Source organism: Zingiber officinale, chromosome 7B (genome assembly GCF_018446385.1).
Source record: "Zingiber officinale cultivar Zhangliang chromosome 7B, Zo_v1.1, whole genome shotgun sequence".
In the NCBI taxonomy this organism is placed as follows: Eukaryota; Viridiplantae; Streptophyta; class Magnoliopsida; order Zingiberales; family Zingiberaceae; genus Zingiber; species Zingiber officinale.
Genome location: NC_055999.1, coordinates 12,182,923 through 12,239,835, shown reverse-complemented (window position 1 = coordinate 12,239,835; position 56,913 = coordinate 12,182,923). Strand labels below are relative to the sequence as shown.

Below are 56,913 nucleotides of genomic sequence, written 5' to 3'. Positions count from 1 at the left end.
GGCTGGGTCCTCAGTTGAGGACAAGAAATAGTTACAGAAATCCAGTTTGCTATTAGAAATCCTACATCAGCAAGTTTGGAATATTCGAGTAAAAGAACATTGGCTTCACTGGAACAAATCATCAAAACTTTGATCAGAAGAGCACAATAGAAGAAAAGGACATGAACAACAGTATGCATGCTGACTAATGCAACCAATCATTTTATCTATTACATTTTCCCAAATGGATGAATGGATCCAAATGGGACCAGGAAAATGTTGATGAAGATAAGGTACAGAATAAATGACAATGTTACTATCATTCCTTTCTTTGCAGATGTACTTTCCATTCCAAACCATTGCAGAAGATTGGAGAAGGGAATGGAAAACTAAAGAACATAAGAATTGAGTTATTTATTTCTGGTTTCCAAATACAATGCTCGAGCATTTGAAATGGAGAATACAATTTATTTACGAAGCAAGAATGGCAAAGCTTACCAATCTGAGAAGAGGAAGGCACCTCGGAGAGAAAAAAAAAGTACTCTTTGTATCCATCTACCACAGTATTTCAGTAAAAAATTTTAAATAAAATTGAATCGTCAGGGTTCACCATTGCAGGGACCGTTATCTTAAACCTACAAAAAGCTAGCATATTTGGCACCAAGAAAAAGACTTCGGATACATAGAACGGATTCTTTGTCGCCTCGGTATTTTCATGATTCATAGCTTCATCATCCGATCCTTAGCCTTCAGGTTTGACACAATGATTCTTCCAGCAAGGTGATACTGAATAAACTGAGACAGATCATAGCAAGCAACAGCAAGGACTGGAGCATCAGTACAAGTATGAAGGATAGTAACAAGGACACGTAGAACCTGCACAAAATGTTCTGGAGTAACGTTCTGGCCAGAGTTCCTTCATCTCCTTATTATTCACAAATATGGTACTAAGAAAGATTTTTTTGTTCAACAAGGCAAAAATACTGGAATATTTTGTCATGAGGATAAAAGATCAAGTTTAACTACAGTTTGAGATCTCTCGCATAAAGCCATGAACTGATTCCTTATAAAAAAATTTAGCATTCGTTCACAAAATTAAGCATACGGGCATATGACTTGAAAACTTAGTGATAGCTGGATTCAATTACATGGATCTTTTCCCCCAACTCTTATTTACATTGTGAATCAAGATTTTTTTTCATGCTGAACAGCTGAAGCTACTGTTCCCCAGTGTGAGTTTGCTGATAGACAGCAACTTGGATATCATATGGAAGACCTTTTTCCCTTTTCATTTCTACAACCATGACCCTTAACATACAATTCATACTAACTTTAAGACCATCAGCAACAGCTAAAAAAACAATGACAATTCAATCTTGCTAATTTGGAAGTGTCCTTAGCTCTTGCACAAGCCCCTTTTCCACGATGAAGTCTAAAGGAATAGAGTAGCCATGCTAGTTCACTAATGCACGTGTGCAATTAGATCAAGGACTTCATGCAATTTTTCTTTCAAAAATTGATAGCAGCATAAATTACCTGGAAATCATTTTCTTCAAAATTTGTAATGTTCTCTTGCCAAAAGCCTGGATCCTTGTGCACAGGATACCAATAAGGATAACCCAAAAGGACTTCCTGCTATACTTATCAAAGGAACTCAAAAGTTTTAATGTGTTCTTTAAGTCCCTCTTCCAGTTGATTCAGTCCATCCAATAAATCCTAGATACAAAAGGAAGTGTATAATTAAAAGCTGCATCACGATCATATAAACTTACATCAAAGAAAGCTAAATGAATAAATACAAGCAAGGAATGTTTATAATCTCATCCCATACTGACTGATAAGAGCAATATCGGGTCAGAGTAAAAGAGTGGGAGGACCACCATTTTCAAGGGATCCTCAGTGATAAGTGTCAGTGTGTGTGTGGTTCCATATCAATGGTATGGTTTGATAAGCATAGAGTTCAGGTCACTTAAGAAATAAAAGTGAATACTAAATATATTTATTTCTTTGTTGTTGTTATTGCTGGCGCGGTAAATACCAAAGATGTGCAGGACTGAAAATAAATGAGGCTCATATGCTGCTAGCAAACTAGAAGCAAAATTTTACATGGATGACTACAATATCCAATTCCATAAGAAATTGCTATAAAAATGTTGTAATAAAACAGAAACATTGGCTTAAAATGGTAGCTCATTCAATTCCAAAGTTGTAAAGGGAAAAGTACAACAACACAGTGCGTGGCAACAACATAACATGAATTTGGGTAAGTGGCAAAAGGCGAAACCCTCGCCCTCAGGGCCCCCGCCGCACCCTGCCCAGGGTCATCACGAGGGAGGTAAATCACGGTAGCTCGGTGGCAAGTACGCAGTGGGCCGAGACTTTTTTGCACAGGGATAGGGAATAAATCCCCGTTGCCCTGCGGACTCGAACCCATGTTCTCAGTGGCAAACTTCCACGCCTTTACCAGCCGAGATAACCCCGTGGGGCATGAATTTGGGTAAGTGGCAAATATATATGGAGGTCAAGGATCACCAATCACCGTATCGGTGTCCCAGATTAATAGTAAAGGGCATTTTTTCCCAGCACTCAGCGCATTGATAAAGACTAAATCATTTTCATTGCCCCTGTAAGTCTCTTGGAATGAACAATTACATAAAGGTATCCATGCACTTTCACCATTTCCAAGACAGACTTATCAACTTTTCTGCTATTTCTCTGTGGCCTTTAATAATTATAATTTTGCAACTTGCAGCCACAAATACAACCGAGTGAGTCAATCCATGTTGATTTAGATTTATTTAATGTGCCGATAGATGTATTTTCTTATGCATAGCTCCATATTTTTTTACATAGCTTCTCTACCTTGGGTCACTAAAAATTCAATATTGTTCAAGACTTATTCAATATTGTTCAAAACTTAGGCAATAATCAGTGTGTAGCAGCATTGAATCATATATATCATGATTTTAACAGTACTGAATCATATAATCATGATTTTAACAACATTGAATCACATATATCATGATTTTAACACTAATTTGTATCACAACTGGTATTAAAGGGATTACAAGTGTAACCTCATCACTCCAAGGCTGAGCTTTTAGAGACTGGATGACCTGTGATAATCCAATATCAATCATTTGTGCCCCACATACTGGCTTTGGCAGTAAATTGTGCAATGTTAGTACAATGACCCTCACAACCTGCACAGAATAGATAGTTGAAATTTTGCCAGCTACCAAGTTTAAAGACTCGGAGAAACATTGGCAGAATTAAACCTTTTTTTTGGTTGAACCTTTTGCAACCTCAACAAGCCTTGGCAGAACCCTAATAGTGGCCAAGTAATCAACTGCTGCATCATAATAGGACAAGAACCAAATCCAAAGGCAAGTTTCATATAGAAGCTGCCAAAAAATAAACATTGATTTCTGGGTTTAACATAAAAGAGCGGAGTTTGGTAGCATTAGCAACCAAAGCATTGTACATATTAAATTGTCTTATAATCTTAATGACCAGTAGGATGAACCAATTGGCTAGGATCTGCTCAAAATAATCCTACGCCATATAGGTCAAGACAAGCTAATGGTGCAAGGAAACAAGAAAACATCCTCTTTTGTACATTTTGTTGTTCAAGTTAAACTTGTACAACTATTTTCCTTCATCAAAGCTGGATAACAATTTTGGGATAAAGCAGAGAATAAAAGAACACCTACCATCAAAATAGTTAGTATCGATGTAAACACTCATAGCATGCATGAAAACATATGCCCCCAATATTGTAACAATGAGACGAAGGCTTGGTATAAGCACTACAATGAGAATTAAAATCATGGTTGAAGATATTCCTCCTCATCCCATCTGAAACACTTAGGCATCACATCCAATTGAGGGTTTGGGCACCTAGCCAGAATACTAAATATATAAAAAGAAGGAAATAGTTTCCTTAATGGGCAATTGACCTAAGAATGTTGGGTTGATGGGCTGCCTGCTGCATGCGTTTCCCGATTTACCCTGGTGGCTTGTGGGAAACTTCCATGGGGCCGGGCCGGTCACCTAGGAATAGTCGGCATAAGTTGGACACCTAGCGTTAACTAAAAAAATATATATACAAAAAGAAAAGATGTAAAAAATGATGAATTATTTATACAAAGGAATGTTGGTGTAATTAGCCGTGGGGTAAGAGCCTACATATACTTATTCTCAGATTTCTGGTGGCCAATTCCTCACCTTATGGTACAACATCAGAAGGTTCCACATAAATGCAGGCATCTCTCAGGTTCTCACGCCCACTGAACAAACTATTTCACTTTTGGATACACATGATAGAGGGAAGATGCATGTACCCTTGAGTACACATTACATAAACAAAAACAAATAACATGCCTGGAGGTAAATATTTCACAGTGTTGCAACAATTTGTTGAAAATGTCATAATAAATATTGAAAGTGATATGAAATTATGAAACTATGCAGTAACTAAAATATGAAAATTGTACCTAGCATAAAAGTGATGTCAGAATTTATACCCAAAGGAAGTTATCTTTTGTTAAATGCAATGGCCAAAAAGAAATGTTGCATAAGTTAACAATTAACAGAAAAGCATAAAAAATGACTACTGGAAGTTGTAGTCAACAAACATATCTAGATCAACCTTTATATATATATATATATATATATATATATATATATAAAGAAATAAAATTACTTGACCTGGATGGACTGCTGATTCGATGCTGGTGAAATCAAAGGAATTAGCAAATTAACACCATCTGCTTGAACAAATGAAACCCTCATAGAAGGTTCTCTCGGCAAATTGGCTAGGTAATTTACAGCGAAAGGTATAGAACAAGTTGGATGAGATGGATGCTTCAGCTGAAAATCAAATACAACTTTCAGTAAATAACAACACATTGGTAGATTAATCTAATGAAGTTTCAATGAATTTGATCACACAACTGTTTGTTTAGTACACATATATTAGAAGTTTTCCAAAATGAGAAACAAGAAGCTCATAAAATTATAAAGCTATAACCAAGGTTTAAACTTTCGACCTGTGCCGAAGTTTCGGTTCCAGACCAGAACGATACGATTTCGATATTGTATCGTGCCGTGCCGATATGGTTTCGGTATTTTTTTATTTATATATAGTAATTATTAGATAAATATGATTATTGTTTATAATTTAAAAATAAGTTGTATATTGATTTTATATAAATTCTCAATTATTGGACAACTTAATATGGTTAGAAAAAATAATTAAATATATTTTTTTAAAGAAAATTAATTATTTATTCATTTTATTAATTATTAATTTAAATAATATATATTAAATAGTAAAAAAATATTAATAAAATAGTAAAAAAAAGTATGAAAATAAAAAATTATCATAATATAAATCTAATTTATTAAAAAAATTTAGAATATTTTAGATTTTTTAAAAATTTTTTAATGAAATTTAAAATAATAATAAAAATATTAGAATATAATTCTGAATTATTATAATTTTTTAGAATTTTTAAATGCAATTTAAAATATTAAAAAATAAATTTCTAGAATATTAATTAAAAAAATTAATTAAAATTTTTTTAATTTTAAATATATTTTTTATATATTTAATTAGGGTTTATAAAAAATCGTTCGAAATATCACACATATCTACCGTCTGCAGACACCTCGCATAATTTAGAGCTTGAAACATGTGCCTTATGCTAGATCTGATCTCAAGACTGCTGAGTTCCATGGCATCAACGACTAGCTTCTTCTTAGTGCCAAAGGTGAAGGGATAGTCGTTGACGCTATGGAGAAGGATGATGAGTATCACACCAATGAGATTCATGGAGAGGTTGGCTGAGGCATTGGTTGGGATGGGGAGACTTAGGTATCAAATTCGCTGGCACAAAGGATGGTGGTCAGGAGGTAGGAGGCAATATTGAAATAGTTTCTAGGTTTTACAGACATATGGTTGAAGTAGACTCCAATGACTTATAGGTCTAGGAAACATGCTCCAAATTTTCATTTAGTTGATCAATTTCTATTCATCCAAATTCTAGATCAAATTAAACTTAAAAAACCTGAGGCAATTATAATTCCAATTCAAAAGCAACTTTTATCAGCAAAGAGTAATTCAAATAAACAGCTACTGATTAAGGAAAAAATGATATAAGCTAACATTGTCAATGGACATGAACCACAAAAAAAAACACTTCAAATATAAATAAATAAATCATGTGAGTCTTGGAAAGCACATTCTGTCACATTGTCAGGTTGTGAAAAAAAAAAACTATGCTGAAGAATTGCAATGAGCATAAAGAACTTAACCTCAAAACAAAGCCAATCAAGTACCCTTTAAAACATCTTTAATAGTTGAGATCTGATTTTTTGAATGTGAGGGTTTTCCCATTGTAGTGAGGCTATCTAGAGCTTTCGGTCAAACACTAGAAGGAAAATTAACTAGAGACCTCCATTGAACTTTAAACTATCAATTTAGTATTTGCACAAATTGAGGAGTTTGAGAGTACCTTACTACAAGAGTCAATATTTTACAACACTTCTCTTGTATGAACCAATTTCCTTCCTGAAGCCATCTGAAAGATTGGAAGAGCGTTGTGTGAATAAAATAAGATTGATATCATTAAAGAAAAACAGACTCTATAAACAAGAATCGGCTCTGTAGGGAAATAGAAGACCTTTCAGAGAAGAGCAGAAGATAAGGGAAAGAGGAATTTCTTTTCAGGGAAGGAAGAATAAAACAATATAAAAACATTTGAACATATCAATGTCAGTAACAAAGCAACAAATGAAGCCAGAACCATCATATCATTCAAAATTCAATTTGTATTTACATAAGATGTCTTTAAATAGGAACTAGACACAAGAAACCATTAAGTCCACTAACTGCACTGCTAGATATAATTTTCACCATTAAAATAACTACAACCACTAAATAAAGACACATTTACTTCAAAAAATACCCTGCTGATTAGATAAATTCCTGCTCCCTCAAAGGATCCTCAAAGATTCATCCAACAGGATTACAAAAGGATATAAGTAGTTCCGACCTGCTTTGGATTTGCTTCAATGAACAGAATGAAATTTATTAGGATAATTAACATGAGAGGTCAAAAGCTCAAAATACACTTTTCTTACCTGTAAGCATTTCATCAATAAGAGCAAGCACATACTCTACTGTCTCTTCCTTTGATATATCACGTAAAATATTTGTGAACACCAGCAGATAAGCTGGTCCATCGTGTAAATTTTGAAGATTTGAATGGAAAGTGCACAAAATTATTCGCACAACATATGTTTTCTACAGTTCAGTACAATTTTAGGTGTTGTAAGTTAAAATAGTGAATAGACATGAAAAATTCTGAAGTTACACCCTGTGAAAACAACTTACGCGTAACCCTATCCAGCCCTACCTAGAACTAGTTTAATACACAAGAAAGCAAGAACAATATTAATAACAAATTTCAATTAGATATGTAGATGCATAAATAAGGTCCAATAAATGAAAAAGAGAGGTGGAGAACAATTATTCAATGGCAGAAATACAGGAAACTATGCAACATAAATCAATGAAAAATTTTCACATGCACAATGGCTTCCGAGTTCCAACAGTTGGAGATTTAAATATAATGCTAGCTAAACTCACGTTAAAAGGAGAAGTGGCTCTATACCCAAAAAATCTGATGATGAAGTAGATTGAACTGGAACTGAGATGCTGAATGAGAAGTTTTGGTTCAGATAAGTTAAATTTAGGATAAGGCATGGCGAAACACCTTTACAATATGGAATATGGAAACTCATAGACGTTTCGTACTATTGGAACATGGATGTTGGAATTAGGCAATTCAGAAGTCATGATTTTCATATTATATATTTGTAGTTTTGATTCAGTTAAATTAGATTAGGCTAAGGCATGGTGAATCACCTTTCAAATATAGAATATGGAAACTCATAGATATTTCGTACTATTGGAATATGCCTGTTGGAATTAGGCAATTTCAGAAGTGGTTTTTTTTTCTGTTAGTTTTAGGAGTGGGAGAAGTGCAGTTTTTCTTTCCTCTTCATTAGAAGCAAGAAACATATTCAGTTACATAGATGCAGAGGTATGGATAAAATTTCCTTCTCACATCAATGCCCATAAACATTAACACACATATGATGATGTTTAAATTTTATCAATGCCTAGCTTTAAAATTTTCATGATTGTCATTTGTAAATAAAAAATGACAAACCATCATTTGGAAAAAGAGGTAGGCAGCAACTTATCTAAAAAACACTACTTCTTCGACATTTAAATATTTCAGAAGGAAAGATACAAAACTGAGACAAAAAGCTGTAGTAAACACCACAGACAGACATGAATAACAAGTCTAGAATAAACATCACTCGAGCAAGCAAGATTATATGATATAAAAAACCATGAAATATATATGCATGAAACAATCAAATGTGAAAAAAAGAATTGTCACTGCATTGAGTCCAAAAAGGCTAAGGTTGATGGTGAAACATAGTACTACAACACAAACACAAATTTTGACAGTAATAAAACAGTAGAAGAAGAAGGAAACAAACTTACTTACATCATCAAGTAAACAAGCATTTTGGCTTCAGAATCTTTTGTCATACCATCTCAACAACTGAAGATGTGTGCCCGTAATGAGCTTAGTAGACTCGTAAGTTTCCCATGGTATGCCCCTGTTAAGAACCTTCAAGTGCATAAAGTTAAAAAAATGTCAGTTATGTTTCTCTAACAGTGCGATTGTCACTGCTATTTGAAAGAAGTTCCAGCAGTTAGCAGAGGTCTGTACATCTTATTATGCCTAAGAAAGCCAACAAACTATGATAGGAACATAATATTGCAACTGCTATATAATGTAACTAATTAAATTCTTTAAATAGATCATGTTAAACTTTTGAAACAGATAACAAGGCTTCAAATAAAAGAAGATTGCAATACGACCACATATGGGTTGTTAGATCTTTCACTGTGGTTTGCTATGAAAATTAAGCAATTTGATTATAAAGTACTTTGGTTAATCCTTGAAAAAAGGTTTCATAGTTGGTATTGCCCATTGCAGCTGGCGTCCACAATCAAACCATGTGTGGTTCTATTTGATATCAAAGACTTTTTTCTTATTGTCATCAATAATATTTCATCTAATTCCGAGTTAATCAAGAAACTCTAGCATTTCCATTCCCAATCAGTATATAAGGCTATAAGCCGATGTCTATATGTTACATACTTGTAATGAAACATGTAGAGGCATTTCAAAAGTTCCTTATGCTGAAAATATTTTAGAAGCATTCCAATAGGTCATTCATCCATGGTTTATAAAACCGTAATGCTTTTATATCATAAAACTTAGCAGCATAAAATCAAAATGGGAATCTTATTGAGTTACTCTCAAATTTCAAAGGAACAATAATGCAAGCAGAGTTTCCAGCATCATACTGTATCAACGTGTTTACCAGTCTAGCTGAATTCCCATGCAAATGATCATTTAAAATGAACTAACGAGATATGCGCAAACTTTAGATCAGTGAGTCAATTGGACAATTTTTAGATACATCTTCAAGATTTAAGGAAAAACAATTAGGGAAAGCAAAGAAAGAAGCGAAAAAGGAGAATAAAGCATCTTGGCAATGCGCCTTTAGATCCACGTGTATATTCAGATAAAATATACCGGTTACAGACAAGCGCATCTACTTTATTTCGTAACTTCACAAAGACGGGAAAAACAAGATTTAATAGCGTGATAAGAAAAGTTTAAAGGTATGAAAAAAAAAAAATGGTCATTCACAAGTTCGATCACATCTTAGTTTTCAACATGGGGATGGAATATCTACTTACCTTTTCAGACCTCAACAAGAACCCTCATCTCAAATGTGTCGCCACGTTCAAATAGAAACCAGATACTTACAGGGAAAAACAAGATCAGAAGGCGCAGAGTTACGATCTCAGATCACTAACCTCCTCCGTCGACAAGTCATCAGGAGCCATCGAGAAGAATGAATGCTACACCAGTATTAGGATGGGTGTATTCCACCAGAATCCAGTAGCTACCGATATACAACAACTAAAAATAAAAAATAGTTGTAAAATCCGATCACACAGGAATTAGATCCAGAAAAAAAGAAAAAAATCGGTTATAGAGGCCGAATCGTACTTACGGTAGATAGAAGTGCTCTTTGGTAATTCTACTTCTCTTTAGGAAGATCTTCGCAACGATACAGTTCAAGGATGAGTAGAGTCTCCAAAGGTCACAATCAATCGATCGATCGATGGGAATTACGAGCAAATAAATAGGGGAGTTCCTCAGGAACTTCTGACACTGGAAATTGGAATCAGCGTTCCCACTCCCCACAAAGACGGGGCGAGTTTTTTTTAATATTTTTTTAAAAAAATATAAATAATTAAAAATTACCTCAAATTTTAAAAATATTTTTTTATTTTAAAAAAATATAAATGTAATTTAAATTATAATTTTTTATTAATTTGAAAAAAATAAAAATAATTTAACAAAATATTTTAAATACAATATATTGATTTATTAATTTTCGACATATCCTTTTACGGACCAGGGGATGATCCATTACATAAGGACCCTTGATCTGGATGGATCCATATCAATGGACTATTCCCTGATCCATAATTTATGGACTAAAGGATCCTTACTGCCCATATTCAAGTTCAGATTCCAACATTTAAAAAGTATTTCAACATAATTACCATAATTTTTATAAATACTCACCATTTAAAAATGTAAAATATTTCTTATGACAAAAAAAATTATTTAAAACATAAACAAATAAATCATGAGAAATATTTTATCCTTAATAGGAGTGCATCCTCACCAATATATGAAAAACGTACTATCTCGACCGTAAAAAGTAAGAATCCGGCCTGATTATAATGACCTTTTGCATTGGATAAAATCAATCTCAACATTTATTGAAATAAATACCCTAATCTGTCAAGGAGAAACACATGGTCGTCGTTTGTAAGTCATTTTCATTTTTAGTTGATTTTAATAGAATAATCTATATTTGACTCAAAAAATATAGATTCAAAATTTTGGCAGCCACAATTGTAATTAATTCGACAATATGAAAATTACTGGAATTAATGTTAAAGCACAGAAAGATTGCAATATGTTTTCCTAGTAGCATCCCAAATGATATCACAATTTCTGAATCTAGAGATACAAAGCTGACAACCAATTTCACATTCATCAGAAGGGAGACATCCACAAGGCACAAGCGTGAGGGAACCATTGATTCAAGGCACCAGGCGCCGGCAAGGTCTATCTCTTTGCAACTGTAACTCCGAAGAACTTGGAGAGTCGTACTGGCCCGTCACTCTCCTCACTGTCGCTGCAGCTGCTGCTCGAGTGTTTTGCCCTTGATCTATGCTTCCTTTTCTTCTTTGATCTCTTAGATCTAGATCTCCTTGATTCTCGAACATCATTGCTGTCGTAATCATCATCACTGCTCGATGATTCAGAGGGCGAACCAGAGGAGCTTGACTCAGATGATCTCTTGTGCTATTAAGAACCAAGATTACATTCAAAAGAAAGATAAGGTCGGATGCACTTGTTGATCAGTATGATGAATTTTATGCAAAGTAACATCAAACATGGTGCTGACACATGAGAAGAGAATATTAATCTATGAACAGATTTGGACATAACAAGTGGAAAAAAATGTGGTTTACAATTATATAAAGCCTTTGCGAGAATCAAAGACCAGACTACCACAAACATTCTTCTTTTCTTTTTCTTATACTACAAATTCCAGAAAAAGATGACAAAAGAAATAACATAATGAGAAAAGAGAAAAGACTACCAAACAAGTAAAGAGTTGCTATGTTCTGGCAATCAAATTTGCAATGGAAACAAAAGGGCATCACAAGCTGTTACTAGGGTTCTTAAATTGTGTTTAGTTCAATTGGACAGCTACATAAGACATCGATCAATGATGGAAATATAACAATACGAATGATATTATACAGAATGGTGTTATTTCTTTTTCTTACTAGTGAGGATTCAACCCCCCTAGTGCAACAAACCACTAGTCACGTAAATCATATAATTCCTGACCCCCAGAGCAATCAAGCATTGAGGCTACCTTCACCAAACATTTAATATTTTAAGTTATTTTCAAGCTTTTGCAACTAATTTATTCAAGTACTTCAAGAATAATTACATGCATAAATATAATAATAGGTTATTTGGTAAAAGGGTAGGAAGAGGTTTCCACTTGAAGCTTCCAATATCTGATTGTATGTGTGATATTTGCATACTATATTTCCAAATATTGCTGGTCTTTACTTGCTTAATCTGAAGCAGAGGCCCTCCCTGACAAGTGGTAGGCCTGGTACAATGAGGAAAACACCCTTTGTACATAACACATGACAGCTTGCTTGAACCCATCTAGTTTCTTGGTGATAAGACTAGTACAAGGAAAGATAGTTTCTCTAGCTACACATCTCGTGATTTACAAATTTGAAGAAAACCTCATCACAGTTTTCCAATTTATATTCCTCAAAAAAAATGTTGAAAATTAAATGAAACGATATCATAATATAGTCACTATCAAGTCATGGTCATAAATCCCTACAAAATAATTTTCACAATTATGCAGCTACTACAACTCCCAGATATTTATCTTTGATGGGCATAAAATGGAGCTTCTTTTCTCTATGACAATAATAAGAACAATAAATACTTGGAGTGTGTTGCCTACAAATCCTTATAAGTTTGTGAATATTACATTCCCTTTCAAAAGTTTTCACAAGAAAAGAAATATAGTATCCTTGGGGACTATACCGTGTAAGCAAACTCTCAACAAATACATTACAAAATTCGAGGAAAAATTATGTAATAAGCAAAGTTACACTAGCACTTGAAAAGTGGCTTAGGTTGAGAATTCTGAATACCTTTCTCTTCTTGCTACTTCGTTTCTTTGACTCTTTACTCTTCCGGTCTGCATAAAGGCAACAAGGTAGTAGAGTTTAAAACCAAATCAAAGGCAGTTTGAGCAAAAAGCATAAGGTCTAAGATACTGGATTAATGAGAGATAAATGCAAGGATGACTTCTGTGTACCTTTTTTGTGATGTGATTTACTGGCAGAGTGGTTTCTTCCAAGGGCCAGCTTCCTAGCCCTTTCAGCATCTAACTGAGCTCTGTATTCTCTCATCATTCTATCCTTGTCAGCCTCAAGCTCATCTCTTTTGAGTTCATCCTCCTAAACCAAGAGCAATATATGTTGTACTTACGAGATGAATAATCGAGCAGATATTAATATTGTTGAGATGAAATGCTTAAAACACATACTACAACAAGATATCCTAGAGGCTTCATGACACAGGCAAGAGAAGCATTCTCGAAAGCAATAGCATATCAATCAAACATAAGGATGCAATACCTTTATCACCATGATTGGCTTTATTTTGCTTTAGGTACATCTATGCCAATGTACGAGCAAGGAATTGCTTCAGCTATAGTTAGTTAAAAATTTGAAATGCATGGCTAACAACCTTTGTGCATTTTCTATTTTCTATATAATTTTTAATAATTTTTCCAAAAAAAATCATTAAGTAAGATACAAAGGATACAACATATTTCTAACAATCTGCAAACATCTAAGGACTCTTCTTATCCTATTCCTGTACTAAAATATAAATTATAAGTTTTAGTTCCATGGCCCTTGGTTCACAATAGAAATCTTCTCTTTCAAGGGAAAATGGCATTGAGAACATCCCCTAACCTACTGCAGATTACATCTTCACTTGTGTTATTTTTCAGCCAATCACGTGGGATACTCTTAATCAATTCAATTTATGAAGTTCAGGCGAGATCAATATTTTACCTGTTACAGTTACTAAAAGCACTATCAAAAAATCACAATACCAAATACTAAATCAATAGAATCATCTACAGACAAGAAAAATAACCCTAACAATAATAAGAACTAAAGCACTTTATGAATGGTTAAAAAAACAAAATGATAGGACCTTTGGAGTATCTTAGTGGTTCATTATACAAAAAATTCCATGCGAGAATCAGAAAGATCAATGAGCAATTAGATCAAAACTTAGCCATTGTAGATTTCCTACAAATACCTGAATATAAGTGCCTTCAAATTACTAAAATTTAGATCATAGCTCCTCAGGGGGCAATCTCCAGTACAATAATTCATCCGTCATAATAAAATGAATTAACATGGGAAAAAATTACTGAAGTTTGTGAAACCCAAACAAAAGAAACATTTTAGATAATATATGATTATATGCCCCTCAAATGAATTTTATAAATGTTTTTAACCCTCAAGTAAGATTGAATTGTTAAATCATAAGAGAATTGGTAGACACTCGAGCTGAGCCACAACCTTCAGCCCGGATCGAACCTCATCCCATGGCCTAGCCTGAACCATCAAAAACAGTATAAATGCAACGTTATGGATTTCCAAGGAGTCAATCCAATAGGACTCTTCCCTCAAAACCTCTGCTGCTAAGGACAAGGAAGAATTCTTCAAGTTCACTGACTCCACGGACAAAAGGAAAGCTCCACTGCCAAGTATCAAGTTGTGTGGAATTCTTCTCAGGATCATCAGCAGCAGCTTGTTTGGAGCTGACTGATCGGGATCAGCCCCAGAGGAGCTCTTTCAATTGGAGGAGAATGAAAAGTTGAAGCATCATAATAAGAGGCCAGGAGAGAGGAAGATGTCAAGATGGAGATCAAGAGGTAAGGATGAACGGCTAAGGACCTAAGAGCCTCCCAGACAAACCACAAGGAAATAACCATGATTTCAAGGACTAATACTAGGAAGTCTTTTAATTGTCAGGGAACAAGCCAATTATGCCCTGAAGTCCATGGATGACCTAAAGTGGACTAAAAATTGTCAATGTTGACCATGCCGTGGACAAGTATAAGAGCTTCAGCTTCCCAAGGATGGTACTCCTTAAGTGCAGAAAGTCCACATTTAATCTTGGCAAAAACCTCCACCACCAGCAAGCTGTCTGGCAAGACCAAGAATTGAAATTTAACATCATAAGGATCCTGGAGCAATAAACTTCCAAAGGGAGAAGTTGTTAAATGATTCCATTGGCCTATCAAATCATCTCAAGGAGTTGATGGTCTAGTAAAAAGCTCGAAAAGCCAGGACAAAACATGTTAGCACTGTAGAAGGCCTGAATGGCCCTCAACAATTCTCTCGTGATTTTCGTTTGAGAACTATGTACACACTTCACATTAAAAATGAAAATTTTACCTTTATGGCATATCTGAATGTCTTGAGCATTATGTTGTCTTATTAGTTATGGTATACATATAGTTTTGAATTTCTTTTTTCTTTGTCAATAATACTTGGTAATTGAGAACTACTTCATATATTTTGGAGTGTCTTATAATTGAGAACTACTTCAAGAACACTGGATCAAATTACAAAAATAGTTGCGTGGATTTGCTCAAAAGGATTTGAGATGGATTTTCAATGGAATGCATATCGTTTACTGTGTAACAAAATTATCTTGGCATCCACTTATAGGCATTTTTGATGTGAATAAGTTGACAGCGAAATAGATTAGTTTGATATTTAAAACTAAAACTATTTGCTAAAGATGAAAGGTTGGTAGATTCATTAAATCATCAAAAGTATGGATTGTATTTAGCAATTATGGTCTAAAGTCACATAGATCAACTATGCGTTACATACACTGAAATCAACAATCAAGTGTTGGCGTGTAGTGGACAAAAGAGCCTGTAAAATTAACAAAATATTTTGGAACATGCTATCTAAGATTAATAAAAAACATGGCGTATAGAAAGAAACATAACATTAAGATAGATTCAAAATTTTAGGTTTGCTTTAATTGCTCAAATTGCAGTAACGAAGTCAAAAAATGCCTTACCTTCTGTTTTTTCTTGAATTCTTCCCATGTTACGGTGTGGGATGTTTTTAAGCTGGCCAAACGAGCAGCATGCCACTCTGGTGAATGAAATGAACCATCCGTCTGTGATGGTCCTCATTAGTAATAATCCTTTTGATTGAAATACATGACAAAACTCATGTTATTTTGAAGAACATCACAAACTATTATATGAAAGAAGATAATACAATAAATAACCACATTACTAGAAAGAATTAAGAGATATTGCCAATCAATTCAGTTGTTTAACAAAGCTATAATCAAGAAAGTGGCTAGTAGTTCATCAATATATGTACAATTTTCTTTGCCCAGGAAAACCTAGTATTTCACCAGCGGAAAAAAAAAGTACAGAAGCATAAAATAATTTTAAAAAAGAGTAAATAATTTCATGGGACAAAACAGAAAAAATGGTTTGAAAAAGTAAAAAGCCAAGACGCCAGCCTAAGATCTACGAGAGAAGAGAGTTTAATATGTTAACTCACTTCAATTTAGGGGTATGGTTATATCAGGAAACTAACCAGCAAATTAAAAATCAGAAAAAGTAATTATAGACCCTCTGTTTAACTAGTGTTGTGTCAAAATACATTCGAACTTGTGAAACATGTACAATTTACTCAGTAGCAATGAAGGGAAAATCATTAACTAAGTCCATATGTAAAAAAGAACACACTGCTATGATGTAGGTAAAGTATCAAGGATAGAGCTTGCCTAAACTTGGGCTAGGTGGCATCATAGTTGTCAAAGGCGAGGACTTCGCTCACTTAAGCACAAATCGACGTGAGACACAAGTCCTATGCTTCAGAGACCTCGGAAGCGCATGAGGTCTCTGAAGCACACACTTCATTGCGCTTTGCTTTAAAGTGCAAGGCGTTGCGCTTCAAAGAAGTCAACTCTCTCTTTTTTTTTTTTTTTTTTTTTTTTTTTAAGTTTGCCGGAGTGAATAAGTGTGATTTTCACTTACCCCTATTATTAAATTTTTTTAAAAAAAAGTGAAGGGCTTAAGCCCTTTGGCCCTCTCCCTCCCGTCCGCCTCCCGCCTACCTGGCTGTCACAACTCATCCGCCTTGCCACATCTTCTGTCGTTTTCCTTGTTGGTGCAATATCTCTAGGTCAAGGTTAACCTGGTTGACTAAGCTTGAGTTGGCTCAATCTTGAGTCTTGATGTTTGGGTTTCGATGTTTGACAATACATGGAGATTGCAGGTGCAATCGTCCGGTTGGATAGATTGTTGGTGCAATTCCCCTCTGGTCAAGGTTAATCAGTTAGATATGAAGAAGAGTTAAGTAGGTCAAAAGTTTGACCGGATACTTGACTGGGAAAGTTACTAACTGGAGGTTAGGCAAGGGAAAGTCCTAGTGAGTGAAGCCAGGCAGTTGGAAAATCCTGATGAGTGAAGCCAAGTGAAAGACCTAGTGAGTGAAACTAGGCAGGTAAAGTCCCGATGAGTGAAGCCGGGCAATTGGGAAATCCTGGTGAGTAAAGCAAGGTGAAAGACCTAGTAAGTGAAGCTAGGCAGGTAAAGTCCCGGTGAGTGAAGCCGGATAGTGGGAAAATCCTAGTGAGTGAAACCAAGTGAAAAACCCTAGTGAGTGAAGCTAGGTGAAAAACCCTAGTGAGTAAAGGTAGGTGAAAGTCCTGGTGAGTGAAGCCAGGCAGATGGAAAACCCTAGTGAGTGAAGTTAGGCAGAAAGAAAGACCTGATGAGTAAAACTAGGCGCATGGAGATCCAAGTGGGTCAAGGTTGACCGGCCACCTGGTGTTGGGAAGCCCAAATAGGTCAAAGGATTGACCTATTTGGCACAAGGAAATTCAGATGGGTCAAGGTTGAACAGACATCTGGTGAAATTCCAAGTAAGTCATGAAGGACCGGACACTTGGCACGAGACGGTAAGTCCAAGTGGGTCAAGGTTGACTGGACACTTGGCACGAGGAGAAAAGTCCAAGTGGATCAAAGGGTTGACCGGACACGCGAAGAGGTCCCGACAGGTCAAGGTTGACCGAATGCTAGGCATGAGAAGTTCCAACATGTCACGGTTGATCGGATGTTGGAATTGGGGACCCTAAACTTGAGTTAAGCAAGTCAAAGGGAAGTCAATCGATCAACCGATCAATTGAAGGTGTGCTGCAAAGAAGGTTGGTCCAATCGATTGACCGATCGATTGGGAAATGAAATCGCGAGCACAGAATGTTCCCCAATCGATCAGCCGATCAATTGGGCTCCCCAATCGATTAAGGCAAGTTTTCTCGCGCAGACGCTGGAGCATAGAAGAAGGCTGAATCAATCAACCGATTGATTCATCCTCCTTGATCGATTGGGATGTGACCGTTGGGCAGGTAGCGAGCGATGGACGGCTGGGATAGCGCGGATCTAACGTGGCAATCAATTGAGAGCATGCCCAATTAATTGGGAGCCCTAGAAGCGCGAAGTATATAGCCGTTGGCGAGCTTCTTCTCCGGATCTCTTCCCCCGATTCACAGACGTTCTTCCTCGACACTCATCGCCAGTTCTTAGAAGCTCTTGGAAACAAGTGCATGTGCACTTCCGAGGTTCAAGAGACATCAACAAGCAACAAGTGAGCAAAAAGAAAGTTTTTATTTGTATTCGTGTATTTTTCTTCTTGTGTGTGTTGTATTTGTTGTGAGTGTTGTACGAGGTTTCTCCATCTCCGGTAGTTACCGAGAAGGAGGATTTTTCATAGTGAAGAGGGTGTCGTGTGGATCCTTGGATTAGTCACCTCTTCTTGAGGTGGATACTAAGTAACTCCTAGCGTTAACGTTATGAGTGTGCTTTGTGTATATTTCCGCTGCATGTCGTCATCAAGAAGCAAGCAATCGAAGCGCGACGAGCTATTCACCCTCCCTCTAGCTACAAATCGACCCTAACATTCCTCTCCTATTTGCTTCCTCAATATTGATAAAATTCTTATTTTCTATTAATTTTTTTTACTATTTTGTATTTTTTTTATTAATTGATTATTATTGATTTCAATTTTGATTATTATTGATTTAAGTTATCTTAATCCATGTTAATTTATTTTCTGTTTTGTATTTTTTTTTTTTGATTGATTTCATTTATCTTAACTATGTCAAATACAACCATCCCATCAACTCAAAATGATATTGTTTGGAATTATACAAAATGTTCAGATCCTAAAAATCCAAATATTGTCAGTTGTATTTTTTTGGTAAAATAACAAATGACAGGATTTATCGTCATAAGCGGCATTTAGTTGGAAGTAATAGAAATGTGAAAGCTGGTCCAAAATGTCCCGAGCATGTTTAAGAAGAAATTAAAGAGTTCATACAAACAAAAAGAGTAATTTGAAGAATTAAATGGATGATATTCCTCATTCTGATGATATTATTGATTTGGAAGATTCGGAATAATATAAAGATGATCTCCAAACTAAAGTAAAAGGAAAATGACCAATATCTTAGACATCCATCCTACAGTCTAAGGTAAAAAGTGTAAAAAAAAACTAAACCTATTAATCTTTATTTTATGAAAGATGTTATGAAATTATCAAACAAATACGTACAAAAAATAAAGGACAAAAATAAAAATAAGTTACAAGATATTGCAGTTGAGAATTTTTTTACATGGATGTATGATGTTAGAATTCCTTTCAATGTCATTAAATATGATTCTCGTATTGAAGCTATTGGGCAATTTGGGTCAGGGATGAAACCTCCATCATATCATAAAGTGAGGGTTAAGTATTTGAATGAGTTGGCAAATATAAACTCGCTTCTCAAATCCTACGAAGAAGATTATGCTAAGTTTGAGTGCACAATTATAGCAAATGAGTAAACGGATAATAAGGGTAGGACTCTTATAAATTTTTTGGTAAGTGGTCCTAAAGGAAACGTATTTGTTATTCTCACACAACTGACAAGATGTTTGAGTTACATTCTAAATTTGTATATCGCATTGGAGAAACGAATGTGGCTAAGGTTGAAACAGATAATGCAAGCTGCAATGTCAATGCAGGTAATATTTTAAATTTATGTTACTTTTAATTAAAAATTAGATCATATTTCTAACTTTTTGACTAAATTTACTTTGTTTTTTCATATCATCTTTTGGAAAACCAATTTCCATACTTGTATTGGACTCCCTATGCAATTCATTGTTTAGATTTATTGCTCAAGGGTATTCAAAATTCCTCATCTCAAAAAATTACATGAACGAACATTGATGGGTTATATTTACAACAAAGCACATGTATTGAGCATGATGAGGGAGTTTAGTAACATAGAGACATCATAAGAACTGCAAAGACAAGTTTCGTAACCACTTTTTTTTTACTTTAAAGTGGTTTCAACGTACAATAAGCAAATCTAAGAAAGTTGTTTATATATAAAAAGTAGACAAAGAGTCAATTTTCTAAAAAGGCGACTGGAAAGCAGATAATAGAAGTGATATTGATGCCTTCTTTTTGAAAAATATGATTTTTGTATTAAAAGTTGGACACCCATTAGTGAAAGAATTGTGGCCAATAAACAATAAAAAAAGATCTCCTATGGATTATATTCATGAGCCACTGGACAGAGCCAAAGAAGTTATCGCTACGTCATTTAACAATAATGAAGAGAAATATAGTAGTGCTTTTGAATTCATTGACAAAGGATAGAACGTTCAACTTTATCGACCTTCGCACACAGCCGGATATTTTTTGAATCAATAGTTTTTTTTACTTAAACCCTAACATAGAAAATGATATAGAAGTAATGGAGGGCTTGTACAAGTGCATATCTAGATTGGTGAGAGGTGAGGATTTACAAGATAAGAACACAAATCAATTGGAAAATACAATAAAGAAAGATTTTTTAGTCTTCCAATGGCTATCAGACTAGTTCAAAATCACTAGGTAAATCTGTAAAAAAATATATTGTGCAATATTAATATTAGATGGTAATAAAGTTAATCTTACATGTTTTTGTGTTTCAAGTTGATTAACGGTCTTCTTCATTTTAAGCTGGAGTTTTTTAATATATATAAAAATTTATATTATGGACTTAACTTCTTACTTTTAAATTTTTTGACAGATACATTCTAAGAAAAGAAATAGGTTGTCTCAACAACGATTGAATGATTTGGTATATATCAAGTACAATTGAGCTATGAGACGAAGATATGACATGCGAGATAAGATCAATCCTATTGCTTTGTCAGACATAGATGATAGTAATGAATAATTGTTCGAAAAATTAGATGGGATAAAGACGATGATAATGATTTTGTTTATGAAGGTGAAGATTTGCGTTGGAGTGATGTAGCACAAGGTCTGGGTTGGTGAAAGTGCGTATGACTTTTGATCTCAAAATGTATCTACTTCAAAAGGAGCATTATCATCTACTTTAGCAAAAAAAAGCAATCTTCAGCTTGAACTAGTTTTGTTGATGAAGAAGAGATCAACCTTGATGATAAAATTGAAAAAGAAGATACTGATAGATACAAATCAAGCAATGGAGCTGATAACCTAGATTTGGACAATGAAAATGATGATTATTTTGACATTTGATAATCTATCACAGTTTCAAAGACTTTTGATTTAGTTTTAGTCTTTTGAAAATATTGCATTTATTGTGTTTTTTCCGTAAAGCATGTGATTCGCTTTGCGCTTTAATCCACAAGACCCTTAAGCGTTTTTTTGCACCTTGCACTTTGACAACTATGGGTGACATCTAGCTAGTGGAGCTTGGCAGAGACCTAAAGTGGAGTGGAGTTGGGCACGACCCTATGGTTGGGCTAGATCCAATCTAAATGCTAGGTAAAAAGTAAGCACATAGCCTAGTTTATTTTTTCCATAAATTACCAAAAGTACCATGCTTTTAATTTTTAGAATATATATAATAAGGGTATTTTGCTCTTTTTTATCCTAATCATAGTTGCCAAAAGCGCGAAGCGCAAAAAAACGTGTCTTGGGGCTTAAAGTGCAAAGTGAAGCACAAAGCGAAGCGCACGCTTTACGGAAAAAACGCAATAAACACAATATTTTCAAAAGACTAAAAGTAAATCAAAAGTCTTTGAAACTGTGATAGATTATCAAATGTCAAAATAATCATCTTCATTGTCCAAATCTACGTTATCAACTCCATCATTTGATTTGTATCCATCAGTGTCTTCTTTTTCAGTTTCATCATCAAGGTTGATCTCTTCTTCATCTACAAAACTAGTTCAAGCTGAAGATTGCTTTTTTTTTGCTGAAGCAGATGATGATGCTCCTTTTGAAGTAGATGCATTTCAAGATCAAAAGTCATACGCACTTTCACTAACACAGACCTTGTGCTACATCACTCCAACGCAAATCTTCACCTTCATAGACAAAATCATTATCATCGTCTTTATCGCTGTCATCTAAATTTTCGAACAATTATTCATTACTATCATCTATGTCTGACAAAGCAATAGGATTGATCTTATCTCGCATGTCATATCTTCATCTCATAGCTCAATTGTACTTGATATATACCAAATTATTCAATCGCTGTTCAGACAACATATTTCTTTTCTTAGAATGTATCTGCCAAAAAATTTAAAAGTAAGAAGTTAAGTCCAAAATATAAATTTTAATATGTATTAAAAAACTCTAGCTTATATGTTCAAAAACACTCCAATTACATTCACAGCTTGAAGAAGAGCATGTGGTTCAAAATCTTCATTGCAAATGTTTTTAATTCAAGTGTTGATGCACCATAAGACCACCAATCAGCTTGAAATAAAAAAATATATAAGATTAACTTTATTACCATCCAATATTGAATAATATATTTTTTACGAATTTAAGATTTTGAAGTTCTTTGTCTGATAGCTATTAGAAAATAAAAAAGTCCTATTTTCTTGTATTTTTTCAATTGATTCATGATCTTATCTTGTAAATCCTCACCTCTCACCAATCTAGATATACACTTGTGCAAACCCTCCATCACTTCTGCATCATTTTCTATGTTAAGGTTTGAGTAAAAAAACTATGAATTCAAGAAATATCCGACTGCGTGCAAAGGCCGATAGAATTAAACGTTCCATCCTTTGTCAATGAATTCAAAAACGCTACTATATTTCTCTTTATTATTGTTAACTGACGTAGCGGTAACTTCTTTGGCTCAATTCATTGACTCATGAATATAACTCATAGGAGACTTTTGTTCACTGTCCACCAGCCGTAATTCTTTTACCAATGGGCCGCCAACTTTGAATGCAAAAATCATATTTTTCCAAAAAGAAAACATCAATATCGCTTCTACTGCACGCTTTCCAACCACCTCTTTAGAAAATAGACTATATGCCCACTTTTTAGATGTAAACATCTTTCTCATATTTGCTTGTTGTACTTGAAACCGCTTGAAAGTAAAAAAAAAGTGGTTGCGAAACGTGTCTTTATGATTCTCACCATGTCTTTCTGTCTAGTAAATTCCCTCATCAAGCTCCATACTTCTGGTCTATTGTAAATATAATCATTCACCATTAACTCTCATTCATGTAATTTTCTAAGATGATGAATTTTGAATATATCCTCGAGTAAAAAATCTAAACAATGAGCTGCACAAGAATTAGTGTAAGTGTGGAAATCAATTTTTCAAAAGATGACTTTAAAAAACAAAGTAAATTTGGTAAAAAAATTAGAAATATGATCCAATTCTTAATTGAAAGTAACATAAATTTAAAATATTACCTACACTCACATTGAAACTTGCATTATCTGAACCACATTCTTTTCTCCAATATGATACACAAATTTAGAAAGTAACTCAAAGTGAGAATAGCCTGAAGCATCAACTGATTCAACAAATATGATTCCTTTAGGACCATTTACCAAAAAATTTACAAGAGTACTATCCTTTTTATCCGTCCACCCATCTGTCATAATTGTGCACCCAAACTTAGCATGATTTTCTACGTGGAATTTGAGAAGCGGGTTCGTATTTGTCAACTCCTTCAAATACTTAACCCTCACTTCATGATATGATGAAGATTTCATCCCCGATCCAAATTGCCCAATAGCTTCAATACAAAGCTCAAAAGAATCACATTTAAGGACATTGAAAAGAATTCCGACATCATACATCCATGTAGCAGATTTCTCAACCGCAATATCTTTTAACTTCTTTTTATTTTCATCAAATTATCCTTTATTTTTTGCACATCTTTGTTTGACAATTTCATCAACATCTTTCATAAAATAAACATTAATAGGTCTAGTTTTTTTACACTTCTTACCTTGGACCATAGAATGAATGTTTGGACAGAATATTAGTTGTTTCCCTTTCACTTTAGTTTGAAAATCATCTTCATATTCTTCCAAATCTTCCAAATCAACAATATCATTAGAATGAGGAATATCATCCATTTGATTCTTCAAATCTCTTTTTTCCACATGAACTCACTAATTTTTTCTTTAACATGCTTGGGATATTTCAGACAAACATTCACATTTCTATTTTCCCCAATTAAATGTAGCATGTGTCGATAAATCCCGCCATTTGTTATTTTACCCCAAAAAAATACAACTGGCAATAGTTGAATTTTTAGGATACAAACATGTTGTATAATTCCAAGCAATATCCTATAATTGTTGTATTTGACATGGTTGAAACAATTGAAATCAATAATAATCAATTAATAAATAACAAAATACAAAAAAGTAAAAATAATAATAGAAAATAAATTCAATAGATTAAGACAACTCAAATCAATAATAATCACATAAATCAATCAATAAATATAAAAGAAATACAAAACAGTAACAGATAATAAGATTCTTACCAATATTGAGGAAGCAAATAGTAGAGGAAAACGACAAAAGATGCGGTGGCGGCCAGGAGGATGGGCAGCGGGGCCAAGCAGACAGAAGGTGGTGAGAAGAGATTGGGAGGTAGAAGGCCAGAGGTTCACCTTGGCGTCACCAACCAAGCAGCCGAGAGGCAGAGGGCTAGAGGCAAGAGAAGATGGGTTTAGGGCTTTAAGCCTTTCACCTTGGCGGCAGCCAAGTAGACGGGGGGTGGCGAAAGGCGGACGGGAGGCAGAGGTAAGAGGTGAGAGAAGATGGGTTTAGGGCTTTAAGCCTTTTACCTTGGCCATGGCGGCAACGGGAGGCAGCGAGAGGCGGACGGGAGGCAGAGGTAAGACTCAAGAGAATATCGATCGGGTTTAGGGCTTTTAAGCCTTTCACCTTTTTTTTAATTCAATAACTCTACCAAACTTTAAAAAAATGACTTCTCTGAAGTGCAAAAGTGCACGCCTCGCGCTTTAACGCGAAGTGTGATGAAGCACGCACTTTAGAGACTTCATGCACTCCCAGCGTAGGCCTTGCGCCTCACATCGCTTTGTGCTTAAGCAAGCAAAGCACTCGCTTTTGACAAGTATGATCCTAATGATTAAAAAACATTTAAAAATTGGAAATTTTAAAAGAATCCTACAATCTTATATAAATACCATCTCCCTCTGCCATTCGACCATCAAATCATCATCTCTTCCTCCTCATTATCTCATATTCCTAGCATATCTTCCTCATTTTCAGTATCTATCCTCAGCTATCTCACAAATTCATAATTTCTTATTACAATATTTTGCTATTCAGTTTGGAAAGTTAGACTCACCATCACCGATAAGGACATTGACATATAGTGTGTGACATGAGGCCCATGAATGATTGTGGTGGTTATAACGTGGCTTGATATTGTGATCCTCAAATATCAACCACCATAAATACGCCTCTTAAAATTTCCCCAATTCTAACCAATCTGGCATTGGGCCCGTGGTGGTAGTGGGTGGTGGGGATAGCTTCCCACATCTTTCTGGTTCTGAGTCTGACTCCCATTGCCAACCTAATTTTAAGACTAAAAAAAGACTAATTGCAACATCAAGAGAGCCGTACAATCTCATTGATATTCCCCTTAGATAAAACTTTTGCCGAAGTAAGAATGCTAAACACAATTAAAATAACTCAGTGATTGTCTAGATCAACTAATAAGGTACATAAAGCAAGATTGAACTTCCTAGAAGGAATGGAAGCTTAAGCTGCACAAATTCAAGGGAATAAAAGGGGAAAAAAATACACGTAACAAGAAATTCAGAAAGTTCTTATAAAATACATGTATATATATAAGCAAACCCCATCACAAACCTAAAGATAACAATTTCATAGCAAAGTCATTTTTGACCAGCAGATAAAACATGAAATCAGAAGCAATGGTATGAAAGGGTACAAACCATTCCGTCCTCGACCTCCTCCGGCCCAGCAGAGGACGAACCTAGCCTCGACCTCTGCATCGCCTTGTAAGCCTGATTCTTACCCATTTTGGAACTCTAAACACCCCTGGATCGAGAGGAAATCCAGAAAAACGGCTCGAACAGACGGTGAGGACTTGAAGAAGATAGACTTCCCGTTTGGAAATTCCGGATTCCTTTGGGCAGATCTCCAAAACAAACCCTTGGTAACCCCAAGGAAGAGACGGGCGTAAAAAGGTCTCTGGAGACCACGAAACGATCGAGCGAAGCACCAAATCGAGAATCAAAAGATTGAGCCCGGCGGAGATAAAAATAAATAAATATTAAATAAATAATGGGCATTGTCAAGAGCCAATCATATCAAGACAGGAAACAGGAAACAGCATTCTCCCCGAAACCGCTTCGACCATCGGCTCATCGCGATGTTCTTTGCGTCGTTAAAGATTTGCAGTGCGGTCACAGCGAGTGTTGTGCGTCTGGATAAATGCAGGAGATCCCTTATACACAATCGACGGCTGATAACAAAGGATAGAGTGGAAGGCGAACTGGGGTAAATTGAGGGACGATCGAGATGGTGCTGATATCCATAGGCGAAAAAAATTGGAAAAAAATTTCGACATTTACGTTGCCCGCCATTTTTAGAGTTCACACTTTACATGAAGCCCCTCATTTGATAATTAGATGATTCTATCTGAAAGTGGGAAGGTGGAAAATTGAGATATGACAATTTCGTTGACTGACTGAAGATATATATATATATATATATATATATATATATATATATATATATATTAGCCTGGACAACACGTGGGTGCCTCATTACTACTCCACACACACTAAGACACCCAATATAGGTGATCCTGTCTGAAAGCGGGAAGGTGGAAAATTAGAGATGTGGCGACTTCATTGACCGACTAAAGACCTCGCTCCGCTCTGCAAAACAAGTAACGTTAGTGCCGAGCCAGGGAAGGGATCTCCGGCATTGGTCCTCCGACGCTCAAGTCAGTCACCGGAATATGAAGAAAAGTGGAGCAACTGTAGAACTATGAACAAACAGTAGATAACACATTCCTCCGCTAGTGATGGACCCCCTTTTATATAGAGTCCTAGTGGGCGATGTACACACTTCTTGAGATATGAGCACGCTCTACAATATATCATATGAAAGGACCTGTCAGGAAAGTACATCTGACAACATACCTTAGCAAGACATGCATATCCCTGACGAAACAATAGAAGCTATCGCCGTACGATTCGCCTGTCCACCATGCCTCATGTCAGCAGCACTACCTCCCAAAAGGATATTGAGAGATACTGCAATGGACTCATTGCTTGGTCGAGCAGGGTAGCCGCTCGACCGCTCCATCCAAGGCAGGTCTTGCTGCTTGGCCAAGCGGGGTAGCCGCTCAGCCGGGAGCCCTCCGCTCTGGCGACCTCAGTTGCTCTTTCGTGCGATGACTATGTAGTAACATGTCCTTCCTCGTTCAGACCAGCTATCCGATCTCCCTCGGTATCTTGCTACTTTGTATTGAGCGTGGGTTGTCTTACGTATCATCCCGAGCTGGACTGGAGGTTTGCTAGGGCATGTCTCCCACCGGTCAGGCCCTGACTACCTGACCGACCATTGCAATTGTCCTCCATCCGACCCTTTGATACTCCGGGGCGTTAACCATCTTGACTTTGACCTCCACCTTGGCAATTGACCCCGTGCCAGGTGGGCCTCCCTCTATAGTCGCATCACAAGCCTCTCTCTCAAGTCTAGTCGAAGAAGGCTGCAAATTCGACTGACTGGACAAGTGGCGTTTCTAGTGTCTTACGCAACCGATCGAACCCTACATGTGCTCCCCAGTTTTTTATCGACACAAGCATAATCACCAATCGGCTGTGTTTCATTGATTCGGGTTCGTAGTTGTCGCTCGGATCATGCCTCTCCCAGTAGATGATGCATCGGGGTGTTCGGAAAAGTGCAAAATCCATTATTTGCGCCCAGTCATGACGTTGAGCAACAACACTTGGTGAATATTCTCCTTTCCTAGCGCCTCCTCGGTTGAACGTTCTGACGTCATCTAGATTTCTTGAAGACCATGCAAATATTCGATCATTATGGCCGAGCACGTGGCCATATCTTTTAATTAAGCCTCATTAATAACCTCCCGGTGATTGAGGATCACATGTCCTCCTTTCTGCCGCCACACGTTTGACGTGACAGACGGATATCCACTAGGGACGCGACAGGCGCCTTTTCGAATTCAATGGCCAGAGCTTCTCCTAGTTTTTCACAACCCTAGATCGGACGGCTCAGGATGATCGGTCACGAGGCTTTATAAACCCCTCGTGCGTCGCCGTCTTCTTCTTCCCTCATGCCTTCGTCTTCGAGCTCTCTCCATGATGCCTTGCTGCTTCTTCTTCTTCGGCGATCTTTCTTGTAAGCCCCTTCATTTTTTCAGTTTAATCCGTTCGTTGTTCTTCCCCAATCTTTTTTTCAATGGTCAGCTCCTCGCAGCCTCCTGTCCCTATCTCTGGGTTCTGATATACTTCCACTGAGTCCAGGTTTTACGGAGACGATATTAAAAGCTTGAAATACATCTATGAGTTCTCATATGACCATGAAATTATCATTCCTTTCGGGTACGATCGCCTGTATGCACCTCCACCGAGGTTTTTGTATTTCTTTAAGGACCAGTTTATCACCAGTCTGCAATTCCCTATCCATCTTTTCTTTTCTGCGGTCTGTAAATATTTTCATATTTCTCGTAATCAATTAGCATCGAACTCCTTTCGACTGCTGTGTGGGGTCATCGTCCTGTTCTGCCTTCACAACATTCATTTGACTCCTCGACTCTTCCATTATTTTTATTATCCTAAGTTATCCGAATTGGGGTTAGTCTTTTTCGATAAAATGTCATCCTCCAATAAGCATTGGAGAGACAATTACTTCTTTGTTCGTTTCCCCGAGTGGCCAGACTTTTCGACTAGCTGACAATTAGAAGTAATGAATCCACCCTCGCTCGGGAAGTACAAAGGCTGATCGGACTATCTCCAAGCAGCCTCAAGCTTGGTCTGTCAGAAATACCACATCCATAAGTTGCTACTGGAGGGAGTCCTCTACGTGTTTGGCCCGAGTCTGATCCACACAAGGCTTTCGTCCAGCCTAGGTATGCTTTTTTTTTTCCCAATCTTTGAATCTAACTGATTTTTCCTTCTCTGTTGTAGCTCAAATCATGTTGCGAACACATCTGGCTGGCAAGTGCAAGCTCGCGGATGCAGAGATCAATGCTGCGGGTGTGGCCAAGCTAGAAAGTCACGGACTGCAGCCGGTCGACTCCCACGAGGATCCGCTCAATGAAGAAGAGGAAACGCAAGCGTTGGGGAACGAAGTTGGGAGAAGTCAGACAGCGGCAAGCGACATAGCGGCCACAACAGCGGACCTTCCGCCCGAACTGCCATCAATGGTTCTGATCGCGATCACTTCAGAGTCAGCTACTTCCGACGAACCTCTGCGATAACTCAAGAGACGTCGCGCGGAGGCATCCTCCCGTTCTGCAACTTCTGCCTTGCAGGCCCCAACACCAGCTGCCTCTTGACCATCCTCCGAGTAGGGCGATACCTCCATTCCTCCTCTTGAGCATGGAGTCGCAGAACTTCCGACTTCCATGTCATCCGATCGGATATCCTCCTTGTCTGTGTTGCCTCAGGGGATAATTTGCGCGTCGTCGGTTGCCTTTATGCCACCATCTTTGCCAGCATCCCGGTCTTCGAGCAGGGTGACTTTAAACTCCTCTGGCCCGAGTAGCGAGAGGCAAATAACAGCAATCATACATTTGTCGACCAACGAGTATCGTAATATGGAGGACCCAGCGTCCTTCACCCTCGAGCACCAAATAAGAATCCAAGGGTCAGTCACACAAATATGGGTCTATATCCCAGCCCGTGCGACGGTCATCTCTCCGGGGGAGCTTGCCAATAGTCACACCCAGATGTCCACTGGGGTACGTACACTGCTTTGACTTTTTATCCGTTTGATGCTTACCATTTTTCTATTGTTGTCGTTTTGGGTAGAGAGTCTGGTCATGTGTCACAGGCTCACCTATTTGGAGCATGAATCCAGCAATTGCATGCTCCGAGCGGCCAATCGTCTACTTCACAGGTGCGCGAGTGTTTACTTGGTTACAACTGATGTGGTTGTTAATCCAAGGAAAATTAAGCCCAATATCAATCTCCTTCAGGCGGAGAAGCCTCTTACAGCATTGACGTACAAAAAGAAAGAAGCTCAACTAAAACTCTAAAGTGTACAAACATTGGATTTACATTAAAAGCTTCTAGACCAAGGCTATATTTATAGCCTTGGTCGGGGCGCCCCAAAGAATTCTGAGTGCCCTGGGTGGATAAACTTTATCCCCCAACGATCAGATCGAGTCAAAACTTGATCCTGGTCAAAAGGCTGGTCCGGGCGCTCGGAAGGGTTCCGGGCACCCCGGGCCGGTCGGGGCGCCCCGAACCAGTAAAGTCAACCCGTGTTGACTTTTTCATCCGGGACCACTGCTCTGGTTCGGTTCGGCTCAGTCCGGGTCTTCTACTCCGAATCCGCTCGCTTGGGTGATCTTTACCATCCGAAACGGGGCTCACCCGAACCCAACTTCCGGTCTTCTCGAGCAGCCTTCCGCTCCGGCTTCTCGTCCCTCAGAATCGCCGTGTGTTTCCTTCTCGTCCACCAGCATACTCATCCGCAGTCTTCGTCCCTCGGTCGCACCCCGTGCCAACCTTCTCGCTAGCTGCGTCTTTTGCTCCCCGAGCAATCTTCCGCTCCGGCTTTCATCCCTCGGAACCACCGCACGCTTCTTTCTCGTCCACCGGGGTACTCTTCCGCAGCACCTCGTCCCTCGGACGCACCGAGTGCTGTCCTTCTCACTAGCTGCGTCTTCCGCTCGAGTACCTGTGCTCTTAAACTCCTGCACACTTAAACACAAGGTTAAAACAACACAGGAGCTAACTTAACTTGTTGATCACACCAAAACAACCTTGGGGTTCCAACAATCTCCCTCTTTTTGATGTGATCAACCCAAGTTAAGCTAGGAAAACCAACATAAATTAATAGTAATAAAAATTTGCATTTAAGTGCAAAAAGATAGAAAATTTAAATTGTCTACCTCCATCTAGACTTATACTTTCCTTCATCCCCTTTGATCACATAAAAAATTGGAGTTTGTACGAAGAAATCTAAGGGTTTAAAACTTAGAAAATTTTGAAACTGATTTCAGTTTAACAGAATTTCTAAGTAAAAGACCTGTTGTTAAATTTTTAAGTATTGCATCAATGAAACTTAAGTAACACAAGTTTAAGTTTTGAAAAAATTTTCACAGAAACAGTCTTAAAAAAATTCTCAGTAAAATTTTAAGAAACTTTTAAAGGTTTTTTTAGTAATTTAAACCGAAATGAACTTAAGTAAAAAAAACTGATAAATTTTCTAAGTCATTTAAGCAGAAATTTCTAATTTCAGAAAAAGCTTTTTAACTTAAGCAAAAAATGCCTTTTTGATAATTTTTCTAAATTATTTATTTTTTTTTATTTTATTTTTTAGTTCTAATACTTTTACCAGAAAGTTTTAAATTTCCATTTTAATTTTTCATAACTTCTTAAATTACACTTTTTCAGATTTAAAGCCACAAATATTAAACATGCAATAATTTGTATCATGTTAATTTCTATTATTTTTTGAATTTCAACTTCACAAAAATATTTCAATAGCATAGATTCTAACTTGATAAAAATTTTCAACAATATAAAAAAAAATTTCGGCAATGTGCAATATTCATTCGAAAGAATATTTTGTAGTTTGCAAGACTCGTTCGACAATAGATTTTGTGATTCGAAAAAAATTTGGATTCGAAAGAATCTATTGGTAACATAATTTCTAATTTGGAAAAAATTTTAGGTAAATTTTCAATTGTTTTAACTAATTGTTCAGAAGGTAGAAGTCATACCTTACTTATATCGTTGGTCGTTGGTTCTCCCCCTGTTGAATTACTTTCTTCCGAAGATTCTTCCTCTCCATCGATGCTGATTGACGAGGGGCTTTCTGTGTCCTCGAGATGTACTTCGGCTGTCGGGGTTGTCTCGATAATTTCTTCCGTCTTAGATTCTTCTGATGACGACTCGATGTCTATTAAGGAGACGGCTTCAACCGATTCTTCGTAGAGCTTTAAGAACTTTTCCTAAAGTTTTTTCGCGCTTTTGTACTCTCTGACTCTGTCAAAATCTTTAGTTGGTATTGCGCTTAGAATGTGAAACTCTGCCCGAGCATTTGCCATGGACTCGTCACGTTGCTTCTCGTTTCAAAGGCGTATGTCGATTTTTTCTCCGTTCGTGTTCTTCGGTGCTTCATAACCTATTTTCATTATTAGAAAAATACCAATATCTGAGTTTAGGTATACCTCCATTCTTTGCCTCCAAGAATCAAACTCCCCCTCGAACGCTGGTGGGTAGACGCTAGCTTCGGTCATCGTTTTGTTGCTTCAGACAGCGGTTAGTCCTTCTGAGGCGTCTCGGCTCTGATACCACTTGTAGGACCGTTGCGGCCGGCTAGAAGAGGGGGGGGGTTGAATAGCCCTGTAAAAATAAACAAAGACCCTTCCCGAACTCTTTAAGCTAACACTTGCATAAATAGATTAAGCAGTAAATTAAAAGTATAAAATAAGAGGCACGAGTGTTTACTTGGTTACAACCGATGTGGTTGTTAATACAAGGAAGATTAAGCCCAATATCAATCTCCTTCAGGCGGAGAAGCCTCTTACAGCGTTGACGTACAAAAAGAAAGAAGCTCAACTAAAACTCTAAAGTGCACAAGCGTTGGATTTACAGTTCTGAGTTCATTTAAAAGCTTCTGGACCAAGACTATATTTATAGCCTTGGTCGGGGCGCCCTGAAGGATTCCGGGCGCCCTGGGGGGGATAAACTTTATCCCCCCAACGATTAGATCGAGTCAAAACTCAATCCTAGTCAAAAGGCTGGTCCGGGCGCCCGGAAGGGTTCCGGGCGTCCCGAGCTGGTCTGGGCGCCCAGGACCAGTAAAGTCAACCCATGTTGACTTTTTCATCCGGGACCACTACTCTGGTTCGGTTCGGCTCGGTCCGGGTCTTCTACTCCGGATCCGCTCGCTTGGGTGATCTCTGCCATCCAGAACGGGGCTCACCCGAACCCAACTTCCGGTCTTCTCGAGCAGCCTTCCGCTCCGGCTTCTCGTCCCTCGGAATCGCTGTGTGTTTCCTTCTCGTCCACCAGCGTACTCATCCGCAGTCTTCGTCCCTCGGTCGCACCCCGTGCCAACCTTCTCATTAGTTGCGTCTCTTGCTCCCCGAGCAATCTTCCGCTCCAGCTTTCGTCCCTCGGAACCACCGCACGCTTCCTTCTAGTCCACCGGGGTACTCTTCCGCAGCACCTCGTCCCTCGGACGTACCGCGTGTCGTCCTTCTCGCTAGCTGCGTCTTTCGCTCGAGTATCTGTGCTCCTAAGCTCCTGCACACTTAGACACAAGGTTAAAAATCACAGGACCTAACTTAACTTGTTGATCACACCAAAATAACCTTGGGGTTTCAACACATATGAGTGCCGAAGCAGCCTAATTAAGGGCTGACCTGTAACGAACCTCTGAGTTGCTGGAGGCAGAGAAAGGGAAGAGTGTCGAGCAGGAAACGCAGCTTGCGAGGCTCAACAAACAGGCCACCTCCTTCGAAGCGAAGATCCACTCGGCCAACACCAAGAAACTCTGAGCTATCAAAGATTTGGAAATCAAAATCAAAGAGTTTTGGGTGTTGGCCCAAAACCTGAAGGAGGCGAAGGCCACCCTAAAGTTCTAATGGGAGGGTTGATCGGCTGAGAAAGCGGTTGTAAAGGACTAGCTAGCCGCCAAGGACGCCGAACTAGCGGCCCTGAAGGCCGAACTTATGACATCCCGATCAGTACTTGAAGTTTATCAGCATGCTGAGGCAAGCCGATTCGAGGCGATGAAGTGGGACTACCTCGGATCAGACCCCCTTCAACGACCAGCTCACCGAGTGGGTGCTCCATCTCTTCAACCTCGCTATCGACGGGACATTTGACCAACTGAAGGACGGTGGCTATGTGTTGGATCGATCGCACGTGAAAGGGGTGTGAATAACATGGTTTTCAAAAACTCATTTTGTTGGTTTTTAAAATTACGAGTACGCAGTGGAAAAGAATAAGAAAACAGACAAATACTAGAGAACATAAGTCGTTTTACTTGGTTCTGAGCCTTCGATGACTCCTACTCCAAGACCCAGGTCCCGTGGATCTATCGATGGGTAATCTACTAAAAACCTCTTCCAGTACCTCCGGAAGAAGGAATCGAGTAGAAGAAGATTAGAACAAGTGCAACACACTACACTTGTCCTTTGTAGTAAATAAGTACACAAATGGAACTTGTTACCGACAAGTAGGATCAAGCGTGGGAGCGTTCGTGTGTCGTTGTCGATCTACCGGCCATGATCAGAAGTCCTCTGAATAGTTGTCGGGCGTAGTAGCTTTGCAGCAAAGTCGTAGCAGAAGCTTAGAGTAGTCGGAAGCTCAAAAGGATGCGCAGAAGCTTGTATGTCAGTTGTGTACCACTGCATTCTCGAGACAGCCTTATAAAATGCATGGAAGGCGCCTCCAATGAGGCAGATTTGATCCCAAACAGCCCGACACTTATCCACGACTTCGGTAAAAATTTATCCTGCGGAAGGCTCCTTCCGTAGCCATGGAAGCCGCTTTCTATGAACAGTACGAAGACGCCTTCACTCCTTGAGGGCACCTTCAACACTGTTCATCCGAAGACAATTTTTCTTTTTTATCCTGCAAAATAACATTAGTCCAAATGACTTGCAAAATAAGTATTAGGACAAATAATAATTAATAAAGGATAGTAATTAGTTTCTGTCCTCCCAGGACCATGAACTAGTCAAGGTCTCAGCTTAGGGATCCCAAATGGACCTAAACTAGACCGACGCATACTGTCCCTTTAACCGGGATGCGTCCTCACTTGGTCACTCTTCTCTAGTGACTTACCTTAACTTACCAATTTATCAGACATTCGGTCAGTCCTGTCTACCTATCTTAATTTCATGCCAACTATCCGTTCGACCCGTTGACTTAGCTGGACTTCTTGCCAGATATCTGGTCATCCCATCGACTTATCTGGACCTCATATCAGCTATCCGGTTGATCCGTTGACCTAGCTGAATTTCTTGCCAGATACACAGTCAGCCCGTCGACCTATCTGGACTTCGTACCAGCTATTTGGTCAGCCCGTTAACCTAGATGGATTCCCTGCCAGATATCCGATTAGCTCGTTGACCTATCTGAACTTCTTCTGCACAATTAATCAAGTGGTTAGATCACACCAACACTTAACTTAACTTACTTATCATTCATCAAAACCTGAATTAGACCGTCAGTACAAATTGCACCAGCACTATGTTTCGACCGCATTGACTAATGAGGTTATTAGTCGAGACAAGCTAGCCGAGTCGTTGCCCGATGACGTGTTAGACTACCTTGAGTGGATCAGCCTCCCGCAATGCTAGCCCCTTTTTTGTACTGCCTTTCTGGTCTTGTAAAAACTATGCAAGTGCCAATGAATGGTTGTCCATTCGGCGAGCCTTTTTATTTAATATCACTTCCTCATGTTGCGTCGTTCAACGCTTCCTTATTTTATTTTCCAATTTGTTTATTCCTATGTTGCCGCTCAAGCTCGAGTAGGACTATAAACCGCTTACCACTTTACGAAGATAGTTCCAAGTGTAGCTCCATGGGCCACTGGTCGGCGTCGTACTACTCACTTAGATAGTCGCTCGATCAACTCAAGATTACCGATCGACCACCTTTTAGAGAAACTGTTGCTTCTTGGAACAGCGTGTTTCCTGGTCGGCCTTATCTTCGGCATATACATTTCATCGATTTTCTTCATTCGACATTGCCTCAGCCTTAGAGCGGCTGATAAGTCATGTTTCGTTGTAGCCTCGGATTTATAGTTGTCACTTGACTATTGACGAAAACTGGGTTTAACATCACCACTCGACGGTTGAAATGTGTAGACACGAGTTTAAGGTCGCCACTCGACCATCGATGAAGAAGAGGGTTTAAGGTCACCACTCGATCGCTGATGAAGACTAGGGCTTAATGTCGTCGCTCGACGATTAACGTAGACGAGGGTTTAAGGTCATCACTCAACTGTTGATGTAGACGAAAGTTTATGGTCGTCACTCGACCGTCAGTGAAGACTAGGGTTTAAGGTCGTCGCTTGACTGTCGGTGAAGACTAGGGTTTAAGGTCGCCGCTCGATCGTTGGTGAAGACCAGGGTTTAACATCGTCTCTCGACAGTTGATGAGGACGAGGGTTTAAGGTCACCGCTCGACCGTTGATGTAGATGAGGGTTTAAGGTCGTTGCTCGATCGTCGATGAAGCCTAGGGTTTAAGGTCACCACTTGACCATTAACGTATGATCCTGTCCGAACCAGGAGTCAACGGACACTGGGCACGTGGCGCTCCCTGCTGGATCCTCGAGCGCTCCGGCGAACCTGCAGTAAAACCGAGCCGGGAGGGGTGTCCCGGCGACGACCCTCCGACGCTCAAGTCAGGCGAGGAATAACGAATAGGTGGCCTCAAGATGAAGATTTGCATACCTCCGGTGAAGAAATGGAGACCTTATATAGACCTCTCGAAGAAGCCTGGGCGTGCCAGTCAAAGCAACCACCCGCCTTTGACCATGCCCAGGTATGGGTCTGTCAGAAGGGCCATGCCCAGATATGGATCTGTCAGGAAGACGTCCATGAGGCCATACTGCTACTGCATCAACCTTCCCATGATGTGACGGCAAGATCCTCCATCGTGTGATCTTGTGTACGGCCTAATCATCAGACATGCTTCTGCTGATATCCCATATCCCGAGCCGAGCGCATAGGCCGCTCGGCCACCTTTGTACCCTCGCCCTTATCTTGGTCGAACGGACAACCCGATCGACCCTTTGGCCCCAGCCGAGCGGACTCCCCGCTCGGCCCTTCGATCCTCCTGCCTTGGCGTCGGAAACCCAAGCCCCTGGATGGGTTATCTCTAGCTCCGCTCGGACCATTACCCGCTTGGCCAGCCCTCCATCCGTCCTTAGGTTGGGACCCTTCAGAAGGTGGGCCCCCCATTCTTACCGCCGGATCACTTGCCTTCCCTTCAAGTCTAGTCGAAGGAGGAAGTGAGTTTGACTGACTGGACCATATGTGTCCGAGCGGGCGGTCGCCGTCTTTCTGTAGCTTATAATATCCATGGGGCCGTTCGGCCCTTCTGCCAAATTCAACCGCTCGGCTCTTCGTTTTGGTTGTCTTGTCGCTCAACATGGGTGTTTGCTTGTCTAAATCTGCTCGGAAATCGTGCAATCTTTTTCATTAAGGCGAAGCGTGCGCGGTATGGGCGCATTAATTGCGCTCGATGACAGGGCGCCACGTGTCGACCATTGTGTGGCGGCGGCGTCACTTACGATGGGACGCCCCCCGTTTGAAATGGACGGCCCGATGGCGTCCTTGTCCTTCGTGACCTGGATCGGACGGCGGAGGCCGACGGGCCCCGGCTGTATAAGGTCTCAGTTCTCCTCCTCTGCCGCACGCTCGCTCGTGCTTCCTCCTTCTGCCTCCTCTACCGCTGTAGCCTTCGGCGATCCAGTCCCACTTTCCGGCTGCTACCTTTTCTCCGGTGATCTTTTCCGCCCGTTTCCTCCTCAGTGAGTCTTCTTCCTTCACTTACTAGGTTTTCCCTGCTCATTTCGCCTCTTTCGCTCCCCTTCTTTCGATTTCTTGCTATCCTCTTGCCTCTCCGAGATGGCAAGTTCCTCTGAACCCGCCACCAGCGTTCACGGTCCCTGTTATGTGACCATGGAGAGTCGGTTTGATGAGGAGGGTGCTCGGCGCCTAGTTCGGACGTATGGGATTCCCGATAACCATGAAATAGTTATAGCCGACCCGACTGACCGACCACATGACCCGCCGATCGACACAATCTGTTTCTTTTTAGACCAATTCCAGGGTGGCCTTAGATTTCCTACCCATCCTTTTATTTTAGAGGTTTGTAACTATTTTCGCATCCCGCTCGGCCAACTTGTGTCGAACTCTTTTAGGCTGCTGAGCGGGGTGGTCGTCCTCTTTAAGCTGCACAGTATCCCTCTTGACCCCAAAATATTCCACTTCTTCTTCTACCCCAAACAATCCGAGCCGGGCACTTTTATCTTCCAAAGTAGAATAGGCTTTAAATTTTTTGATAATATGCCGACCTCCAACAAACACTGGAAGGAGTTTTTCTTCTATATTCGACTTCCCGAGCGGCCAGCATTCCGAACCAAATGGCAGACCACTGTGCCGACTCAGCCAAGCAATCCAGCCTATCTTCATGCGGCGAACTGGTTGTCCAGTCAGCGATACAAGATCGACCAGTTGCTGCTCAAGGGGGTGTTGTATATTTTCGGATTGTCTCCCGTTCGGGCAAATCTCCCCTTCCGCATGAGTAAGGACCCTTTACTCCCTTGGTCTTTTTTTTGTCTAATTGATTTTAATTTCTTTTATTGCAGCTGAAGTCATGTGGCGTTCCAAGGCTACCGCTAACCTGAAATTGAAGTCCGTGGAGATTGAAGCGGCTACGAAAAAAGAGCTCGCCGAGCGGGACTCATCCCCAGCCGCCCGGCGGATGCGGAGAGGGAGGGGCGCAATCGCCCAAGCAAGCGCCCCATCCGCCAGCGGAGGTTGGCGGATCCTGTTCCTCGGCCCCGCCCGGGGCGTTCAGGTTGGAGATCCACCATTGGAGGTTCGGTGAAGCGTCGAAGAGACCCGACCTTCCGCCGACCAAGAGGGGAACCACGGTAGCCGATCGGTAACCGCTGACCGCACTCCCGCAGATCGGGACCCTGGCCTCGCCTATCGCCTGACCCTCGGCTCTCCTCCCGAACTCGCCACCGCTTCGTCGGTTGGTGAAACTTCCACCATAGGAGTCCTCGCATCGGTGACGCGTTGAAGAAGCGGTCCGCCACCCTACCATCAAGACTACCCTCCGATTCCCGTCGGAGGAATATTTCTTGTCTGCCGATCGGCCATCGAGCCCGTTCACGAAATAACCTGGTCCGCTCGCCAAGCTCTTGAGGGCGCCAGATTCAGTGGCCCTTATGGCGTGACTCGGCGATAACAATATCGTGAGCCACTCGGGTAAACCCATCTTCATTCCGTGTCATCTTGTTGTTTGATTCCCGATATTATTATTTCCCTTACAGTAGGCTGAGCAAATCGCCACGAGCCATCGGCTAGCCGAGTTGGAGGATCTCCTAGAAAAACTCCAAGTGTCGGGAGGTCCCACGGCCGAGCGGGAGAAACAAGCTCTTGAGGCCGAACAGAAGAAGGCTATCGATCTTGCTGCAGAGGTGGCCCGACTCGAAGACTTGGTGAAGAAGCGGGACGGGGACGTGAAGCGTGCCACTGGTCGGAAGAGGCGAGCAATTGCTGATCTAGATAAAATGAAAGTCGAAGTCCGGGCCCTAGATCAGCAGTCTAAGAAGCTAGGGGCCGAGCTGGATGCCGAGCGGGAGATCCGTTCGGCCGAACGCACCAAAGCTGAGATGGACTTGAAGGCAGTCCAAGATACCTTAACCGCTTCCCGAGCGGTACTCAAAAAATATAAGGAGGGCGAGCCAAGTCGGCTAGCAGCAGCGCGCCAGGAATACATCCGCTCGGAGCGATTTGGCGAAAAGTTTGGTGGCAACGTCTCCTCAACCTTCCTCGAGGCGGTCAAGGTCACCACGGCGTACTTCAAGAAGGGGGGGCATCTTCCTGCTGACCTGAGCATTCCCCCTCCCGAACTGGCGGCCATGATTGACGACATCCCGGACACCTTTTTTAATTTTGAGGATCCGGAGTGATGCGGGTTATTTCAAGCACTTTTTGTACTTCATCCGCTCGGCGGATGTAAAATTTTTGTACGTGCCGTTCGGCATAATTTTTCTTCTAATGAAACGATGCCCCTTTTCCTGTCTTCCTACTCATTGTCCATAATATTCTTCTGTTTGCTTAACATTGATGCTTGTAAAATCTCTGCCAGTCATGCTCTTAAGCTTCCTCCCTCATGCGTCCGATTGGCTCGGCTCATTGCATAAAGTCTGAGCGAGAAGACCTACTCGCTTTGCACGTAACCTGCTTGCGTGAAGTCAACAAATGCCGAGTATCGAAGGACCAACCCCCAATCGGGCCTGAATGTTTTAATATTTGTAGTTTCTTACTCTGATATTCGTTCTTCCGCTTGGTGTATTTATAGCCGATCGGCGCGGCTCTCGATTTTTAACGACGGTGCTCGTCGGCGCGGATGTTTATAGCCGATCGGCGCGGCTCTCGATTTTTAACGACGGTGCTCGTCGGCGCGGATGTTTATAGCCGATCGGCGCGGCTCTCGATTTTTAACGACGGTGCTCGTCGGCTCGGATGTTTATAGCCGATCGGCGCGACTCTCGATTTTTAACGACGGTGCTCGTCGGCGTGGATGTTTATAGCCGATCGGCGCGGCTCTCGATTTTTAACGACGGTGCTCGTCGGCGCGGATGTTTATAGCCGATCGGCGCGGCTCTCGATTTTTAACGACGGTGCTCGTCGGCGCGGATGTTTATAGCCGATCGGCGCGGCTCTCGATTTTGCAGCGGTGCTCGTCGGTAGCGGATGTTTATAGCCGTCGGCGCGACTCGATTTTGCAGCGGTGCTCGTCGGCGCGGATGTTTATAGCCGATCGGCGCGGCTCTCGATTTTAAAGCGGTGCTCGTCGGCGCGGATGTTTATAAGCCGATCGGTAGCGGCTCTCGATTTTGAGCGGTGCTCGTGGCTTTCGCTCGGTTTCTGACCGGTCGGTGCGGCTCTACGGTTTAACGTCTGGGCTAGGCGACGCGGCTAATTTGGGCTTCCGTTCGTGAAGCTTTTGCCCTCCTTTTATCACTTTTGGTTCCTTTCACCCGGCTCGGATAACGTACTCTTGGCCGAATGGCTCAGGGTCCGCTCGTCGAGCATCGGGCTAGGATAATATACCTCCGTCCGAATGGTTCGATTTTAGAGCGCTTGGCCCGACCCATTTACCTCCGGCCGAGCGGCTCGGGGCCTTCGTTCTTTTGTTGGCGATGTCTTATTTGTTCTCTTGATTTTTCGTTTACGCATTTCAAGTATTCATCGAAAAAAGTACATAAGATGATTTACATAGGCACACCTTTCACCCTGCCCGGTAAGGCTGGAGGTGGTTCGCGCTCCACGGCCTATCTAGCTGTCGACCTTCCTCATCCTCCGGATAATACGCGCCCGGCGGAGCTTTTCGATGATTACGAAGGGCCCGCCCATGGAGCTTCAAGCTTGCCGACGTCGCCGACCGGCTTGACTTTCTTCCAGACAAGGTCGCCGATCTGGAATGATCGGGGAATGACGCGCCGGTTATAGTTTTGCTTCATTCGTTGTCGATACGCCATCAGCCGAACGGACGCCTTTGCCCTCTCCTCTTCTACAAAATCCAGCTCCATGTTTCTCCGTTCGGCGTTGTCCTCATCGTAGCTCTGGATCCGGGCGGACTCCACGCCGACTTCAACCGGAATGACGGCCTCGCCACCATATACCAAATGGAGCAGTGTGACTCCTGTCCCTTCTTTTGGCGTTGTTCGGATGGCCCACAAGACGTTCGGCACTTCATCCGCCAACTTCCTCCCAAATGGTCGAGCCGAGCGCGCAGAATACGGAGAATTTCCCTTGACCGTTGCTCCGAGGATAGGCCACGGATGTGAAATGTTGCTCAATGTCGTAGCTCTTGCACCAATCCTCTAACATCTTCCTGTGAACTGCCGCCGTTGTCGGACACTAGTCGAGGGATGCCGAACCGACAAATGATGTGTTGCGGATGAATTTTTAACCATTTGTTCGATGATCTTTGCTAGCTCGGCCTCCACCCACTTGGAGAAATAGTCTACCGCCACTAGTAAGAATTTCCTCTCCAACCGCCATCGGAAATGGACCGACAATATCCATTCCCCATTAATTGAACGGGCATGACATAGTCGCCTTCATTTCTTCAATCGGTCGGTGGGAGAAGTTGTGATATTCGGCATGAAAGGTAGATACTGTCCGAGCGGCATCTGTTTGTAAAGTTGGCCAAAAGTATCCGGCCAAGAGGATCTTCTTGACCAATGAGCGCCCGCCCGGATGACTTCCGCATGATCCTTGATGTACTTCTTGGAGGATGTAAGTTGAGTCCTCCAAGCTTACACATTTCAGCAACGGGCGCGGAAAGCTTTCTTGTAAAGCTGATCTCCGATGAGTGTAAACCGACCGGCCCTCTTCCGAGGAGCCGGGCTTCATCTCATCGGAGGTGTGGTCCCGAACGGAGAAATTCTATAATAGGTGTCCTCCATCGCTTGGAAACGTGAGGCCTTGCATCCGATCGACGTGCGCCACCAGCAGTACTTTTTCAATTGGTTGCTGAATGGCAGCGGGTGTTATTGAACTCGCGAGTTTGGCTAACTCGTCTGCTGCCTGGTTCCCGTTCGGGATCTTCTGTATAAGAACCTCTCGGAAAGTAGCTTTGAGCTTTTCAAAGACCTCAACGTAGAGTTTAAGCCGAACACTATTGATTTCAAAGGTGCCAGAAAGTTGTTGAGCGGCCAACTATGAATCCGAATAGAGAGTCACCCGACCAACACCCACATGCCGGGCTGCCTGCAATCCGGCTATGAGGGCCTCGTACTCTGCTTCGTTGTTGGTAGCTTTGTAATCCAGCCGGACGGATAGGTGCATCTTCTCTTCTTGAGGTGAGAGCAGCAATATTCCGATCCCACTTCCGAGCCAAGTGGAGGACCCGTCACATATATTCTCCACATAGCTTCGGCTCGGCTTTGCACTTGGTCACAAAATCAGCCAAGGATTGAGCTTTTATCGCCGGCGGGGCTGATATTGGATGTCAAATTCATTCTGCATCGTCCACTTGATGAGCCGTCCGGACGCTTCGATTCAACTCTTCCGAGTGGACTGTTCGTCCGGACAATGATGGTGTGAGCCAAGAAATACGGTCGAAGGCGGGCGGCTAGAACCAAAGCAAAGGCCAACTTCTCGAGCCCGATGTAGATTCGACATCCTTTAAAATGTGGCTTAGAAAATACACCTGCTCTTCGCTGCCCTCACCAGTCCTGAGCCTACAGCATGCTCGATCGATGACAAATAAATATAAAGTGACTCACCCCGATCGGCTTGGCTAACGCGAGAGAATTAAGATCGTCTTCAATTCTTCGAATGCACGGTCACATTCTTCGTCCCACTGGAACTTAGTAGCCTTCGCGGGATCTTGAAGAATGGAAGGCTCGGTCGGCGGTTTTGGAGATGAATCTAGACAAAGCGGTTATCCGACCGGTCAACCTCTGCACTTCTCTTGTATTTCTTGGGGCGGCATGTCTTGCGAGCTTTCACCTTGCTAGGATTTGCTTGATTCCCCGTTCGATCACTATGTACCCCAAGAAACGCCCTCTTTTTCGAACAAGCACTTACGGGGATTTAGCTTGACTCCATATTTGCGTTCGGAAGGTTTCTTCTATGTCCTTGAAAAGATCGGCCGCTCGGACGGACTTAATGAGAATGTCGTCCACATAGAATTCCGTCCGATCTGCTCCACGAACACTTTGTTCATCAAGCGTTGATAGGTGGCCCCGACATTCTTCAAGAACGGCATCACATTGTAACAAACGTACCATCAGTGCGATCAAAGCTAACCTTTTCTTGATCTTCACGGGTGAGCGGCACTTGATAGCATTGGTATGCGTCGAGCATGCAAATCAATTCACAACCGGTAGTAGAGTCCCGGTGATCTATCTGGGGCAGGATAAAAATCTTTGGGGCATGCTTTTTAAGTCCCGAAAGTCGATGCAGACCACTTGCCCGGCTTGGAGACCAATACCACGTTGGCCAGCAAGCTGAGGCTGCACTTCTCGTGTGTGGTAGGCCTCGAGTTTCTCTACTTCCGCCGGATGATGGCGTTACGCTCGACCTTGAAATCCCTTTTCCTGCTTCCTGGCGTCCGGTCGGACATGCAATTCATCTGCGCCAGGCTTGGCGAAACCCGGCAACTCATGTGTCGACCGGATGAAGACATCATGATTTCGTTGGAAGCATTGGATCGGCCTTCTGCTCCTTTTCCGGATCCGAGGCGATAAAAGTTGTGGCCTCCGATTGGTTCGGATGGATCTGAACCTCCTCCTTTTCATCATAAATTAAAGCAGGAGGTTTCTCGGTGATGGCATTTACCTCGATTCGAGCGCCTTCCCGGAGTTGGATTCTGCTCGGACCATCTCGATATAGCATCGCCGAGCTCCCCGTACTTCTCCCACTTTGTCTTGACGGGAACTTCATCTTCGTGGAAGGTTGAGGCGACGGCTCGGAATTCGCTAAGCGTCGGTCGTCCCAAAATGGCGTTGTAGGACGAAGGAGAGTCGACCACCACGAAGTTTATTGTCTGGTCAGCGGCTCCTCTCCCGGTGAGGTAGCTAGTCGAATTTGTCAAGCCATTGAACCGTTGCCGATAAACCCGTAGGCGGGGTCGTCATGGCGGCGACTCGGCACGATCAATTCTGCGTGATCGAACGCCTTCTTGAATATGATGTTGACCGAGCTCCCTGTGTCAACAAATAGGCGGTGAATAGTATAATTTGCTATTACCGCTTTAATGAGCAGAGCATCGTCGTGGGGCACTTCTACTCCTTCCAAGTCTCCGGGGCCGAAAGTGATTTCCGGTCCACTTGCCCGCTCTTGACTACAGCCGACTGTGTGGATCTGTAGCTGCCCGCCTTTCTGGCCCGGTTGGAGTCTCCTCCGGTTGGCCCGCCAGCAATGACGTTGATCTCGCCCCGGGAAGTATTGCTCCTGTTTTCCTCTTCCCGAGCGGACGGTCGTGACCGTTCTCTGGACGCCCGACGATTCTCCTGTCTTGGAGACCGGTGCCGATCGGGTGTCTGTTGATGTCGCCTTTCGGTGCGGGTCCGGTCGGCTTCATGGGTCCTTTGTTTCCTGTCGATGGGAGTCGACAGTCGTTCGGCTTTCCTGGGAACGGGATTGGCCACGAAGGGAAGACTTCGACAATCCCTCGTGTTGTGCGTATCCGTCTGATGGAAGGAGCGAACATAGGGGTCCACTCTTCTTTGGCTTGGGCGGCGGCAGCTACTTCTTGTACGTGCGACTGGCGTGGGGATCGGATTGCTTCGCCCTCGGTCCTCTTGGTGGTCGATCTTTGTTTCGCTCGGCTGAGCAGTGCCGCTCGGTTGGGTTTCCTTTTCGGCGGCTTGCGCTTCTTCCACATTTATGTATTCGTTGGCCCGATGCATGTGATCATAATCTCGGGCGGCTTTCGGATGAGCGACCGGAAGAAGTTCTCATCTACAAGGCCTTGCGTGAAGGCATTCATCATCGTCTCCGATGTGGCCGTTGGGATATCCATCGCCACTTGGTTGAACCGTGAATGTAAGCTCGGCGATTCTCTCGGCTCTTGTTTGCTGACACTTGTCTTCCGATCACCGACTGCTAGCGAAATGGTGGAGGAAGGCCGTTCGGAAGTCCTTGAAGCTAGTGATGGATCCGTCCGGCAACCTCCGAAACCACCGTTGAGCCGATCCCGAGAGGGTTGTAAGGAAGACGCGGCACTTTACTCCATCTGTATATTGATGGAGTGTAGTTGTGTTATCAAACTTACCCGGATGATCATCCGGGTCCATTGTTCCATTATACTCGCCGATCGTCGAGGTACGTAATGCTTGGGTAGGGGTCTCGTAGAATAGCCTCAGAAATTGGCGATTGATCCTCGGGAGATGTGTCATGGGGAGCTTTCCTTTTACATCATCCCGCCTTGGCACCGTGCGAAGAGCCTCTATCTCTCTGAAATGCGGCAGTGCGAAATAAAGCGGTGGAATCGGCGGTGGCACGAGGTGCTTAGCTCGGCCACCGTCTGAGATGTTGCTTGTTGCTCGGCCGCTCGGCGCGGCTTTCTATTTTGTTCCACAAGTTTGGCGGCCCTCATCTCGACGAGAGCGTCGAGTTCTGCTGAAAGCGCCACCGTGTGTTGTCGTCAGCCTCATCCATTGTTCTTGTTCGAATGCAGGAGCGTTCCCAGACGGCGCCAATTTGATCTGTCCGAACCGAGTCAGCGGACCTTTGGCACGTGGCGCTCCTGCTGGATCTCGGCGCTCGGCGAACTGCGGTAAAGCCGGGAGGGTGTCCGGCGGCCCTCCGGCGCTCAAGTCGGGCGAGGAATAACGAATAGGTGGCCTCAAGATGAAGATTTGCATACCTCCGGTGAAGAAATGGAGACCTTATATAGACCTCTCGAAGAAGCACAGGCGCGTCGGTCAAAGCAACCACCGCCTGACCATGCCGGTATGGGTCTGTCGGAAGGGCCATGCCGAGATATGGATCATCGGGAAGGCGTCCATGAGGCCATACTGCTACTGCATCAACCTTCCCATGATGTGACGGCAAGATCCTCCATCGTGTGATCTTGTGTACGGCCTAATCATCGGACATGCCTGCGATATCCCATAACCCGAGCGGCGCATAGGCGCTCGGCCACCTTTGTACCGCCCTATCACGGCGAGCGGACCACCCGATCGGCCCTTCGGTCCACTGCGGTTCCAGCCGGCCTGATCTCACGCCTTGGCGTCGGAAACCCAAGCCCATGGATGGGTTATCTCTAGCTCCGCTCGGACCATTACCCGCTTGGCCAGCCCTCCATCCGTCCTTAGGTTGGGACCCTTCAGAAGGTGGGCCCCCCATTCTTACCGCCGGATCAACGTAAATGAGGGTTTAAGGTCATCGCTCGATCGTAAGTGAAGACTTGGGTTTAAGGTCGTCTCTCGACCATCGGTGAAAACTAGGATTTATAGTGGCCACTCGACTTTTAGCTTAGCAAATTGGCTCAAGAGTCTGGAACACTTGTGATTTTATTTATACTTATCCTGCATTTAGAAGCCATACATGCACTTATACAGATACATTTGTATTTATTCACATACCTCTCACCCGACCCTATAGGGTTGGAGATGGTTTGCGCTCCACGACCGCTCAAGCTATCTTCCATCTTCATCCTCCAGATAGTAGACTCCCGAGCGAAGCTTCTGCACGACCTGGTAGGGTCCCACCCATTGGACTTCGAGTTTGGTGACGTCGCCGACTGACTTATTCTCTTTCACACCAGATCATCGACCTAGAAGGATCTTAGGATCACCATCCGATTATAGTTCTACTTTATCCACTGTTGGTATGCCATCAGCAGAACGACAGCCTTATCCCGCGCCTCGTCCACCAAATTGAGCTCCATAAGTCTTCGCTGAACGTTCCCCTCATTGTAGAGCGACACCCGATCGGATTCTACTCAGACTTCCACCGGGACTAACGCTTCACCGCCGTACACTAGATGAAATGGTGTTACGCCGGTCGCCTCCTTTGGAGTTGTGTGAAGGGCCCACAGGACGCTGGGAAGCTCGTGGGCCCAGCTGTCTCCTGCATGGTCTAGCCGAACTCGTAGACCTCTGAGTATTTCTTGATTGGAGACTTCCGCTTGGTTGTTGCTCTGGGGGCAAGCCACTGAGGTGAAGACTTGCTGAATGTCATAACCTTCACACCACTCCCGGAGCCTCCGACTGGTGAACTGTCTCCTGTTGTTTGAGAAGAGACGTCAAGGGATACCGAACCGGCACAAAATGTTCTACCAGATGAATTTGATGACCATCTGCTCAGTTATCTTTGCTAACGACTCGGCTTCCATCCATTTTGAAAAATAATCTACGAAGACAAGTAAGAATCTTCGTTGATCGGTCGCCATTGAAAACGGTCCAACAATGTCTATTCTCCATTGGTCGAACGGGCAAGACACCGTGGAAGCCTTCATCTTCTCGGTCGGTTGGTGTGGGATGTTTTGATATTTTTGGCATGACATGCAGGTGGCTACTGTCCAAGTAGTGTTTTGTTGAAGTGTGGCCTAAAAATATCCGGCCAGAAGGATCTTCCGTGCTAATAAGTAGCCGCCCGGATGACTTCCGCAGGAGCCTTGATACACTTCTTGGAGGATGTATTCTATGTCTTCTGATCCAACACATTTGAGCAGTGGCTTCGAGAAAGCCCGCTTATAAAGTTGATCCCCAATCAACGTAAATCGCCCGACCCTATTTTTCAATAGACGAGCTGCTTCCTTATCGGATGGTGTGCTTCCTGATCGGAGGAATTCGATCAATGGCATTCTCCAGTCGTTAGGAAAGGAAATTCCCTCCATCCGGTCGATATGCACCACCAGTGAGACCTGCTCGATCAGCTGGCTTATCACAACTAGGAATAATGAACTAGCTATCTTAACCAGTTCATCTGTTGCCTGATTATCTGATCAGGGGATCTTCTATATAATGACTTCTTGGAAATTCGCCTTCAGCTTCTCGAAGACTTCTGCATAGAGCTTGAGTCGAGAACTGCTGATTTCGAACATCCCCGATAGCTGCTGAGCGGTTAACTGGGAGTCTGAGTGGATGAGGATTTTTGTAGCTCCGACATGCCGAGCTGCTTGTAGGCCGGTTATCAAGGCTTCGTGTTTGGCTTCATTATTCATTGCCCGATAATCAATCCGAACGGAGAGTTGCATTCGGTCCTCCCGGGCTGAAATTAACAGAATGCCGATCTCACTACCTTACCGAGTGAACGAGCCATTGACGTATATTTTCCATGTTGCATCTAGCTCAGTGTTCTGGACCTCTGTGACGAAATCAACTAAGGCTTGGGCTTTAATCGTAGTCCTGGGCTGATATTGAATGTTGAACTCACTGAGTTCGGTCATCCACTTGATCAATTGTCCGGACGCCTCTGGGTTAAGAAGAACCCTTCTCAGGGCACTATTAGTCATCATGATAATCAGATGTGTCAAGAAGTACGGACGGAGTCTCTGAGCGGCTAGCACCAATGCATACGCTAATTTTTCGAGACAGGTGTAGTGGATTCTACATCTTTCAATTTATGACTCAAAAAATACACGGTTGTTGTCTATGACCGTTCCGCTTCACTAATGTCAAGCTAACCACGTACTCAGTCAATGATAGGTAGATCCAGAGCGACTCGCCAATGCTTAGCTTGGCCAGTATAGACAAGGAGTTGAGATATTCCTTAAGCTCTTCCAGTGCCTTGTCGCATTCTACGCCCCATTGGAATTTCGTCGCTTGGCACAACACCTTGAAGAACGGATTGTTGGATCGTGAAACGTCGATAGAGGGGGGGAGAATATCGATTCGAAAAACGGCGTTAAAAAGAGTTAAGCGCAACGAAATAAAAAAACAATAAACAAATGAACACGGTATTTTTTACTTCGTTCGGAGCCTGTGACGACTCCTACTCGAAGGCCCGTACTCCGTGAGTACTTTCGTTGGGAAATTTACTAGCAATTCGAAATGATAAGTACAAAGGCAGTACAAGAAATGCTAATAAACAGTAAAACAAAGCTATACCGACAGAAGGAAAGCTACAAAGAAAAGATCGCGTTGTCGGAGCTTTGTTAGCGTCGTTGGAGCACAGAGCAGCAGAGCAAGCAGTCTAAGAGTTCTGAGATGATTCTGAAGCTCCACCCCTGGGGCTTCTTTTATATGCTGCTCCGGGCGCTTGGATCCCTTCCGGGCGCCCTGGTGCGACGTGGCAGGTCTAATCAGCGAACTCCATGTGGCGACGACTCGGCTTGGATAAAATTCACCTCCGGGCGCCCGGACCCCTCTTCTCCAGAAAGTCCTTCTCCTGCAAGAAAAGTTAGTCCGAGGCAAATATACCTTGCAACACAGATTGTTAGCACAGTTTTATAGATAAGCAAATTGAGTATGAATTAGCAAAAAGAGTATGACTTAGATTCCGTCTTTCCGAGACCGGAATCTAGTCACGATCTCGACTTAGATATCCGAAATGGATCTAAGCCGGATCGACGTCTAATGTTCCCTTCCCGGGAACGCGTCCTCGCAGTCACTCCCCTCCAGTGACTTACCTCACTTACCTGTCAGACGTCCGGTCAGCCCGTCGACCCATCTGGACTTTGTGCCAGCTATCCGGTCAGCCCATCGACCTAGCTGGACTTCGTGCCTAAGCGTCCGGTCAGCCCGTCGACCCGCTTGGACTTCATGCCAGCTATCCGGTCAGCTCGTCGACCTAGCTGGGCTTCGTGCCAAACATCCGGTCAGCCCGTCGACCTGTCTAGACTTCTCCTGTACACTCGATCAGAGTGTTAGACAACAACAAACTAACTTAACCTGATTTGTCATTCATCAAAACCTGGGTTAAATCATTAGTGCTAACCGCACCAACAATCTCCCCCTTTTTGATGGAATGACAACCTGGTGAAGTTAGTGAAAACATATGCAAAAAAAGAACAAGTAACAACATGCATTTATGTGGATTTTTAAGTTAGTTTGTATTTTCAGTTTGGTTTAGCTAACTTAACCACCTAATCCTCCCCCTTTGTCATTTATCAAAAGAACAAATGTCAAGTAAGCATAAATACAGACTTCAGACAAAATAAAAAATAATGCCAAGTTAACCTAGGGGAGTTTAAAATTAAACGATAGTTTTACCTTTATTTCTAAAAAAAACTAAGTCTTTGAAAAAATAGTTGATTTATAACTTAGTAACTTTTTTTAAAAAAATTTTAAGTTTGCAAACATCATTTTTAAAATAATTTTCAACACCAAGATTTTGCAAACCAAATTATCAAAGTTAAGGTAAATCTAAATGTTCAGAACTAGATTTAGGATAATTTTCAAAATGAAGTTAAATTTAAACATTAAGAAGAATGATTTTGAACTTTACTTTTAGTTTTCAAAGGGGTTTGTAAAACTAATTTTGGTAAAGTAAAATCACATTTTTTAAAATAATTTTTAAAACGAAGGAGTTTTCACAATAATTTTGTAAAATTCTTTTTCCAAAATTAAAATTTCAAAGTTCAAACGTACGAGTTTCAAAACCGTGGTTTAAAAAACTTGAAAAGTTCAGTTTTCAAAGACTAAGTAAAAAAATATGTGATTTAAAACAAACAGATTTGAGTTGATTTTTTTTTAAAAAAAAATTTCACAATTTTAAACAAGTTGATTTTGACGATTGATTTTTAAACTTTGATTTTCAAAACTAAGTTTAAAATTCAATTTGAAAAACTGAATTAGTTTTATTTCTCCCCCTGAACCTGACATTAAATCAAATGTCTAACCAGTTAGTTACTGACTGACTATCAAAAGATAGCAGCTTTTACTTGGTTAGTCAAGTTAAGTTCAATCTTAACTTGATTAATGTATATTTTGTATTTAACACCCAGACTTATATCGATGCACTGAAATAAGCTTCTTAAGTCTTAGGCAAGTGGCCTATACATCTCACCCCTTTCTATGTTCGTCAAACACAAGCAAGGTAAGCCTAGGGTGTCGGTGAGATGCTCACAAACTAGTCCTATGGGTACATGCTTTCTAAGGATGTTGAACTAGTCTAAGGCTAAAAGTATTTTTTAAAAAAAAAAATCTAAAAATAGGAAAGTTTTGAAAATGAAACATGTTTGAACCTATAATTTGAGAATAATCATTTTTGAAAATATTTTTGAAATTCGAAACTTCTAGACTATTAAGATAGAACATAAGCAATCCATATCAGAAATAACAAAAAGTATTCTACAAGAGATGTAGATAACAGAAGTGTGTCATAACTAGAGCTACTGAGATGAGGAAGGGGGTGGTCCAGATCCCAAGGAGCGGAGTAGTGTCATCAGCTCAGTGTGTCGGGTCTGCCCGTCAGCTCGTAACTCGGAGACCTCTCGCCGCATGTCTCGCTGAAAGTCAGAGTTCTCCCACTAGAGACTCGCCATAGCTCTCTCTAGTCCGGTCATACGGTCGGCTAGAGTGCGAGGAGCGTGACGTGGTGCTCGAACTGGGGGTGCTGGTGGAGCCGGAGCGGCCTCCTCCGGAAACAGTGCAAGCATGAACTCATCCTGCTCGGCCTCCCCCTATGCGTCTGGATCGGGCTGGTGCTGTGCCCCCCTCCGCCAAGACATAGTACCGTCGCCCTCATCTATGTGGATACTAGCTAGGGAGAAGTTCCTAGCTGCTATAACGTCAAACTCGGTCATATAGCGAATGTCTCCTCTAGTGACATCAATGTCCAAAGAGGACATATATGCTGTCAGAATGTGACAGTAAGGCATGTGGACTCGTCTATTAGTCACGTATCCAGCAGAGTAGATAATGGTAGAGAAGATATGGAGGCTGATGTCAATATCTAACCTATGACTCAGGGCATAAAGTAAAAATGAGTGGAATGGGTGCATCACGACAATGTTACGTGTGGTCAGTGGTAGAATGCAAAAAACTAAGACCCTATAAAGAGCGTAGTCATGGACTCGAAGTTCTACTGACCTAAACTGGGTCACAGTGGGTACTCGCTCTCCCCAAAAAAAATACGAATAAATCGTATCAAGAGTGATATGCGAGTAGGGATCCCCGAATGGTAGATCCCCGGGAGGATAACACAAGAAGGAACAAGTGGATGGGTGTAACTCTAAAAACTCCCGGATAGTCGTAGGGGATAGCGTGATATCAGTACCCGCTGCCCTAGTGGTATAGGTAAAGTCGTCAACTTTCACTAAGTTGTTGTAAAATTCAGCACACAGACTTATGTTTACCGGACTAGTACATTCAACAAGATTCTGTAAGTTATAGTGGTTTATAACCTCCATAACGGGAGCACAAGAAACTAGAAATAACGATCTATCTATACATTTAGTCCTAATGGCCATATAAATGGTTGACTCAAACTTGATTCTAAGTTTATCTGTGGGAAACCTAGGGTCAATACCAGCATTAGAGGGCCCAGCACCAGTATTTGTTCGTTTCCTATTGTATATAAAAGAGATATTCTAAGTGAAAAGATCAAGACAAATTTAAAGAATTTTTAGACAAGGAAAAAGGATTTACCGAGGAGCCATCGTAAAATATAGAACTAATGACCTCGGTTGAGTTGCAGCAGCATCTTCACCGTAAAAAAAATTTAAATTTAGAGCACTCTCGCACTAAGGTTCGGATAGAACCTTGGTGAAAGTGAAAGGTGGGGCAAGTGTTGGGGGCGCCTACTGCCCCCTATTTATAGGGAGCTCTGGGCGCCCGGAGCCATTCCGGGCGCCCGGGGTTGATTTTGGGCGGGGCGCCCGGATCCCTTCCGGGCACCCCGGAAGGGAATACCAGGGGCGCCCGCCCCTGGTTTTTGACCGTTGATAAATTTTTTTAAAATAAATTTAAAGTTAATTTTAAAATAATTTTTAAAGTTAATTTAATTTTTTAAAATAAATTTTAAAGTTAATTTAATTTTTAAAATAAATTTTAAAGATAATTTAATTTTTAAAATAATTTTTAAAGTTAAGATAATTTTTTAAAGTTAATTTAATTTTTAAAATAATTTTTAGAGTTAATTTAATTTTTAAAATAATTTTTAAAGTTAATTTAATTTTTAAAATAATTTTTAAAGTTAAGTTAAAATAATTTTTAAAGTTAAGTTAATTTTTAAAATAATTTTTAAAGTTAATTTAATTTTTAAAATAATTTTTAAAGTTAAGTTAAGTTAATTTTTAAAATAATTTTATTGTTAATTTAATTTTTAAAATAATTTTTAAAGTTAAGTTAATTTTTATAATAATTTTTAAAGTTAATTTAATTTTTAAAATAATTTTTAAAGTTAATTTAATTTTTAATTAATTCAAAATTTAATTTTAACTTAATTTAAAGTTTGAATTTTAATTTTAATTTTAATTTGAAATTTAATTTTAATTTGAAATTTGAAATTTAATTTTAATTAATTTTAATTTAATTTGAAAATTAATTAATTTAATCCTTATTCATCTCACCCGATCTAGATTATCAATTAGGGTATCCTATAATTTTGTGAGATGAATTAGATTTAATTATAGAGTTTGATTTAACTTGTGTTAGATTCAGGTTTAGCTTTGGTCTCAGCAAATAGGCATTTTCGGATAAACTTTTAAGCTTGGTGAGTCACTTGGACGTCATTAGAAGTAACCAACCTTTCGAGGTTTTCTGAATAGTCCTATCCACGGAGCTTAGTACTAAACCATGGTCTAACTAGTTAGGATCTGTTTAAAGGTAGCTTCGGTCGGTTCCACTTGGCCAAATGCACCAGATTGAAGCCATATCTTTCTAGACATGCGATGCCCAAGCTTCCCCAACGTACTATTATCAAAAAAACTTCACCAGTACCATGATTCAAGTTAAACTGGGTCCCTTTTTAACTAAACCTAATTACCCTGCCGGGTTAGTTTATTTGGGTTACCCTGTCGGGTAAGTTAGTTTTGGAGGTGCCAGCTATTCTGGAGCCTCCCCTGAATTATTGGCCCTTAATTTAAATTTTCGTTTTAGGTTTGTGTCTATTTCTTTTATAGTTATAATTAACTTGGTGATAATTTATATTTTGTTGAGTTTTAAAATGTTTAAATTTTGAATTTTTTGATTTAGGTTTGTATTTTGGTTTTTGATTTGGTTTATTCGAGTTTATATAATATATTTTTTCTTTGGGTATATAATATTGATTAAGTCCTACTTGCGTGGTCAAACACGCTTTCGGAACTCAAGCTTGATTAGTTGATTTGTATTGAGTTATTAATGATTTAAAAGTTTTATTTGAGTTAGACTTGTATCCGAGTTCGGTTTTATTATAACACGCCTTTTGATTATTCAGGATTAAGTCTAGATTTTTTGATCTTGTAGTGAATTTTTCTAGCATTTCTTTTAACTTGTTAATTTCTGATTTTAATGATGAATTCTCCTCAAGTGTTAGATCTTGAGTTGGATTTGAATTTTTGATTTGTTCCTTGAGGTCTTGATTTTCCTCAAGGAGTGATTTGTTTTCATTTTCTATTTTAACTAATTTACTATTTAAGCAGGAAATAATTTTTAAAAAAATTTTGTTTAAATTAAAATATACCTCATCCGGGCCTTCGGAAACGAGTACGGACTCGTGGCTCGATTCGGGTTCGGACCCGTCTTCCGATTCATCTCCCGATTCGTCTTCCGTTTAAGCTTCGCGGGCCATCATCGCGAGGTGGCTCTGGTGTTTCTGCTCTTCTACCTCCGATTCGTCCGAGGAGTCATCCCACGTTGCTTTGAGGGCCTTCTTTTTGGTCGGCTTCGGTTTGTCGAACTTCAGTCTTGGACATTCGTTCTTGTAGTGTCCCTTTTTATTGCATCCGAAGCAAGTCACGTTCTTTTGTTCCGCGGGAGAGCTGATCTTTTGAAGGTCATTCTTGCTGAAGCTTCTTTTTCTCCTGGTGAACATTTTTCTTACCAAGTTCACCAGGTATTCTTCATCTTCGGAATCTTGATCGGAATCTTCTTCAGATTCAGACTTTCTCTTCTTTTCTTTGGAGGAGCCTGCAAATAAAGCAACACCTTTCTCGGCTCCAGCATTAGTTTGTTCATGCAGTTCTAACTCACAAAAAAGCTCGTCTAACTTTAATTTAGATAAGTTTTTAGAAATTTTGTAGGCATCTACGATCGATGCCCACAAACTATTACGTGGAAAAACATTTAGTGCGTACCTTATTAAATCTCTGTTTTCCATCTGGTGACCTATCGCATGGAGTCCGTTGAGGATGTCCTTGATCCTCGCGTGCAGTTGACTTGCCGTTTCCCCTTCCTGCATTTTTATATTAAATATTTTATTTAAAAGTAAGTCTTTTTTTGTTACCTTTGCGTCGCTCATTCCTTCGTACAGCTCGATCAATTTGTCCCATAATTCTTTAGCGTTCTGATGCGGTCCGACCCGGTTCAGCTCTTCTCGTGTTAGACCGCAGTGTAGCGTGTTGATTGCTTTGTTTTCTGTGGACGCCTTTTTCCTCATGTCCGAAGTCCACTGTTCCGTGTCTAGTGGATTTCCGGAGTTGTCGGCTGGAGCTCGGTAGGCCTTTATGACGCTGAACCATTGATCATAGTGTTAGGATCCTTCGTACGGAGGCTAGAGAGAGGGGTGTGAATAGCCGACCCCAAATCGTCGCGTTTCTACAAAACGTGTTAGCGCAGCGGAAAATAAACACAGAAACGAAAGGGAAAGAAGACAAACCTCAAACAAACCGATGTAACGAGGTTCGGAGATAAACTCCTACTCCTCGGCGTGTCCGTAAGGTGGACGAAGCCTATCAATCCGTCGGTGGATGAGTCCCTGGAGAACCGGCTAATAAATGCTCCTTGTGGGGGGAGAAACCTCGCCACAATACTTGTAACAACAAGAAAGGAGTACAAGGAAAGCAAGAAGCAAATACAAACAACAATATGAATGCAACACTCGCTTGCCTTCTCTGTCGATCGGAGGCGATGAAGCAGCAACTTCACAACCCAAACGCAGCAGCTGATCGACGACTGGAAGCTCACGCGAAGCTTAAGCTCAACAAAGCTCGGACAATGAGAAGAAGCTGATCCAATCAAGGAAGAAGAAGAAGAGCGAGGCTCGCAGGCAGTCCTCCTTTATAACCTGCGAAGAAAGCGAAGAAACACGAAGAAATCTGGCCGTTGCGTGCGGCTAGTGCTGATCGATGCGTGGACCGATCGTCCATGGATCGGTCCACGGCCGATCCATTCCTAACCCGCTTTTCCATCTCGATCGGTCCATGGACCGATCGAAATCTCTCGATCGGTCCGTGACCGATCGGCT

At 41.3% G+C, this 56,913-nt stretch overlaps 1 protein-coding gene and 1 pseudogene across 1 annotated transcript; both read right to left on the bottom strand.

The window, feature by feature from the left end:
• Positions 1-507: 507 nt before the first annotated feature.
• LOC122005332 lies at positions 508-10,345 on the bottom strand (annotated as a pseudogene).
• Positions 10,346-11,075: 730 nt separating this feature from the next.
• Positions 11,076-26,451, bottom strand: LOC122005331 (corepressor interacting with RBPJ 1-like). The gene is made up of 5 exons (XM_042560339.1): positions 26,131-26,451; positions 15,900-16,001; positions 13,093-13,234; positions 12,926-12,972; positions 11,076-11,531 (listed from the first exon to the last, which is right to left on the bottom strand). The coding sequence occupies exons 1-5, from the start codon at positions 26,215-26,217 to the stop codon at positions 11,292-11,294; spliced, it is 618 nt and encodes a 205-aa protein (XP_042416273.1). The 5' UTR covers positions 26,218-26,451; the 3' UTR covers positions 11,076-11,291.
• Between the last annotated feature and the right edge of the window lie 30,462 nt (positions 26,452-56,913).

Bases quoted from the DNA above. Each gene is read 5' to 3' on its own strand.
- LOC122005331 (XM_042560339.1), bottom strand. From the start codon at position 26,217: ATGGGTAAGAATCAGGCTTACAAGGCGATGCAGAGGTCGAGGCTAGGT. The intron at 12,973-13,092 runs GTACACAGAAGT...GCCTTTATGCAG, and splicing joins TAAATCACATCACAAAAAAG to ACCGGAAGAGTAAAGAGTCA. The intron at 11,532-12,925 runs GTATTCAGAATT...GGTTCTTAATAG, and splicing joins GAAGTAGCAAGAAGAGAAAG to CACAAGAGATCATCTGAGTC.